The sequence below is a fragment of the Hemitrygon akajei genome, chromosome 20, assembly GCF_048418815.1.
Source record: "Hemitrygon akajei chromosome 20, sHemAka1.3, whole genome shotgun sequence".
Taxonomy (NCBI): Eukaryota; Metazoa; Chordata; class Chondrichthyes; order Myliobatiformes; family Dasyatidae; genus Hemitrygon; species Hemitrygon akajei.
Genome location: NC_133143.1, coordinates 21,051,390 through 21,123,478, shown reverse-complemented (window position 1 = coordinate 21,123,478; position 72,089 = coordinate 21,051,390). Strand labels below are relative to the sequence as shown.

Below are 72,089 nucleotides of genomic sequence, written 5' to 3'. Positions count from 1 at the left end.
AGGCATCTAATTTTAAAATATCACCCACTGATTATGGAATGAAACTGATGCTGCTCATGGAGAATCTGCACAAAATAGGATTAGCACAGCAGAAGAGTAAAGGGCAAAAATAAAAGATGTTAAACCACTTACCATGTCCAACATCCCACAGAATTCATCCACTCTGGTAAGCATTTCTTCTAAACACGTCTCCAATTGCTGAACCTGCAATTCAAAAAAACAAACTGGATCCATAGTATCTGAAAATGATGTCCAAACTCCTCTGAAAATGAAAGGACTTCTTAGATATCCAGTGTTCCATTTGCTTTCCTATTATTTTGCCTTCTCTTATTCAATCATGGCATTATAGACTGACTTCCCTTGTGCTATTTTAGGAAGCTATGGGTTTCTAGCCTTCAAGAGGACCACAACCTTGTCATGATTTTATGATTTGGCTCTTGGTAGGGTCACCCATGCCAAAGGGCAGAGGCCAGACTAAGAGCAGGCCACTGGTCCTCCATGTTTGGGGGTTCACCTCAGGTCTAACAACCCTGACTGGTAAAACAGAACTGTTAAGAGAAACAGCAATGAAGACTCATTCAACATCCGAGTGCAATAGTATTCCTGAGTCTCCACCTGGGACTTGCATGACTGACAGTACTGAACATCCAGAAGAAGCTACTGACACAGTGAAGGGAGTTCTGAACACCAGCAGAGATGGAGGATGCTCATTGCTGCCCTAAACACCAGTGGCGTAACAACCAGTAAGTAAATGGGTTTCTAGTAAATATCCCAACTCTACTGAATCAAAGAAATTTGTGAAATAGTTGGAGACTCCAAGATAATTCTTTGGATATTAGTTATTGATCAATAGAAGAAGAGATGGAAATGGGAAAATAAACAAGTAATTAACAATTCAAATAATGAGTTAGGCATTGGAAGAGGTGATAAAGAAAGTTCAACCTCTCTTTAAGTTGTTTACACCTAAATAATGCTGTGCGTCCACAATGCAGCAGATCCATAAAGCACTGAAGTGGGAAGAGGAACTGTATTTGTTAAACCTGATTAGTTAAATTCCTCTACAAGTCTTTTCTGAATATTTGTCATCTTCAAGTTTCCTGGGTTAGGGATATAATTTTTTTTCCCCACTATTTCTTTAAGATGGAGAAAATCATCAATCTGGCCCGGGTAACAGAGCAATCATATTCTCCGCTAATTTTTGCATCCCCAGTCATTCCAGGCAGTAGTTGTAACTTACAATGGCAAAGCCCTCATATCTTCAGAATATGGGAGGAAAACGAAGCACATGGGAAAACCAGGTACAAGCTTCACTAGGACAGCAAGACAGGCCAGGACCAGAGCTCAGCTGAGCAAGTTGTACTACCAGCTGGTGAATACAGGAGGTCTTTAAGCTTCTGTACAAGATACAGATCTTGCAAAAATGTTTCCAGTAGTTCAGAAGTAAATACTAATGGAATATCCTTCTCTTAAAATGATAATTGCTGGCATGCACCAGTTAACTGCAACTACCAGAACAGGAAGGGAATTGTTTACTATTTGGTACTGTAAAGAAGTGTTCAGTTTGCTGCAGCCCTGGAAATAATGCTGACAGTACAATCCATACCTAAACTAGGAGAGCAGTTTGTTGTCCAACAGCTGATTCAGGCACTCTCCTGATGCTGCTATGTTGCTTTTGTTACCCTGCACACATTATATTTTCATTATTTTAATAGTATATAACAATTTTACAGTAATTATGTATTATGAACAAATGTAGGACAAAGACAGTTAGCAGTAGCACATAAATGTACAGTTGGGACTGATGGCTATGCCAAACAGCCACTGACTGTCTACCTGGGGGGCCGAGATAGTGATAGTTTAGGAAAGTTTAAAGTACACCTTATAGCTCCATACACGAAATTATTAAAATATTACATCAATCTACTTTCAGGATATATGTACAAGCTGTATCGTGGTGTAAATTGATTTCATGTTTAGACCTGGGTCCCATCTCCAAGCTATCTCATTACATAGATGCAGACAATAGAAATCCGAAACTGTTTCAGTCTCAAGTATTTCGAATAAGGGGTGCTCAACTGGACTTATAGCTATATTTATTGGAGGCAGATATCCCAACCAACACAGTCAACCTCAACGTGTCATCGTCACGGTGCTATTTGCGAGATCTTACTCCGGTGACTATACTGCAAAAGTTAATCACTGGCCCCAAAACGCTTGACAGGCACTTTTGCAGTATGGTTACCGCAGTAAACAGCTTGAAAGAGTTATTAAAGCTTCCCTACATTTTGCAGAAACAGCGTGGTTTAGGAACCGGACTGTAAACTGAAGTCCTAAACTTTCCAGGAAGAAGAAAGTAAAGAATGGAGGTGTAGCCCTGAGCCCTGTTCACATGATCTACAGACGTTGGGTGCTCCTAATCTAACCCCAGCGCCGTTACCTCCCGCTCAACGCTGGGTGTTAAACACTCCGAGTAGAAGCAGGCCGTCCGCTGCAGCAGCACCTCCTGTTCGCTCGCCACTCGGGACGCGCCCGACTCGGGGCCTTCTCTTTCTTCGCCTTCTTCCTGAGCGATAACTCGGCCGTCCGAACGCTCACCAGAATCAGCACCACTCGGGACCCCGAGCACCCTTTCCGCCATCGCACCGACTCAACTGATCGCCAGCGGGTCCGGACAGCCCGCCTCCACCATCAGTATTGTCCAGTCCGCTTGAACCTGCCCGACCATCTTCTCTCCAATTGGTCACGCCGAGTTCCCATAGCCCCGCCCACACTGGTCCGAGCAAACACACGCACAATGCTGGAGGAACTCAGCTTTCAGGCAGCATCTATGGAAAAGAGTAAACCGTCAACATTTCTAGCTGAGACCCTTCATCAGGACTGGAGAAACGATGAGAAGTTAGTGCAAGAAGGTAGGGAGAGAGGAGGAAGAAGTACAAGGTGGTAGGTGATAGGTTAAGTGGGGAGGGGGTGAAGTAAAGAGCTGGGAAGCTGATAGGTGAAAGAGGTAAAGGGCTGGAGAAGGGGGAATATAATAAGAAAGGGAAGAGGGAGGAGTACCTGAGGGAGGTGACGGGCAGGTAAGGAGATGAGGTAAGCTTCCCAGAAGAATATAAGAGCAAGGATGTGAGGTGAGGCTTAATAAGACATTGGCCATATTACACTTGGAGTATTGTGAGCAGTTTTGGGCCCCTGAACTGAGAAAAGATGTGCTGGCATTTGAGAGGGTCCAGAGGACGTTTTCAAGAATTATTCCAGGAATGAAAGGGTTAACACACTCAGTGGCGTTTAGAAGAATTATCTTGTCAAAACTTATCAAGTATTGAAGTGCCTGGATAGCATGGATGTGGGGAGGATGTTTCCTATAGTGGGTGAGTCTAGGATCAGAGGGCACAGCCTCTGAATAGAGGGTCATCCATTTATAACAGAGATGAGGAATAATTTCTTTAGCCTGAGGGCAATGAATCAGTGGAATTCATAACCACAGATGGCTGTGGAAGTCAAGTATTTGTGTATATGTAAAGTGGAGGTTGTTAGATTCTTGATTAGTCAAAGAGAAGGCAGGAAAGTGGGGTTGAGAAGGGCAATAAATCACTATGGAATGTCGGAGTAGACTTGATGGGCCAAATGGCCAATTTCTGCTCCTATGTCTTATGCAATATAAGATGCACTAATACTTCAAGCCTATGGAAACCAGCCATTGAATGTGTGACATCCTGATTATGTACCATTGTAATTAAGCAAGGGAAGGGACAAATGAATGCTCATTTTAATTGACTCACAAACACTGTGGTTACCATAGAGGCATTCTTTGTATTTTTCAACATTTCACTTGGATTTCTGTAAAACAAAGGGCCAATTTGTAAGCTAGGAGCAGCCTGCATAATGTTTCATTCCTTGCCGGGAGAACATACTAAACTTTAGTATGAGAGCAAATTGACTGCCTTGGTGGCTGTGGCCATAGACTTCAGTTCCTGGAGCAGCTGCATGCCTTGGCTGTGGACTCACTTTTGGAGACTCTGCGGTTTGATGTTTAATGTTCTGTGTGATATTCACTCTTTGTTGTTTGTGTGATTTTTTTGTTGCACATTTGATGGCCTTGTTGTAGGGGTTTTTTTCTTTAAATGGATTCTGTGTTGATTTTTTTGTTTGGTGGTTGCCTGCAAGAAGACAAATCACCAAGAAGGCTGACAAGAGTAGTCAAAGCCAATGAGAAGGCATATAATAGAATAAAAATTAGTGTGAAGTTCGAGGATTGCGAAGTTTTTAAAAATCAACAGAAGGCAACTAAAGTGGTCATTGGCTACATTTAAGGCAGAGGTTATATATGCATATACCTTGATAATTGTACTTTGAACTTTGAAATAGAGTGTATTGTTATTAATCTATTGTTGATGGTTTCCATTTGTTTGGAGATGAGGTGCAAACTCCAAAAACCAATTAGTCACTTGGCCTTTGAAAAAAATGAAGATCAACGGCTTGAAATTGTCTTTGTTTGTAGCAAGCACTGACAGACAATGTGATGTTTACAAGCTGGACAGCAGATTTAGTAGATAAGAGCTGTTGTGTGTATATTTAGAACATAGAGTAGTACAGCAGAGGAACAGACCATTTGGCTCACAGTGTTGTGCTGAAGCGGCTAAAAAGCAAATCAAAAACACCCAAACACTAATCCCACCTACCTACACTATGTCCCTATCCCTCCATCTTCCAAACATTCATGTGCCTATACAAACGTCTCTTAAAAGCCTCTAATGTATTTGCGCATTCCAGGCACCCACCACTCTCTGAGTAAAAAAACTTACCCCTCACATCCCTTAAACCTACACCTTCTCCACTTCAATACAGCCCTTTGGTATTAGACCCTGGGAAACAGATACTCCCTGTCTGCTCTGTCTATGCCTCTCATAATCTTGTAAACCTCGATCAGAGCTCCCCTCTGCCCCTGGTGCTCCAGGGTAAACATTCCAAGTTTATTCAGCCTCTCATGATAGCACATGCTCTGTAAACCAGGCAGCATCCTGGTAAACCTCTTCTGCATCCTCTCCAAAGCATCAACATCCTTGCTATAGTGGGGTGACCAGAACTGTACACAATATTCCAGATGTGGCCTAATCAGTTTTATAAAGTTGCAACATAACCTAATTTTTGAACTCAATGCTGTGACTAATAAAAGCAAGCATTCCATAAGCCTTCTTAACTGCCTTATTGACCTGTGTAGCCGGCTATGAACTTGGATCCCAAGATCTCTCTGCTCAGCAACACTGTTAAGGATCTTGCCCTTACAGTGCATTGTCTCCTTGCATTTGCCCTACCGAGGTGCAAAACATCTCATATCAATTAAGCTCCATCTGCCACTTCTCAGCACATATCTGCAACTGATCTATATTGTGTTGTATTCTTTGCCAGTCTTCTACACTCTCTACAACTCCACCACTTCTGGTTTCATCTGCAAATTTACTAACCCACCCATCTACATTTTCATCCAGGTCATTTATATACATTACAAACAGCACAGATCCCTGCTGAACTCCACTAACTACAGACCTCCAGCACGAATAAGTCCCTTCAACCACTACCTTCTGTCTTCTATGTGCAAGCCAGTTCTGAATCCAAATAGGCACTTCACCGCAGACCCCATGCATCTTAATCTTCCGGATTATCCATGAACAATTTTGTCAAACACCTTACTAAAATCCATGTCGACAACATCCACTGCCCTACCCTCATCAATCTTCCTTGTCACCTTGTCAAAAAACTCAAATCAAGTTGGTAAGGCATGACCTGCCATGCAAATACCACGCTGGCTCTCTCTATATCGGCCATGGTTTTCCAAATGCTTATATATCCTATCCCTAAGAATTTTCTCCAGCAATTTCCCTACAACTTATGTGAAACCCTCCAGTCTACAGTTCCAGGATCTACCCTTGTTGCCTTCTTAAATAGAGGTACAATAATAGCCACTCGCAAGTCCTCCAGGACCTTGCCTGTGACTAGAGATGACATAAAATACTGGTCAAGGGCCCAGCAATCTCATCTCTTGTCTCCTTCAATAACCTGGGGTAAATCCTGTCTGGCCCTGGGCACTTATCCACCTTAACATTCATTAGAAGGCCCAATACTTCCTCTTCCTTGACCTCTAAATGTCCTAATGTATTTATACCACTGATTTCCTGGTCCTCCATATCCTTTTCCTTGGGAAATACAGAAGCAAAGTACTCATTAAGTGCTTCACTCACATTCTCTGCATCCAAGCAAATGTTCCTTCCTTTATCCTTGAGTGGTCCCAACCTCTCCCTAGTTATTCTCTTGCTCTTGATGTATGTATAAAATGCCTTGGGGTTCACCTTAATCTTACTTGCTGAGGACTTTTCATGCCCCTCCTGGCTTTCCTAATTCCCTTCTTCAGTTCTCTTCTGGCTTCTTTATACTCCTCATGTCCTTTATTTGATCCTAATTTCTGAAGCTTTACATACTGTTCCTTTTTCTTCCTGACTAAATTCATCACCTCTCTGGACATGGAAGGTTCTCTTATTTCCCAATCCCCCCTTCTAACAGGAACATACCTTTCCTGAAATCTGTAAGCACCCTCCACATATCTGATGTGGACTTGCCAGAGAAAAGGTGTTCCCGAGTAACGCTTCTTAGTTACTGTCTAATGCTCTCATAATTTAGAAACAGAAAACCTACAGCACAATACCAGCCCTTCGGCCCACAACGTTGTGCCAAAAATGTCCCTATCTCAGAAATTGCTGGTCTTACCTATAGCCCTTTATTTTTCTAAGCTCCATGTACCTATCCAAAAGTCTCTTAAAAGAACCTATCGTATCCGCCTCCACCACCGTTGCTGGCAGCCCATTCCACACACTAACTACTCCCTCTCCCCTCCTCTAATCGAACCATCCACATATTGATTTAAGAAACCTTCCTGGATACACTTAATAAATTCAACCCCATCTAAACCCCTTATACTAAGAAAGTCCCAGTTTATATTAGGGAAGTTGAAACTCCCCACGACAACAACCCTATTATTTTTACACATTTCCTTAATCTGATTACAAATCTGTTCCTCAATGTCTTGGTGGCTATTAGGGGTCTGTAGTACAATCCTTTCAGTGTGATTGCACCTTTCCTATTCCTGAGTTCTGCCCAAATGGACCCAGTGTCTGACCCCTCCATTACGTCTTTCTTGCGGCTGCAATATTGTCCCTGATTAGCAAATGCAAATCCACCATCTATTCCTGCCCCTCTCTCAACCAAGTTTTAGCAATGGCCACAACATCATAGTTTCATGTACTGATCCATGCTCTAAGTTCATCACATTTACCCATAATACTCCTAGTATTAAAATATACACACTTCAAACTATCCAACAATTCAGACCCATTATTTTGATTTTGCTTTTCAATATTTTTTGGTCTGATTCTTCACTTACTGACCTGGGGATCTGGGTCTCAGCCCCATGAAAAACTAGTTTAAACTCTCCTGAGTAGCATCAGCAAACCTTCGGGCCAGGATATTGGTTTCCCTCCAACCTGTCCCTCTTCTACAGGTCACCCCTTCCCAGAAAAGGTTCGACTGATCCAAGGACTTGAAAGGCTGTCCCCATACCATCTGTGCAGCCACTTATTCATCCATGCTATCACCCCATTCCTACCTGCACTATGGCACAGGGAGTAATCTGGAGATCTTACTCCTCAGCCTCTTTCCTAACTCTATATGCTCACTGCATAGGACATCTCCTCCTTTTCTGCCTATATGCACCACAACTTCTGGCTGCTCCCCCTCCTTGAGAATATCCTGCATCTGCTCCGATACACCATGGACCCTAGCACCGGGAGGCAACACGCCATCCTGGTGTCTCTTTTGTGACCACAGAATCTCATTTCTGTCTCCCAACTATTGAATCCCCTATAACTACCTCACTGCTTGACTTGACCCTTCCCTGTTGAGCCTAAGAACCAGCCACAGTACCACCAGCTTGGCTGCCGCTGTGATCTGATGGGTCACCCCCCACCCCCACAACAGTATCCAAAGAGATATATTTGTTACTGAGGGGAATGGCCACAGGGGAACCCTACATTTACTTCTTAAATCCTTTACCTTTCCTGGTGATCACTCATTTACTACCTGAAACCTGTACTCCAGGAGTGACCACCTCTTCAAATATCTTCAGCTCCCCGAATAATTCTGAGTACATCCAACTTCAGCTTCAACTCCTCGACCCAGTTGAAGTAGGGTGCACTCGCTGCAGATGCTGTCATCAGGAGAACCATCAGGTATCCAGAATTCCCATATCTGACAGGAGTATTCCATATTGACTACCCTATACTAAAAAAGGCTTGGTTCTTCTAAACTGTGCCTTCATCAGCTCACGCCGAAGCCTGCTAAGTCAAAGCCTTCCCACTCTATCACTGGCATACTCCAACAATGGCCGCTCCACTTGAGTGTACACTCCTTTTATTTGCAGCTGAGTTTAAGGCTCTGACACCAACAGTGTTAATGCCTGCACAGCCCTAAAGACCGACCTTGCCTAAACCTGCTCCTTTTATCTATTCTTTCTCATGACTTCCGTAGAGCTCTGACACAGACGCTCGTACTCCTAGTGCCTATCAGAGTGTGAAATAACCACTTTTTTTTAAAGACAGTTACCATGGAGTGGTGGAAGCTAAGCTCTCTGGAACCTACTCTTTACCTGGCCCTCACTATGATGGAGACTCTGGTTGGAAGATCTCACAGGTTGGATTTATGCATCATTTCCCACCATCTCCCCACTTATCCCATGACATATCTCTGTAATTTAATTATATTCTGCCTGTATTTTAGTTAAAGAGAAAACAATGTTTTCCATCAGGAAATTATAATCTTGCTCCATGATTTATGTTGCTTTGATTTTTTTATAATGCTAGGTGACAGTGTAGTAGAAAGTTTGCAATAGTTCAATAGTACATTTGCAAGCGCTTATTATAATGGCTTAATTGGGTAAATAGTGCACGCTTGATATCCAGAACTTATGATTTTTTTTATGTTGGGTGGTTTGATATTTCATGCATAAAATTAGTCATTAACACAGTTCATTTTCCTTTGTCTTTGAATATCTGAATATGACAATATAAATGGACCATACCTTCACTTCATGCATTTCAAGTGTCCTTGATGGTACATTCAAAGATGGGAACTGTTTTTCAGAGAACAGAATACAAATTTATGTTGAGAAAGTACAGCGTGTTTATTTTGGCATCAATTTGAAGGAAGTCAGTGGGAGTTCGTGGTTATTTTGATAACGATTCTCTTCAGGATAATGGCATTCCTTCCACCAAGTGGCAGACTGCTAACAAACAGTGTTGTTGAAGGACTGAAAAGCTACTTTAAAAGGCAGAAGTATGTGATAAACCACCTGGGCAATGGTAGGAAGAGAAATCCATGTTATACAATTACAGTGATTCTTTAACTTCCTCCTTTTAGGTAGATGATAAATACCAACATGCCTGTAGTTTAAGGAAACAGCATTGACCACAGTAAACATTGCCGAGAAAGCATTTCTTCTGTAAACAGACTATTTGGCAGGTCAGAGAACTTCAGTGGGGGAGCAAATAGTGTAAATGTTTCAAGATGATAACTCATCATCAGTCAGGAAAATTTAGAAATAAAATGAGCTTTAAGTTGTAGAGGAAGAGGGAGGGGGTAAAGAGAACAAAAAGAAAGATCTGTGATGTAATGGAAACCAGGAGAGATGGAATAATGCATGCAACAATGGTGAAAGCGAACTGAATATCAAATGGGATGCCTGGGGCATCAATACAGGAGGCAGGAGCAAATAAAATTTTAAATTACTAGATGAGAAAGAAAAATGAACACATTAATCTGGGATTAAAGCTTTGAATGACAGATGGTCTGTAACTGTTTTGGTAGTGAGTCCAGAGAACTGTGATGTGGCTAGTCAGATGTGGTGCTGGAACCTGGGCTTAGGTTAAGCTATATTGCAAGAGTGCACAGGGCCAAAAACACTAAGGGCAACAAAAGTGAGAGGGAACTACTTTACAAAAGTTAGATGTGTGTAGAAGGCCTTGAGGGTTCCAAGATTGCAGCCTCAGGAGGATATCCTTTTAGAACAGAGGGTGCTGAACCTGTGGAACTCATTGCTGTTAAAGCTGAGTCACTGGGTATATTTAAAGTGGAGTTTGATAGGTTATTGATAGTGAGGGTGTCAATGGCTATGGGAATAAGGCAGGAGAATGGCGTTGAGGAAAAATAAATCAGCCATTATTGAATGGCAGAATAAGAGCAGAATTATGGTATTCAGGCAACGTCTTACGGTCCAAGAGTCACTTTCAACACTACACTCAACCTGCCTTTCTGTCGTAGTCACGGTATTTATGTGGCTTGTCTAGCTGAGCTTTTAAGTCAATGGTAAACTCTAAGATGCTGATAGTGAGGGAGTTGCAAAGGTAATGACAATCATTTCCAGACCTAGCAATTGAACACTGTTGTGGGAGATTGTAATTACCTTGTGCTTCTGTGGTATGAATGTCATCTGCACTTGTAAGCTCCTGCCTGAATATTGTCGAGCTCTTTCTGTCTGTAATTACTTCATATAGAATTGAACATTATCAGTGAACATCTGACTTCTGATCATCCAAGTATGGTTAATGGAGAAGCAATGGAAGATGGTCAGTCAGGCCTAGGAACTGACTGATCTGCTCCCACTGGATGTTTTACCTTTGAGGACCATTGTGCCTACTTTTACCAGGGCTGCTTGATACCAGAATCTTTTTTTGTTTGCTAGTACATTGCCTCTGTTATTTAGCTCTTTGGTTCATGAAGAGAGGTCTGGAGCTAGACGGCTCTAGCAAAATCCTAACCGGCACCTGCAAAGTTTATTGGTGTGTGTTGATGGTGCTTTCCAACACTTTGTTGGTAACTGAGAAATGGCTGATCAGAACTGATTTAACTTGTTATGCTTTTCATGCTCAGAATGTCCTTAGACAATTTTCCACATTAACGACCAGTCAGGCTGATGCAAGTCTTACGACTGATTGTAGTGATACAGCTAGTTTCTTTAGAGGTACAGCATGGTATTAGGTCCTTTTGGCCCACAAGCCCAGACCACTCAGTCATACCCATGTGAACAATTAACCTAACAACCTGTGTTTTTGGAATGTGAGAGGAGACCGGATCACCCCCAGGAAACCCACCCGGTCACGGGGGAAAACATAGACATCTTATAGGTGGTGGCAGGAATTGAAACCAGGTCTTGGTGCTGTCTATCTGCTGCCCTGATTCTAGAAAATTTATTATCACAGATGGGAAATAATCGGGTCTACTGTCTTTGCTGTATCCAGTGCTCATTTCTTGATATCACATGATTGTAGGGCTATTACGAGGAAGCCAAAATCAATCATCTAATTGGCACTTCTGGCTGAATGTTGTAAATACTAGGCCCTGCCCCACTGTAGATTGAGATAGCTGTGGAACTTCATGCTAAGTTGATCTCCACCATTCATGATCAGGTGTGACAGGATTGATAGCTATATGACACAACTTCAGTTGTGGGATCACTTAACTTCATTATTCTAAGTTGTTTTTGTTGCTTAGCATCCAGATTGTGTTTTTGTCCTGCAGGCTGGGACCGTACACATAACTTATTGGGCATGTTTTGACACTCTGACAAGATTAAAACGAACGAGTATAATATGCCGGATCATGAGTGTAGTGGTGATAGAGGGGTATGTTTCTGCAGCTTCCAATGGTCTACAGAAACTCACGGATGCTCAGGTTTGAGCCTCCAGCTGTACTCCTTTCCATTCAGGATAATAATCCAACACAATACAAGGCAGGGAGCACTCATGAGTGATTACTACTGAAGGAATTAAAGTATATTTCATAATGGCAGAAATTAGGAATCCAAATGGGTTTAAGCATGTAGAAACATCAAAGACAAGTAGATACTCAGCCCCACAAAGTTGCCCTGTTATTGAATTAATTCATGGGGAAAGTTGCTGCTTAACTTTATTTAATTGTTACTGTTCTACAACCTTAGCTAATAAGTCTTGGAATCATAGCTGAAAGAAGATTATATCTGGGAGCTTAATGTCCAAGGATACCAATTGACAGGAGAGGCAGGAAAGGGAGTTGTGTGACTCTGTTAGTAAAAAAATGGAATCAAATCATTAGAAAGAGGTGACATAGGATCGGAAGGTGTTGAATCATTGTGGGTAGAGCTAAAGAATTGCAACAGTAAGACAACGCTGATGGGAGTTATATACAGACCCCTAAACAACAGTAAAAATGTGGTCTACAAATTACAACAGGAGATAGAAAATGCATGTCAAAAGAGAATTGTTACAATATTCGTGGGGGGATTTTCAAAATGCAGGTAGATTGGTAAAATCAGAAGACCTAAGAGATGGCTTTTTAGAGCAGCTCATGATTGAGCCCATGAAGGGATTAGCTATTCTGAACTGGATGTTTGCATGCAGTAAGTCTCAATAAAGACAGACTTGCAGTACCCCAAATAATACTCGTTCACACTATACATCCCAAAGAGGGAGTAGTATTCTAAAGGCAGGATGACAGACTGTGGCTGCCAAGAGAAGTCAAAGCCAACACAAAAGCCAAAGTGAGGGCATATAATAAAGCAAAAATTAGTGGGAAGTTAGAAGATTGGGAAGCTTTTAAAAACTAACAGAAAGCAACTAAAAAGTCATAAAGAATGAAAAGATGGAATATGAAAGTAATCTAGCAACAATATTAGAGAGGATACCAAAAGATTCCACGCATATATAAAGTGTAAAAGAGGCGATATTAGATATCAGTAAGTGATGCTGGAGAGGTAGTAATGAGGCAGAAGGAAATGGAGGTCAAACTGAATAAGTATTTTGTACCAGTTTTCACAGTGGAAGACATGAGCATTATGCCAGAAGGCTGAGAATGTCAGGAGGCAGAAGTGTGTAAAGTTGCCTTTATTAGGGAGAAGGTTTTTGGGAAACTGAAAGGTCTGAAGGTAGATAAGTCACCTGGACCAGATGGTATATGCCCAAGGGTTCTGAAATCGTGCAGGCATTAGTAATGATCTTTCAAGAACCAGTTGATTGTGGCATGGTGGAAAATTGCAAATGATCCTCCACACTTCAAGAAGGAAGAGAGGCAGAAGAAAGGAAATTATAGGCCAGCTACACTGATCTCAGTGGTTGAGAAGATGTTGGAGTTGATTTTTAAGGATATGGTTTTGGGGTACATGGAGGCACATGATAAAATAGGCTGTAGCCAGCATAGTTTCCTTAAGGGAAAATCTTGCCTGACAACTGTAGGAATTCTTCAAAGAAATAACAAGCAGGATAGACAGAGGAGAATTGGTGAATCCTTTGGCCCTTGACAAGGTGTCACACGAGGCTGCTTAACAAGTCAAGAGCCCATGGTATTACAAGAAAGGAATAGGAAGGAAAGAGCATTGGCCATTTGTCAGGAGCCAAAGAGTGCAGATAAAGGGAGCCATTTCTGGTTCGCCTCCGGTGACTAGGGGGTTGTGTTGGGACCAATCCTTTTTACGTTATATATCAAATGACTTGGACGACAGAATTTGGAGCTTTGTGGCCAAGTTTGCAAACGATACGAAGACAGGTGGAGAGGCAGGTAGTTTTGAGGAAGTAGAGAGGTTACAGAAGGACTCGGACAGATTAGGACAATGACCAAAAAAGTGGCAGATGGAAGTGTCAGGAAGTGTATGGTCATGCACCTTGGTAGAAGAAATAAAAGTGAAGATTATTTTCTAAATGGAGAGAAAATTCAAAAATCTGATGTGCAAAGGGACTTAGGAGTCCTTGTGCAGGATTTCCCAAAGGTTGAGTCAATGGAGAGGAAGGCAAATGTTATGTTATTACAGTATTCATTTTGAGAGGATTAGAATATAAAAGAACATAGTGTTATGGCTTATTACAGCACTGACGAGGCTTCATTTGGAGTATCGTGAACAGTTTCAGGCCACTTATCTAAGAAAGAATGTGCTGACATTGGAGGGGGTTGAAATAAGATTCATGAAAATGATTCCAGGCTTGTCATTTGAGGAGCATTTGATGGCTCTGGGCCTGTACTGACTGTAATTCTGAAGAATGATGGGTGACCTCATTGAAACCTATTGAATGTTGAAAGGCTTAGAGAGAGATGTGGAGAGACACAGTTCAGAGGGACATCCTCTCAAAATGGAGATGAGGAGGAATTTCTTTAGCCAGAGAGTGGTGAATCTGTGGAATTCATTGCCACAGGTGGCTGTGGTGGTTGAGTATTTTTAAAGCAGAAGTTGATAGATTCTTAATTAGTCAGGGCATGAAGTTGGGGCTGAGAGGGAAATGGATCAGCCATGATAGAATGGTGGAGCAGACTTGATGGGCCAAGTGGCCTAATTTTGCTCCTATATCTTATTTGAAAGTTATGGTTTTCTAAGCATTTTTATGGACAAAGAGCCTCATATGGAAAGCTGCAGATTTCAAGTACACTACTAAATCAGTCTCCATTTCATTACTGAATTTGTTCTAATACTATAATGTTGGTCTTTGGTTTTTATTGCCCATGAGAAATAATTGCTCTGTATAAAAACTATCAAATCCTTTCACCATTTGATATAGTTTGAACAAATAATTTTCAGTTGCTGCATATAACTTGTCATTAATGCCATGCTGTATCAATTTAGTTCTTAAAATCACTAGAGCTTTTTTGAAGGGTCAGATCATGCATTACAAAACAAACAGATGTATCTTTTATTGCAGTTTTCTGGAATAAAGGCTGATACTTTATTAGCTTTCAACTTCTGGCCATTAATTTTGAATGAATGGAGCACTTAGAATTTCAAGTTCCTAGTTCCTCTCCATTTTAAAAGTACTCTAATTCATCTTCCTTGAGTCCAAAGTGAATCAGATTCATTTGCCATAATTTTCCCACATTTAATTTACTTCCCTTTAAGAATTCCTCCACCTGCTCTTTGCTGTCTTACTAATATGGCACCTCAAAATAATTTAAATGAATGAAATGGTACAAGTTGATTCTCCAAACCACAGTAGTGTCACATATCTGACAGGGGTATTAAGATTTATTCTCAACATCTCCAAGTTCCAACTGGTTTCCAGAAATTGAAGATACCTCAGATTCGGTTACAAGAGTACTAAAACAGGAATGGGGGATAGGTAATAATGAAGGTCGGTATAAATAGCTTCACTGCATAACCCAGTGGTGTATCACACAGATCCTGCTTGACCAGGACCCTGAAAGACAAGGGAATCCATGAAATATGGGCACATGTTTGCGAGATATAGTCTTATCAGTCTAGTTTTGAATATACCTTCCAACATACATCAACAAATACCCAAACATTTGACACTCAAGAATAAAGACATTTCTCATTTTATAGCAAGGGCCAATTCTTTATCCCTAAACTGCGCAGTCTTGACTTATAAATGTTCCAATCAGAATAAACAATCTCTTTAGATCCATGCTGCCATTTCTAAGAATTCTAAGTTGATCGATCACCTTCTTCGTTCTAAATTTCATGCTGGGCCCCACATACTCAAGTTCTACTCATGTTACAAGACTGTCAATCAAGGAAACAGGAGAAATTAACAAAAGAAACAAAACTGGGAATTTGATGATGCAAATCAACAGGAAAGGGAAAGACAAATAAGAAAGGATAATAAATATATTTGTAAGTACATAAACAGCAGCAACATGAAAGCAGTCATGAAGGAATGTAAAATGACAAGCTATTCTGGAAGTACTTAAGAATCTATATAGATGAACAATGATAATTAACAATAGGACATCAGAAGACAGCAAAAGAATGGACAAATACATTTGCTGAATGGATCCATACAGGTATCTTTGAAAATAAATACATGCACATGGGTAGAAACATGAATATCATGCACAGTCATGGAATAAAGACCAAAAAAATTGGGTTTCACTGTAGAAGAGTCATTGCAAATTGTTAACCAGTGGTGCAAAAAGTTCCTGAGAACAGGATATACCAAAATATTTTCTTACAACACAGGAGGCTGTTCTAGCCCATCAAGTCTTTGGCAATTCATAGTCCCAACTTAAGTGCTTCAAACTACAGATCACTTTCATTTAAAAGATCAACCCAAAGCTGATGAAATCATTGGACATTATCCACAGCTATCCTGTATATTATTGAAAGCTGTTTTTTTGCAGAATATAATGGTACTTTAGCAAACTATTTATTAATCCACCATTCACTGTACTATCACCAAAGGACCGATTAGAACTAGCAATGAAGGTAAAGGTACTGAAAACTATCCTTAAAGAATTAAAAGAAATTAAATATAATGTTAAATATAAATGAAGAAATAATCCTCAGTGACAATAATTTTCCAGTACAAAGTACAATACAGGTTTCCACATATTGTATTAGATGCATTGACAACCACTGCAGATACAAAAATAGATACCCCAAATAAGAGTACATTTTACATATAAAACTTGAAATGCATACGCTATAAGATACTATAAAATAATGTAGTCAAATTTTAAAAACTCAGATGACAACTGCACTTTGGTCAAGCCTTGTTTATATCACCTTAAGCTCCAGATCATTCTTAGGTGTCCATTATTTTCTAAAGACTACTAACTGTCACTACCTCCTATTTGCTGATAGTTATTATTTTCAGCTCTAAAAAGTTTTGGTAAAGACACATTGCAGAGGTACTTAACATTTACTGTGATTAATCTCCAAAAATATTCAACATCAAAACTTAGAAATGAAAACATAGAACGTGAATGCTGAACAGGGCATTTTATGCTGATATACACTTAACTACAGTGGCAATTCCAAATGTTGTTACTGACCACTGCTTCAAATTATTTTAAGGGCTTCTAGATTGTACTGATGCATGGATTAATAGCTGTAGTGCCCAGAATCATGTTTGAGGAATCTAAGGTGATGTAAAATTATTGCTACAAACCTCTGCTCATATCCAGCAAGTGGTGCTATACAACAATCACTTCTGCCCAAAGGACAGCTCAATTATTTATTTAGTTTAAAATCATTTGGTAATGTGCTTTTCAAGTAAAAGTATCTTGACTAAAAACCTCAAATTTAAAATAATTTATGACCGTGACCTATTTATCACCAGGATTTTCTTTCACACATTAAAGAAATTCATGAAAAAATTTGACATACCAAATTCCAATAAAAATAGAAAATATTCCCCAAAATTCCAGAAATTAAAAACAATGAACTGTAACTAAATTCATTATTCTCTGCTGGTTCTCCACATCAATCTGAATCAAACTTTCAAAGTGTTATGACTGTTCCATCCTCTTCAATGCCTCCTCTGCTGAGAGCTAGACTATGCCTTGCCTCAGCTTTGATTGCAGTTAGTGTTTTAAATATATTTCCTTTGTTGTCTCTAATGGAATCACTTAAAGTCAGTTCCTTCTGCAGTCTCTGACTAAGATTACCAGTGTTTGTTTGAGAAGTGAAGGATGAAGGCAGTAACTTAAACGGAATGTTCTGACAGTCATCAGCTCCCTCAATAATGATGTCAGCTTCTTCATCACTTTCATCTTCAGGATTGTAATTCTGCATAATATGGGTAGAGGATAGACTATGGTGACTGGTTGTACTGTCATTTGAATGGCCAGAGCTACCAGACATACGACTGCTGCGAATGACATTGTTCCTCTGGTTCACTGGTTTTACTGTGATGATTAGGTTGTGACTGTTGGCAATCATCATGTCTGTAACTTGATCAAGAGTTTTTCCCATCACCTCAATTCCATTTACCTCTAGGACTTCATCATTAACAGCAAGGAGCCCTGTACTTTCAGCTAAACCACCAGGCACAAGCCTTGAGATGAAGATACCTGGAACTTTTTCTAGCCCATGTGCAGTTACTCTCACACTAGTGCCATCACGAATATAGAATCCCAAGGGTTTTTCACATCCATGTTTGTACAATCGGACTCTTCTATGAGTTTCAGGCAGAATATCCACATCAATAATAGAAGAAACAGGTCTGAAGTCTTGAGGTATACTAATATTGAGGTGAACACGCTTTCGAAGTGTATCAGTTCGGAGACCTCCCAAAGGTTTCTTCTTTCTTGTCAATGAATCAGTGCCAAAGAGATCATAATCTACCTCATCTGAAAAAGTCAAAAGCAGTTTTTCTGAAAAGGTTCTTTCTTAAAATTTAAAAAAAATATCAACTTAATAGGTGCTAAACACACAAACCTGATATTCCAGATACTCTAAACATATTTCAAGTCAAACTGGTTGTGATGTAGACATTTCAAAAATGGAAAATGATTAATCATCAATTAGAATTTACAATAATATAAATTAGATAAGGAAAGCATTAATAAAAACATATTTAATTCCTAATGTCATAACTAATTGATGCTTTATAGTCAAAATGTCATAATATAATTTAAAAATATTGAACTCACTCAAGGTCCACCTTCTTTAGTTTTAACTTTTTAACATTAATGAATAAAGATCCAAAACTTCTTTGTTAGAGGAACTATCAGAGACAGATAGGGCCCATAAGAGAGCTTTCAGCACATTAGCCTTCATAAATCAGAGCACCGAGTACAGGATTTGGTAAGTTATGTTGAAGTTGTACATTGGTGAGGCGAAATTTTGAAGTATCGTGTGCAGTTTTGGTCACCTACTTATAGGGAAAGAAATCAACAACCCTGAAAGAGTGCAGAGGAAATTTACAAGGATGTCACCCGGACTTGAGCTAAAGGGAAAGGATGAATAGGTTAGGATTTTTTTCCCTGGAGGGTGGGAGTAAGAGGGCAGATCTTACAGAGGTATCCAAAATTATGAGGGGTTTAGGCAGAGTAATGGCTTACCCCCCACCAAAGCTCCCCCCCGATATTTAAGGGGAACCTGAGGGAGAACTTCTTCATTCAGATGGTTCGAGTGTGGAACAAGCTGCCAGTGGAAGTGATGGATGCAGGTTCAGCTGCAACATTTAAGAGTACACGGTCAACCGAGTTGTGGAGGGTGTGGGTAGATAGGACTAGACAGAAAAACAGGTCAGGCACAGCCTGGATAGCCAAAATGCTGTAGTGCTCGATGACTGTATGTGTGTTCAAAAAGGAAAAAAATCAAGTACGATTTCAGCAATCTTTGCTAAAGAAATTACATCATGCTTAAACAATATTCCCTCCAATAATTAAAACTATTAATTTAGTTTCAGTTCTGTTATCAGTGATGAAGTTTACACAGCAGGAATGTTATTCTTCAATCACAATTGTGACCAACTTGGAAGTAGAATAAGTCCTACTATAACAAAATGGTAATGACAGGTTAACAATTAAAAATAAATTAATAAAGATAAAAATTAAAACATTAAACCTGAACACTTGGAAACAAATTTTTTTAATAGATACAAGTTAATGACTTACTTGGTTCAATACTTTTAATTCCTTGAAAGTCATCATTTAATCACATGCAGATACAGAATTAGACATTCACTTCTCTCTGGCAGGTAATGAATGACGGGGCAGGTGATGGGGGAATGAAGAAAGAAGCTGGAAGGTGATACAGTGGAAGAGATACAGGGCTGATGGTGGAATCTAATAGAAGACAGCCTACAATTGAAGAAAGGAAGGAGGGGGACTGGGTAAGGAGAAGGGATGAGAGGGTAGTCAGAATGGAGAAGGGAAAGATATAAAGGGGGAATAGTTAATGGAAGTTAGAGAAATTGATGCTCATGCCATTAAGTTGGAGGCTACCCAGACATAATATGAAGTGTTGCACCTCTAAGGTGAGTATGGCCTCGTTATGGCAGTAGAGGAGACCATGGAGAGACATGTCTGAATGGAAATGGGAAGTCAAACTGAAATCAGTAGCTATCAGGAGATCCTGTCTTTTGCAGTGCACACAGAGCAAAGGTGCTCACGAAACAGTCACCTATCTACTTTGGGTCCCACCAATGTGAAGGAAACTGCACTAGGTACAATAATGACTCTGACAGACTAAGAGTTTAAGTGCTGCTTCTCTTGGAAGGACTGTTTGAGGTCCTGAATGATGCTGAGTGAGGTGGTTTTGGAACACGTGTAGCACTTGTCACACTTGCAGGGATATGTGAAATCTCTAGGTAGAATAAAGCGAAATATACATACTATGATAATAAACTTGCTTTGATCTTGTCATAGAGAATGACATTCGAGAAGCGGAGACTCATGGTGTGGTAGGTAAGGACAAGGGGAATCCTATCCCTGTTATGACTGCTGGAGGATTCGGTGATAGAAGAAGTGTTGGAAGTGAAGGAGATATGGGTGAGGACAGTTGAACTTCCTGTTGAAGATGGCACTGCTGAGGGCAGGTGACAACTTACTGGTGGTTCATAAAATAAGAAATATAATTAAGTGCTTTATTACTAACATTTTCTTAAAAAGTATGGTAAATGATCGCAATAAACAATGAAGAGGCAAGCGAAGGCGGGGCATGCTTAAGGGGAAGCTGAGGCAATTTTGGAACCCGTCCACCCAAACTGAGAACAAGGTTTGATCAGACAAGGAGCAGGGCCGATTTGGAAAAGTTGAGTACAGGCCGAAATGTGGTGGTGGGGTCCAGGCCCACAGCATATCAATGAGACAGGGCCTGGATCCTAGTAGGAAGAATGATTCGATGCTTGAATGATTTAAACGCCAGGAAAAGGCAGGGCGTCGGGACCAGAGGTGAGGATTGGGGCAGTTCTGCTCACTGCTCCATGACATTTACTCCACTCTTGCTGCACTAAGGATGACGCTGTGGGCCTGCTTCAGGCTTTGTGTCTGAGGACTCACTTTCGTTCTAAATACAGTCGGCCCTCCTTATCCGCGAGTCCTGCATGCGCGAATTCAACCAACCGCGAATCAAGAAAACCCGGAAGTGCTCTTCCCACACTTGTTCGAGCGTGTAGACTTTTTTTTCTTGTCATTATTCCCTAAACAATGCAGTATAACAACTATTTTACATAGCATTTACATGTTTGTAGGTATTATAAGTAATCTAGAGATGATTTAAAGTATACGGGAGGATGTGCGTGGGTTATCGTGGATTGGGATTGAAAAAAATCGGAACTTCTCTTACCAAGTAAGTCAGAACAGGTACATCTGGTATAATTTAATGTCAGTTAGTCAAACGTTTGTCTTAGTATATAGTATATATTTTACCTTTCTATGCATATAAAATACTTAAGAACGTATGTTTCAGTGTCTGGCTCGGGAATGGAAGTTCCCGAGTGCGATCCAGTGACAGACCGCTCCCAAGTGCGCTCTCCACTGTACCAGGATCAAAAATTCAAAACCCTAAAACCCAATAATTAAACCACTGCATTGCTTAGTAATAATTGTAGTTTTCACTGGGGCAGGGCCTTTCTCACTTTATCCTTTAAAATTGTTCGGATTGTTGACCGACGTAGCCTAACGCTTTTCCAATGACCGATGGCTTTATTATTTCCACTTTATTTTCAATCGTGATCGTGATTATTTTCGTGAACAGAAACACTGCGGATTCAGAGCGACGCCGCTGGGTCCCAATGTCCACTGCACTGAGACAGGTTAAATAAGGTCTGGGGTTCTGCTGGGTCCTCGGGTCCACCGTGTTGAGACAGGTTGAATAAGGGACTTGAGCATCCATGTTTTTTGGTATCCGTGAGGGGTCCCGGAACCAATTCCTCGTGGATAAGGAGGAATGTACTATTACTATTTACAAATCTACTACTGTACTATTTGCTTGTGTGATTTGCTACCCCCCGACCCCCACACAATGGATGCTTGTCATGCTTTTTTTTAAAAAATGGGTTCTTTTGGGGTTTCTTGTTTTGTGGCTGCCTGTAAAGAGATGAATCTCAAGGTTGTATAATGTATACATACTTTGAAAGTAAATGTATTTTGAACTTTGATGGTGGTGGTAAATTCCTGTTCTTTAAAAAAAGGAGAACATCTCAGATGTTCAAGAATGGAAAGCCATGTTCAAAAACAGATGTGACAGAGACAGCAGAACTGGGAGAAGAGTACAGCAATTTTACAAGTAAGAGTGGGAAGAGGTATAATCAAGATAACTGTGAGAGTCCTTAGGTTTGTAAAAGATGTTAGTAGCTAGTTTATCTCTGAATTAGAGGGCCAGGTAGAAGTTGGAGACAAAGCTGATGAAGTTGATGAAATACAGAAAGCATCACCAATGCTGTCATCAATGTGTCTGTGAACAAGTTGGAAAGGCTTTGAACATGGACTGTTCCAGGTAGCTGATGAGAAAGGCATAGGTGGGGCATGACTTGCAGAGTTTCTCTAGCATGTGTTGGTTTAAGATTTCCAGCATCTACAGAATCTTTTGTTTCTCTCATTTCAGCTATAGCTTTTTTGCCAATCAGTTTTAGCCTGTCTTCTCCGGTTCTCAATCTTCTCATCAATGGAAACTATCCTTCATCAAGACCCATTGCTTTAAGCAATAAATAATGATGACCTTGCTAGTTATTCCAAAAATGAAACATCACAGTGAAATACTTTGATGGACTTGTGTATGTAAATAGTGCAATCACAACATCTGATACAGAAGGAATTAAAAAATGTGTAGTTATGGCGGTGACAAAGCTCAACTTTGTGAGAATAATTATTGTACTTAACTTCTGTATATGATTTTGAGTTATATTTTCTGGAGCTCTAATAATTCAATACCTGAGAAAGTTGAAGTTTCACTCTAGTCAAAAGGTCCGTGGACTTAAGTTCATAATTTAGGCTGATACTATTCTGATGAGAATTGATTTCCTGAGGTGGCATTTGTTAAACATTGGCTAACTCAGAATTTCAACATGCAAGTTGCCATGGGCATCTTGAGCTCTTTAGCACCATCTGTCTTCATTGGTGTTTCAATGTGGTTTATATTAAAGATCCTTTGAGGAAAAGAAAAGCATTCTCTTGGTATGCTGGCTAACTTCACATGCTAACAATTATCAAAACGCAGAAGCCAGCATTAAAATTGAAAATTAACAATGGATTGATGAAGTTAAAAGTGATAAAAATGCGAGTTGTCCTTTTAAAATTAGCTATAAATGTTCTCGAGTTGAATATGTATTAGGTGTCATAGAAAGATGCACATCATTTGGACATTGGGATAGCAGGAAATAAGGAAGAGGATTAGGACAAATGGAATTTCTCCACAGAAGATGAAGTATCTGATGGGCTGAATGGCCTTATATTGCTTTGTTGTAAGTACTAGAAAATATAGCAATGAACATGAGTTTTGCCTATTATAGTTAATTGAAATTCCAAGAGTTTAGTTCTGCACTTCAAATAATTAAATGATACCATGGGAAATAATTTGATATGATAAACCATTAACTGAATACTCATAATACACACATACGGCTGCATGAAATATTTATAGTTCAAGAAAAAAATCTTATCAAAAAAACTGCAGTGTTTCAAGTTCAAATCCAAACAAGCCAAAACTGTATTTTCCAGCACACTCTTCTCCAAAACGCTTTATAATTCAAATCTAAACTTGTAAGCATATTTTAATCCAGGAACCAGAACCAAGGTAAATACTGTCCCAACTTCAAGCAGGATCAGATATCTGGTTGAGGTTGCTTCAGCTTGGGACTCTGAAGTAAATTATGGAGAGGCTAATAAATGTCCCAGCTAAACTCATAACAGCACATAATGGGGGTGGTGGTAGGATCTCGGGATCTACAACACATACCTTTCTGATTCACATGGCTCAATTCCATCTGAGCCATATGGAATGCAATATGGTATGCAATTCCAACTTGCATAGTAAATGGGACTTAAAGCAAAAATTATGTTTACTTAAGACATTACAAGAATTTCACACAATCTAGACACATCTGTGGGCAACTCTACTGAATTACAGGTATTAACAAACACTTCTATTACCAAATGCTAAAGAGCCCAGAGTGAACTGCTACCAGTTGAATCCTACCCAACTTCAGGATTTGCTCAGAAATCATTAACAGTTTACAAATGTTCAATTAGAGCACCATATTAACACAATGGGGAACGATACAAATCCTTCCCAACTTGAAGGCAGAGTACAAGGTTAATGGCAGGATTCTTAGTAGTGTGGAGGAACAGAAAGAACTTGGGGTTCATATTAACAGATACTGCAAAGTTGCCTTGCAAGTTCAGTTTTAGTTGCCTCATTATTGGAAGGACATGAAAGCTTTAATTAGTGGGAAGAATGAGGATTGGGGAGCTTTTAAAATCCTATAGAGAGAAAAATTACTTAAATATTTTGTGAAAAAAACCTAAGTAATTTTCCTTACATATTGGAGGCTGACTTGTTAGATACTATTATGAATATGAACCCTTCAATGAAAGGCTCTATTGGAAGAATTTATAATTTATTATTACAATGGGATAAGCATCCTTTACTTAAGATTAAACAGGATTGGGAGAAGGAACTCAATTTGACTTTTATATGGGAGGACTGGACGCGGATTCTGAAGCTGGTTAACTCTTCTTCGACAACAAAAGCAAACACGAGGAAATCTGCAGATGCTGGAAATTCAAGCAATGCACACAAAATGCTGGTGGAACACAGCAGGCCAGGCAGCATCTATAGGGAGAAGTGCTGTTGACGTTTTGGGCCGAGACTCTTCGTCAGGACTAACTGAAAGGAAAGATAGAAAGAGATTTGAAAGCAGGAGGGGGGAGGGGAAAATGCGAAATGATAGGAGAAGACCGGAGTTGGGAGGGGTGAAGATGAGAGCCGGAAAGATGATTGGCGAAAGTGATACAGAGCTGGAGAAGGGAAAGGATCATGGGACGGGAGGCCTAGGGAGAAAGAAAGGGGGAGGGGGAGCACCAGAGGGAGATGGAGAACAGGCAGAGTGATGGGCAGAAAGAGAGGGGGGGAAAAAGGAGGGGAGAAGAAACTAAATATATCAGGGATGGGGTAAGAAGGGGAGGAGGGGCATTAACAGAAGTTAGAGGTCAATGTTCATGCCATCAGGTTGGAGGCTACCCAGCCGGTATATAAAGTGTTGTTCCTCCAATCTGAGTGTGGCTTCATCTTGACAGTAGAGACATGTCCATGGATAGACATATCAGAATGGGAATGGGACGTGGAATTAAAATGTGTGGCCACTGGGAGATCCTGCTTTCTCTGGCGGACAGAGCGTAGGTGTTCAGCGAAATGGTTTCCCAGTCTGCGTCGGGTCTCACCAATATATAAAAGGCCACACCGGGAGCACCGGACGCAGTATACCACACCAGCCGACTCACAGGTGAAGTGTCGCCTCACCTGGAAGGACTGTCTGGGGCCCTGAATGGTGGTGAGGGAGGAAGTGTAAGGGCAGGTGTAGCACTTGTTCCACTTACAAGGATAAGTGCCAGGAGGGAGATCGGTGGGAAGGGATGTGGGGGACGAATGGACAAGGGAGTTGTGTAGGGAGAGATCCCTGTGGAAAGCAGAAGGGGGGGGGGGGGGAAGGAAAGATGTGCTCGGTAGTGGGATCCCGTTGGAGGTGGTGGAAGTTACGGAGAATTATACGTTGGACCCGGAGTCTGGTGGGGTGGTAGGTGAGGACAAGGGGAACCCTATCCCGAGTGGGGTGGTGGGTGGATGGGGTGAGGGCAGATGTGTGGGAAATGGGAGAGATGCGTTTGAGAGCAGAGTTGGAAGAAGGGAAGCCCCTTTGTTTAAAAAAGGAAGACATCTCCTTCGCCCTGGAACGAAAAGCCTCATCCTGAGAGCAGATGCGGCAGAGGAATTGTGAGAAGGGGATAGCATTTTTGCAAGAGACAGGGTGGGAAGAGGAATAGTCCAAGTAGCTGTGAGAGTCTGCAGGATTATAGTAGATATCAGTAGATAAGCCGTCTCCAGAGATGGAGACAGAAAGATCAAGAAAGGGGAGGGAGGTGTCAGAAATGGACCAGGTAAATTTGAGGGCAGGGTGTAAGTTGGAGGCAAAATTAATGAAGTCAACGAGCTCAGCATGTGTGCAGGAGGCAGCACCAATGCAGTCGTCGATGTAGCGAAGAAAAAGAGGGGGACGGATACCCATACAGGCTTGGACCATGGACTGTTCCACAAAGGGGGGATAAAACTAAGGAGCACCAGGCCACTGTCTCCTCTACCATCACCAACCTTATCAGCTCTGGGGATCTCCCATCCACTGCCACCAACCTCATAGTTCCCACACCCCGCACTTTCCATTTCTACCTCCTACCCAAGATCCACAAACCTGCCTGTCCAGATAGACCCATTGTCTTAGCTTGCTCCTGCCTCACCGTACTCATTTCTGCATACCTTGACACTGTCTTATCCCCCCTTGTTCAATCTCTTCCCACCTATGTTTGTGACACTTCTCTCGCTTTGAATTTTTTCAATGATTTTAAGTTCCCTGGCCCCCACCACCTTATTTTCACCATGGATGTCCAGTCCCTATATACCTCCACCCCCCACCAGGAAGGTCTCAAAGCTCTCTGCTTCTTTTTGGATTCCAGACCTAACCAATTCCCCTCTACCACCACTCTCCTCCGTCTAGCGGAATTAGTTCTTATTCCCAATAATTTCTTCTTTGGCTCCTCCCACTTCTATCCAAACCAAAGGTGTAGCCATGGGCATCCACATGGGTCCCAGTTATGCCTGCCTTTTTGTTGGCTTTGTGGAACAGTCCATGTTCCAAGCCTATACGGGTATCCATCCCCCTCTTTTCCTTCGCTACATCAACAACTGCATTGGCGCTGCCTCCTGCACGCATGTTGAGCTCGTTGACTTCATTGATTTTGCCTCCAACTTTCACCCTGCCCTCAAATTTACCTGGTCCATTTCTGACACCTCCCTCACCTTTCTTGATCTTTCTGTCTCCATCTCTGGAGACGGCTTATCTACTGATATCTACTTTAAGCCTACAGACTCTCACAGCTACTTGGACTATTCCTCTTCCCACCCTGTCTCTTGCAAAAATGCTATCACCTTCACACAATTCCTCCGTCTCCGTTGCATCTGCTCTCAGGATGAGGCTTTTCGTTCCAGGATGAAGGAGATGTCAAACAAAGGGGCTTCCCTTCTTCCACTATCAACTCTGCTCTCAAACGAATCGCTCCCATTTTCCACACATCTGCCCTCACCCCATCTGCCCACCACCCCACTCGGGATAGGGTTCCCCTTGTCCTCACCTACCACCCCACCAGACTCCGGGTCCAACGTATACTTCTCCGTAACTTCCGCCACCTCCAACGGGATCCCACTACCAAGCACATCTTTCCCTACCCCCCTTCCTGCTTTCCGCAGGGATCGCTCCCTACTCGACTCCCTTGTCCACTCGTTCCCCCCCCCCCCCCCATCCCTTCCCACCAATCTCCCTCCTGGCACTTATCCTTGTAAGCGGAACAAGTGCTACACCTGCCCTTACACTTCCTCCCTCACCACCATTCAGGGCCCCAGACAGTCCTTCCAGGTGAGGCGACACTTCACCTGTGAGTCGGCTGGTGTGGTATACTGTGTCCGGTGCTTCCGGTGTGGCCTTTTATATATTGGTGAGACCCGACGCAGACTGGGAGACCATTTCACTGAACACCTACGCTCTGTCCGCCAGAGAAAGCAGGATCTCCCAGTGGCCACACATTTTAATTCCATGTCCCATTCTGATATGTCAGTCCATGGCCTCCTCTACTGTCAAGATGAAGCCACACTCAGGTTGGAGGAACACCACCTTATATACCGGCTGGGTAGCCTCCAACCTGATGACATGAACATTGACTTCTCTTACTTCTGTTAGTGCCCCTCCTCCCCTTCTTACTCCATCCCTGATATATTTAGTTTTCTCCCCTCCTTTTTTCCCCCTCTCTTTCTGCCCATCACTCTGCCTGTTCTCCATCTCCCTCTGGTGCTCCCCTCCCCCTTTCTTTCTCCCTAGGCCTCCCGTCCCATGATCCTTCCCCTTCTCCAGCTCTGTATTCCTTTTGCCAATCACCTTTCCGGCTCTCAGCTTCACCCCACCCCCTCCGGTCTTCTCCTATCATTTTGCATTTTCCCCTCCTCCTCCTACTTTCAAATCTCTTACTATCTTTCCTTTCAGTTAGTCCTGACAAAGGGTCTCAGCCCGAAATGTCGACAGTGCTTCTCCCTTTAGATGCTGCCTGGCCTACTGCGTTCCACCAGCATTTTGTGTGTGTAACTCTTCTTCAATCTGTGCTAATCATTCACCGATTCAATTTAAAATTGTACATCGTTACCATTTGATGAAGGAGAGACTTTCTAAAATATTTCCCAATGTTGACAAGTTTTGTGATAGATGTAAAACTGAGATAGCTACGCTGACACAACATATGGTCTGGTCATGTCCTATATTAAAACAGTTTTGGAAGTCAGACTTTTCGACAATTTCTAAAGCACTCAGAATCAACATACAACCTAATAAATTGACTGTGCTTTTCTGAATAATTCCTCAAAATATCCATGGTATTTCTGTGTCTGACCAACATGTTATTGCGTTTGTTACATTGATAACTAGGAGGGCCAACTTGTTGAAATGGAAGCATATAACAGCTCCTAATCTGTCACAATGGTTCTCTCAAGTGATGCTGTGTCTTAGCTTGGAGAAAATTAGAAGTCGAACCTTTGAACCTTTTTTTGATTTTGGGAAGAGATGGGGCTCATTTGCTCGTTATTATCATTTCAGTTAACTGATAGATTTCCTCCATGATCTAAGTGTAGATTTTTTTTTGATATATCTTTCTTTGTTGTTGGCAGTTTGATGTTTATTTTTTGAAGCTTTTTGTATGACGCACGGCTCCCAGGTTGTACCCCCAATGGGGTTTTTTTCTCACTTTTCTTGCTTAGCAGGGGTTTTTTTTAAATTCACAAAAATTTTCAATCTTTAAGATAATTTCTTTTTTTTTGAGGCATTGTAAGTATTGTTACTTCGATGTACCTGTGCTATTTTTGAATAATAATAATAAAAAGATTTGAAAATAAAATCCTATAGAGAGCAACTAATAGAATCATTAGGAGGGAAAAGATGAAATATGAAAGCAATTTAGCAAACAATATCAAAATGGATACGCTAGAAAATGAGGCCAGAGAAATAATAATGGGGGCCAAGGAGATGACAGATGAACTAAATGAGTATTTTACATCAGTCTTCACTGTGGAAGACACTAGCAGTGTGCCAGATGTTGAAGGATGTGAGGGAAGAGAAGTAAGTGCAGTTACTATTACAAGGGAAAAGGTGCTCAAAATGCTGAAAGACTAAGGGGTACTTAAGTCACCCAGACCAGATGAATTGCACCCTAGGGTTCTGAAAGAGGTAGTAGTAGAGATTGTGAAGGCTTTAGTAATCTTTCAAAAATCATCGGACTCTGGCATGGTGCCAGAGGACTGGAAAACTGCAGATGTCACTCTACTCTTCAAGAAAGCAGGAAGTAAATTATAGACCAGTTAGATAGTTCAGTGGTTGGGAATATACTAGAGTAAATTATTAAGCATGAGGTTATGGAGTACTTGGTGACATAGAACAAGATAAGGCAAAGTCAACGTGGTTTCCTTATGGGAAAATCTTGCCTGACAAACCTGTTGGAATTCTTTGAGGAGATTACACGTAGGATAAATAAAGGGACTGCAGTGGATGTTGTATATTTGGACTTTCAGAAGGCCTTTAACAAGGTGCCACACATGAGGCCGCTTACCAAGTTAAGAGCCCATGGTATTACAGGAAAGTTACTAACATGGTTAGAGCATTGGCTGATTGGTAGACGGCTGTAAGTGGGAATAAAAGAATCCTTTTCTGGTTGGCTGCCAGTGAGTAGTGGTGTTCAGCAGGGTCTGGTGTTGGGACTGCTTCCTTTTATGCTGTATATAAATGATTTAGAAGATGGAATTCATGACTTTGTTGCCTAGTTTGCAGATGATACGAAGACTGGTGGAGGGGCAGGTACTGCTGAGGAACAGATTAGGAGAACAGGCAAGAGTGGCAAATGATATATGACACTGGAAAATGCATGATCATGCATTTTGGTAGCAGAAATAAATGTGCAGAAAATTTCCTAAAATCCAAGAATCTGAGATGCGAAGAGACTTGGAGATTCTTGTGCAGGACAATTTAAAGGTTAACTTGCACATAGATGGTGAGGAAGGCAAATACAATGTTAACATTCATTTCAAGAGGCTGAGAATATAAGAGCAGGGATGCGATGCTGACCTGAGGCTTTATAAGGCACAAGTGAAGACCTCACCTTGAGTAATGTGAACAGTTTTGGGCTTCTCATCTAAGAAAAGATGTGCTGTCATTGGGGAGAGTTCAGAAGAGGTTCACAAGGATGATTCTGGGAATGAAAGGGTTATCATACGAGGAACGTTTTATAGCTCTGGATCTGTACTCGATGGAATTTAGAAGAATGAAGGAGGATCTCATTGAAACCTTTTGAATGTTAAAAGGCCTAGACAGAGTAGATGTGGAAAGGACAGTTCCCTTGGTTGGGTGTGGGTGTGTGTCTAAGACAAGACGGCACAAACTCAGGATAGAGGGGTGTCCATTTAAGAGATGCGGAGACCGTTGTGAATTTGTGGAGTAGATTAATGAGGGTCAGTACAACATCATGGGCTGAAGGGCCCATACAATGCTGCACTGTTCTTTGTTCTTTCCCAGCATTTCAAGCTTCTAATTGGCACTCAAAGGTTTATTGACAAAGATTCAGATTACAAAATGGCTTGTTTTAGAGCTATATAAGCATGTAGGGGAATTGCACTCTTGCTCTCTAAACAGTTAAAAAAAAAGTATAACATGCTCAATCCATTGGCAAGGACGCAGTCACTTTTTCATTATTTAACCCCTAATGGACAATGGCATTACGCAACTTCTGAACTTTAGTCAGTGCACCTTTAACCAAGTGGTTTGAAGTTTCTCTTGGCAAAAAACTTTCAAGGGTTAAAATAAAAAAAGATTCAACCACGAACTTACTTTAAAATGCAATACCTGCTGAGTAGTTTCTTCACTCCAAAGTATGCTTATTACAAGTCATTAAGCATATTGGGTGGACTTCAAAGTTTACATCACAGATTTTGAATTAGTACAAAAATATAGGTGATAAATTTCAGTTTAAAGAACCAGCTGAGTATAAATGAACAAAATGATATCACTAAAGCAAACCATCCCCTTAGTGTTTCATCTTCAGACAACCTGCATGTTCCTCCACAAAACAATATGCTTCTACTTCTGTTCCAATGTGCACCCACAACTGGAGAAAAAGTGCAGACCATATGCATTTAAATATGTTACCTTTTTTTTATACAAACAATACCTTTTTGTCCTGCAATGTCATATGGTCTCTCATATTCAAATGATCTGTTTTCTAGATCTTGATCATGCCTATGTTAGCTCTTGCTCTGCACAATTTCAATGCTTCCGGTACGTAACCTTTTACTCCCTTACTTATCCTTTATTTTTCTTTCGTATAAAGCAGGATGCAGATAAAAGCTAGTGGGTGACATGTACCAAGGTGTAGAATGATAATAAGGACTGGGTATGAAGAGGCCTTTTCAAGGGTGAACATGGTCTATATCAGCAGCATTAGTGGAGTTAATATAGCTCCCTCAATTCCACTCATTCTGCTATAACCCCAACCTTGTAGAATTTGCACGATTCCCTGGGAGTCTGTGGGTTTCACCTGGGTGCTGTGGTTTCCCCCGATGTCCCAAAGATGTGTGGGATGGCAAGTGATATGGCCCTGTAAATTGTCCCTAGTTCATAGGCAAGTGGCAGAACCTGGATATAGCTGATGATTAGTGTAAAAGGATGCTGGTTGGTGTGGATTTTTTTTATGACAAAGGATATATTTTTGTGGTCTGACACAACTCATAAGATGTCTATACTGGGGTTCTTCTGATTTAGTTCTGATATTAGTGAAGTTTGAATCAATATGGCATTTTGTAATGTTGAGAGCTGAAACCATGGTTGCATATTTTCGTATTCTGACACTGAAGTCGCAGAGTATCTATTAGACTGCCTTTGGGATGCAGGCCAACTTTTTTAAGGTTGGAGTCATCCTTGATCTCATGTGAGGCTTCCAAGGTTGGGGCATATGCTCCATTACAGCAGCAAGCGACAAAGAGCCAAAAGGCATTTGCTAATTCCACAAAGTAAGCTGTTGTATGAAACAAGAGAAAATCTGCAGATGCTTGAAATCTAAGCAATACATACAAAATGCTGCAGGAACTCAGCAGGCCAGGCAGCATCTATGTACTGTATCTCTTTCACCAATCAACTCTTTTCTCCACCTATCCCCCTCCCAGTTTCACTTATCACCTTGTGTTTCTTCCTCCCCTCATCTTTTAAATCTGCTCATCTTTTTTTCTCCAGCATTTTGTGTGAAGCTGCTGTACCAGCTCATTTTTGTTAGTGAAGCTCACTCTCAGAAGATTCCATTTCTCTTCCCATTTGTTCCTCCTGAAAATGTACTAACCACTCATTATTTAAATTGGCTATCACTTGCCTGTTGTGTCTCATTCAGCACAATTACACTGCTGAGTTCCTGAGCTAAGATAACAGAGCTGTATTCGGGTGAATTGCTTTTGGGATATCCATTTGATTCCTGAACTTGCAAGTGCCACCAAACATGCACACTTGCTTTCAGACATATGCATATACACTTGAGGGCTCACACAAAGGTACCCTCGCCCACTGGTAAAACATGCGAGGAATTCCCTGATTAGAAACACAAGGGAATCAGCAGATGTTGGAACTCCTGAGGAACCCACATAAAATGCTGGAGGAAGTCAACAGGTCAGGCAGCATCTATAGCGGGGAATAAATTGTTGACATTTTGGGCCAAGACCTTTCACTTGGATTAGAAACTCCAGTTTGTTCAAGGGAAAACAACAGTATTAACTGGTGCCTAAAGACAAAGGTTTGGCAGAAATAATGATGTAAAGAACTGAAGGTAAGAGTGAAAACAACCATGAGTGTACAGCCTCCTTGGCCTACTGTCCAACACACCATCCCAAGGAATCAAGAATACAGGCAAACATTAGGAACAGGAAGGCAGTCAATGGCTGCTGAAGGGAATACTCCAAACATCTCAACTGTGACTTCACCCTTGACTCTAATTCCACAGCATTTATTTGGGCTAGCCAAGGTGCGCAGGCCACATCTTAACTCACAAACAAGGCCTAATGAGCAGACATGATGCACACTAAGTAAAATTTATTAGTGAAGAGTTAGAACACAGAACAACACAGCACAGGCCTACAATGTTGTGCCAAACCAGCTAAAACTTGTATAAAAAACGCCAAAATAATAATCCCTCCTACCTACACAATGTCCATATCCCTCCATCTTCCTTATATCCTTGACTCTCAAGTTAAAAAAAACCTTACCTTTCATACCCCCCTTGAACTTACCCCTGTGATCTTCAATGCATGTCCTCTGGTATAAGCCATTTCTACTGGAAAAAGATACTCTGTCTGCCCTATCTATGCTTCTCAATCTTATAAACCTCTATCAGATCCCCCCTCAGTCTCCAGCACTCCAAAGAAAACAACCCATATTTGTCCAAGCTCTCATGATAGCACATCGCTTCTAAACCAACAGTATCCTGGTAAACCTCTTCTGCACCTTCTCCAAAGCCTCAATATCCTTTCTGTAGTGGGGTGGTCAGAACTATATGCAATACTCCAGATGTGGCCTAACCAGAGTTTTATAAAATTGCAACATAAACCTCTTGGCTTTTGAACTTTATACCTTGACTAATAAAAGCAAGCATTCCACAAACCATCTTAACCACCCTACCACTTTCATGGACTTATGAACTTGGACCCCAAGATCTGTCTGCTCAGCAACACTCAGCTGTCTCCTTGCATTTGGTCACAAATCTACAATCTCAATGCTCTCATCTGGGGAGAAGACCCTCGATGCAGCAAATTATGACCATTTCAAAAGGGAAGGCAAGTCCAACTGTGGTAACTATATATCTCCCCGCTGTTTGCCAAAGGGAAACTGTCCTCAGAAACAGGTTCTCCTAGTTGTCAAAGGCCTGCATTCTTAATCAGTGTGGATTTTGATCATAAGACACAATGGACAAAATCTTCAAAGTACAACTACCAACATTCAAGTTCAGTTTATCATTCAACCATACACCAAATGAAACAATGTTCCTCCAAACAAAAATGCACAACAAAAAGTGATATTACCACAAATAAATTAACAAGTATAAGGTGCATTTATGACAAGTTAAAAAGTAAACAGTATAATGCTACTGGTGCTTCATACTTGATGAGAGCTTGGTTGGTGGCAGGGAGTTCAGTAGTGTCATGGACAGGGGGAAGAAGCTGTTTCCCATCCTATCAGTTCCTCTCCAAATGTTAGGGTACCCTCCCACCTGATGGTAGGGGGTCAATGAGATTGTTCGATAGATAGAAACGATCACTGCTGATGCCAAGGGCCCTGCGTATGCAGTACTCCTGATAAATATTTCTGATGGGTGAAAGACCCTGATGATCCTCTTAGCAGTCCTTGCAATCCTTTGTAGGGACTTGTGGACAGATGCCTTGCCATTCCTGTACCAGATGATGATGCAGCTGGTCAGGACACTCCCAATAGTGCTCCAAGGAGCAACACCATTTATGGCCTTTTTTGGCCTCACCAAAGCTTTTGACTTCATCAAAGGCTTTTGTGAAGTTGACAAAGACCATGTATGGTGTGGACCACCTTCAAGTTGAGCTGTATACAGAAAATCCTCACCTTATACTTACTCTATGCTACATGCCAGCCACACATCTACTGCAGAATTAGTTTCAATGTAGTTAATCAACATACCAAAGTCTTTGCTGAATCCTTCAAATCCAGTTGGTGGATAAGTGAACCTACATCACTGTCCTCTTCCAATTTAACATCTCAAGCTATGAGCTCTTGGTTAATCCCAGTCAGTTACATTAAGCAGGCCACCTAGGTTGCATGTTTGACACCAAATTCATGCAACAGGCTTTATTTTGGACTCGGTCATGGGTGGAAGTTATCAAACAGAGAGGAAATGATTCAATGAAAATCTCCACTGCCTCCTGGGAATCTTTGACCTATGATTGCTTTTGATGGAGGAGATGCATTTAGGATGGTATTGAGTACATGAAGCTCCCATCTAGTATTTTTATATTAGCCCTATTCCCTTTTAAGAATGCTAGAGTCCATGAAATAGTGGTGCATAATTACATAGAAGTTCTCTATGAGAAATACACCACCTCACAAATTATCTGCCTCAAAAGGCATCATCTACTCAATTTGGGAAAGAGTCTGTACTCCCTGTATTTCCCCAATTAGCTACCAACAGAACTCAATACATGATTTGAAGTAATATCCTCTTGACCTCAAGAGAATACCTAGACTGGAGTACCAAGGCACACAGGGTGAATATATTAGAAATGGTTTATGCAATTGACGTTAAAACATTGCAAAGGTTCAATTAGTCTAAATGATTAACTCCACAAAATCTTTTACATGTCACTTTACCCCCATATAGATATTCATCATGAGATTCATGGAAGAAAATAAAATATTGAAGCAAGAACTGACATTGTGCAGCATTATGTACTTCTGCATGTGAAGCTGCTTAAAGATGTTGCTGAGTTTAAGCAGCTCCATTTCATTTAACGTCATCACCATCACCAAGTCTCACCAATCTTTTGGCGGGGGTGCAGGGGACGAGATCAATATCGATCAGGAATTCAACAGGGCCACCCACATAAATTCTGTGGTTACAAGTGCAGGTCAGTGACTGGATATGCTGCTGTAGGCGACTCACCTCCTGATATCCAAGGCATTTATCTGGAGTACATTGGAAAACTCTCCACTTTACTGGATGCATGCAATATCAACTCTCAGGAAGCTCACTGCCATTCAGGATAAAGCAGCCTGCTTGACTAGCACTCAGTTCAGAGTCCACTACAGAGTACATCACCAATAAAATGCACTGCAGTTATATGCTAAAGCTACTTTCATAGCACCTCCCAAATTCGCAATTGTACCACAGGTGCCCACGATGCATTTGAACACAACATGCAGGCCCCTCTTCAAATAATACATCATCCAGACTTGGAAATATTGTCAGTAAATGCACTGGAAATTGTCAATAGGTCAGACAGTGCCTGTGGAAAGAGGCCCAACGTATTGAGGGTTCCAGCCTCTATAATGTTTTTTATTCTCATTTTGAACTACTTCTACCTCTTCACCATCAAAATCCTGGATTTCTCTCTCTGACAGTATTGTGGGAACACTCTCACCAAGAAGACATCAGCAGTTTAAGATGGTGACTCACTATCACCTTCTCAAGAATAATTATGGATGGGCGTAAATGCTGATCTGCCCTGATCCCACATGAATACTTAGACCCGACAGAAACCACGGCCTGAAATAACAGTTACATGGATATTTGAGATGACAGTACTTGCAGAGGGGCTGCAAGTATTTATTACATCATCATGCTCTTAAATCCTATTAAAACCTAAAAATATAACTCAGTTGTACAAATAATCATTCTACTGGACTTTCTAATTTAATGCAGGATTTATGAGCTCTACCTTACCTTATAAACTAAAACACCATTATGCATATCCCTCATGTTTCTAATTATCACACTATCAACAATAGAATTTCTATGAAACTACTCATAACAAATGTTTTAGTTCTAAATATTTTGCAATTAATTAATCAAAATAAAAGAATAAAGAATAGAGTCAAGAGGACATAAAAAGAAAATTGAGATTAAATATCTCAGAATTGGTCTGGGGTAGAAGGGGTTACAAACGGAGGGCACCTTAAGAATAACATGCAACACAAACATCTTTATTTCAAAATCATACCTTTCCGTTGCACAAAAATTCTGAGTAATGGATTAGCCATGGAAATGGCTTTGCAGAAATTGTCATTGTTGTTGATCGGAAGCAAGTCACCATGAACATCAGCATATCCAATTAATACATCCATATTGGGAATATTATGTGTGTGAAGGATTAAGTTGTAGAATTCATCAAACTTCCCAGGTTTGTACCGGCATAATGAAAATCTTCGGAATTCTGCTCCAAACTGATTAAAAATTTAAAAAAAGGTACTGTTTCAGAACACACTGAATATTACATTTGGAAATATGACATAATAGGAAAATACTTGCAGCATCCACATAAAACAACTTCAGTTTACAATATAGTTACAGAGAAAATATCAACAGTTACCAAAGGACTGTTTACACAAAGAACCAAGAAGTGAATTTCTTTTTCCTAGTCCACTTCTGATCAAAGAGTCAGAAGGAGATGGATCAGTCTGAAAGCAAAACTGAATATTATTTGGGAAGGCAGAGAAAGGTAGAAATTAAATGAGACAACAGATAAGAATTCCAACTACTAAATTTTATAACCATAGATTCCAAGGTGACAGAAACCTGCAAAGTGAGTATTACAACTCAATTTCATATTTATTATCCAATTCAAATTAGACAATTACTTTGATTTACAGGTATTACAATGCATTGCAATATTTGACAGATAGCAAAAATTAAACAAACTTTGCAAAGTCAAATTGAAAATAATATTCCATAGGTGTTGAGCAAAGCATGTATTGGATATTTTAAAGGTATTTTATACAACATAAAACTGGACATTTTACCTTTTCTCCCATTATTTCCTAGTCTTCTTCATGCTCTTCCCTATCACATAATAAAACTGACTGAGGCCCAAAAGATATGCTTCAATTAAAATAATCCAGACATAACGCATTTAACCTAACTGTTTCAAATAGACAAATATCTTTTTTCTGAATTATCTTTGCAACATCTTATTATTCTGATAACATTTATAATTAATATTTTGCTCTTCATTTTTCCTTATTATACCAATTTATTTTCAAATATTTGTCCATAATCCCAAAGCTTAAAACTCCAGTGGAATAAAATTCCAACATAGTACTGAATCAAAATCTTGATATATTTTTATAAATGGCATCATTTTAAAACAGTAAGTGTTGAATCGTACTTTTTTAAAATGATTTGATATTAGTTGAATTAATGCAAGACTAAAATCGTAGTTTTATTAACACACAATCTGTATTTCTTACAAACTCGTATATTTTCACAATTTACAGTGTTTGTCCCTGCCTGCTGGTGGAAAAGCAGTAAAGCAATTACATAACAGTTAATCACCTTTTTCATTGGCTAAGTGTTAGCACATGACACATGTGCACTATGTGTCTTAATTGACCATTCCTTATCTCAGGAATGTGCTTTTAGTTTAAGTATAGAAGTGCCAGCTTTTGCAAAGATGCCATCTTGTTTCTTTGTCTCTGCCTCTTTAGTTCATATGCTCTGTATCTGATCCTTCATTTAAACTTAAAATTAAACAATCATGAAGTCACAAATTTTCACTTATTCTTGGACTCCTAAAAGAACCTGGGGATTAGGAAGATCATCGAGATCCCATAGTGGTGATTAATTATTAATACACTGCATGTAGATAACTACCAATTGTTGAAAAATTAATCTGCAGGCAATTGCTGGAATATTTAAAATTCTTCAGCCAAATATTGATCTTGGGAGATAAAGTTAAAACATGCCTAATAAAAATACAGTGGGTTCCAGTTAATTTGGCCATCGACTAACTGGGGCAGCCGCTTATTTGGGACAACTCAAAGAACAATAATTAATTGAGAAAATAGCTGCAATTCTCTTCATTTATTGGGATTCAGGCCATTTAAATGGGACAGGAGATAGTTGCCAAACAAATGTCAGTCACTTACCCATGTGGCTGATAAGACACTACACTGTGCTTAAATTGAACAGTTTTTAAAATAGCTTGCAAGCCTGTGTTCAAAACGCAGTGATTTTTGTCACTGATAGTTGGCAAGAAATAAGCAGTAAGACAATTTAAAACTGATTTGCTCACTGCAGTTTCAAGTAATAAGGCTTGGAGATGCCAAAAACGGCTAGGAGTGAAAATTGAACAAGTTCACTACTTCAACAAGTTATGAACAATGAAGAATTTGGAGATATTGACAATCAACTTGAATGTTACAATGAAAGTTGTCAAAGAATTTTATGAAGGCTGTCCATTATCTTCACTAGGTGTCTGTGCTGATTTTGTTTAGTATCAATCAAAAGAACACAGCAGATGAATTCCTCTGTCAATAACTATTAGGAACTAATATACATTTTTTTAGTACTATAGTAGCATTTGTAGTGTTCTAAGTTGTTCTGTATTTCATTTAAACACATAATTTGTTTCTCAGTTAAATGGCAGTTTGTTTTTTATATATCATTTTAAATGTGAAACTTCAGCTAACTGGGACAGCTACTTAATTGGGCCAAAATGTACTGGTCCCACCCAATATATCCCTATTAACCGCTGCATTAATCCTCCAAAAGGACCACAACCTTGTCATAGTTTGGAAGCTTGCGTGCCTCAATGACTTGGAGAGCTATGCTGGCTGGAGTCACGCTGGATGCTTTGACTCTTGGTAAGGTCACCCATGCCAAACAGGTAGAGACCAGACCAAAAGTGGTGCACCAACTTTTTATTACCACCTGAAACAATCACAAAGACAATATACAAATTCCCATGTCATTTTTGGAATACAAATGGAATCTGAAGCCTAAAGGGTACACTGGAAAAATTCAACCAGTCAAACAGCATCTGGGTAAAGAGAACACAGTTAAAATTATTGGTGAGGGACCGTGCCTTAAAAGCAAATGCTCCTGGTACCTTCTGCTTTAGTTTCTCCTGCCAAGCTTGTACTCCATGAAGAATGAAATTATTTTTCAGTTGGTTATTGTTCCTTAGACTATAAATAGATGACAGGATAGTTGGCCAGCAAGTTTTGGAAATTCAGTATACAGTCTCCTATAAAACCAATTATCTCTTCATTGGAAAGTTGCAAACATAATTCAGCTGATTTCAGTAGCAAGAATTAGTATGAATTGCACACTGTTAGCATCCATGGAAGAAAACTGAAAGCAGGCAGCTTTGAACGCCTTCAATCAGTTGTTATGCAAACACGAGGAAATTTGCAGATGCTGGAAATTCAAGCAACACACACAAAATGCTAGTGGAACACAGCAGGCCAGGCAGCATCTATAGGAAGAAGCACTGTCAACGTTTGGGCCGAGGCCCTTCATCAGGACTAACTGAAAGAAGAGATAGTAAGAGATTTGAAAGGGGGAGGGGGAGGGGAAAGGGGAGATCTGAAATGATAGGAGAAGACAGGAGGGGGAGGGATGAAGCTAAGAGCTCGAAAGCTGGTTGGCAAAAGGGATACACAACTGGAGAAGGAAGAAATTCATGGGATGGGAGGCCTAGGGAGAAAGAAAGGGGGAGGGGACCACCACAGGGAGATGGAGAACAGGCAAGGAGTGATTGTGAGAGGGACAGAGAGAGAAAAGAGAGAAGAAAAAAGGGGGGGAGGGAGGAGAAATATAATAAATAAATAAGGGATGGGGTAAAGAGCAGAGAGAGGGCGTTAATGGAAATTAGAGAAATCAATGTTCTAGCCATCAGGTTGGAGGCTACCCTGATGGAATATAAGGTGTTGTTCCTCCAACCTGAGTGTGTCTTCATCTTGACAGTAGAGGAGGCCGTGGATAGACATATCGGAATGGGAATGGGATGTGGAATTAAAATGTGTGGCCACTGGGAGATCCTGCTTTCTCTGGCGGACAGAGCATAGGTGTTCAGTGAAACGGTCTCCCAGTCTGCGTCGGGTCTCACCAACATACAGAAGGCCACACTGGGAGCACCGGATGCAGTATATCACACCAGCTGTCTCACAGGTGAAGTGTCACCTCACCTGGAAGGACTGTCTGGGGCCCTGAATGGTGATGAGGGAGGAAGTGTAAGGACAGTTGTAGCACTTGTTCCATTTACAAGGATAAGTCCGGGAGGGAGATTGGTGGGAAGGGATGGGGGGGGAACGATGGACAAGGGAGTTGCGTAGGGAGCGATCCCTGCGGAAAGCAGAAAGGGGGGGGAGGGAAAGATGTGCTTGGTGGTGGGACCCCGTCGGAGGTGGCGGAAGTTACAGAGAATTATATGTTGGTGGGGTTTTGATGCACAGGTTCAGATTCTATAATTATCAACAAAAAAGATAGCAACCACTGTGGGTAGCATTTCTGTGACATGGCTTCAATATTCTTGTCTTTGGTTGCTGCCACATTCTGGCATTCAGCAACAGAGAGGTTATCAAGTATGTCAAGCAGCAAGGAAAAGACAAAAAGATTACACATACTGACAATCTTAAACAAAACCAGAAAATTTTGGAAATATTCAGCAGGTCTGTGGAAAAAGAAACAGGGTCAATGTTTTGGCTCAGAGACCTTTCATCAGATTTGAACAGTCCTGAGCAAAAGCCTTTGACCTGAAATGTTGACAACCATACCACTGCCAAAGAAGAGCAGGATGAGCTGCCTCTATCGCCCAGTGGCACTGTGATGAAATGCTTTGAGAGACTGGACATGACGACAATCAACTCCTACTTAGGCAAGTGGATGCGATCTCACTGGCTCTCCACTTGGCTTTGGATCACCTGGACAAAAGCAATATCTAGTGTTTACTGATTACAACTCAGCATTCAACACAAGCATAGCCTCAAGTCTAGACAACAAGCTTCAAAAGCTGGGGCTCAGTACCTCCCTCTGCAACTGAATCCTTGACTTCCTCATTGGGAGATCAGTCAGTGCAGATTGGAATTAACATCTCCCCCCTCACTGTCAATCAACACTGGCATACCTCAAGGATACATACTTAGCCCACTGCTCTACTGTCTCTACACTCACAACTGTGTGACAAGGCAAAGCTCAAACTGCATCAATTTACCAATGAAACAAATGTTAGATGATGAGAAGCAAGATAGATCAGCTGGTTGAGCTGTGAGCAACAACAACCTTGCACTCAACGGCAGTAGGATCAAGGAATTTATCCTGGACTTCAGGTTGCGGAAGTCGAAGGAACACAAACCAGTCCTCATCAAGGGATCAGCAGTGGAAAGAGTGAGCAGTTTCAAGTTCCTGGGCATCAACATCACTGGAAGATCTAACCTGGGCCCAACATACTATTGCAATTACAAAAGGCACAATAGCAGCTATTTCATTAGAATTTTGAGGAGATTTAGTATGCCACCAAACAGTCCAGCATATTTCTACAGAGGTACCTTGAAGAGCACTCTACACTTTGTAAATGGCTGCATTACCTTCTGATAAGGAGGGTGATGCAGGGGCTACTGCATAGGATCAGGAGCAGCTCAGAAAGCTGTAAGCTCATGGGTACTAGCCTTCCCAGTATAAAGGACTCCTTCAAAAGGTGATTCCTCAAAAAAGGCTGAATCCATCATTAAGGACCTCCATCAGCCCACGCCCTCTCCTCATTTCTACCATCAAGGTGGTGGTACAGGAGCTAGAAGACACACTCAATGTTTCAGGAACAGTTTCTTCCTTTTGGCCATCAGATTTCTAAGTGGACAATGAACCCATGCACACTACCTCACTATTCTTTCTCTATTTTTTCAGTAGTTATTTAATTCTTATTATAATTTATGTTTTTATCATTATGTATTGCTGTCACTATACAATTAATTTCATGACAAATGCCAGTGATATTAAATCTGATTGACTTCCCATAAATGCTCTTGAGATGCTGAGTATTTCCAACATTATTTTTGTTTGAGCAATAATGACTCCTTACAGATAAATGAACATGAAATAAACAGCAATTGTAAACATTTTTATATAGAATTCAAAGATTTGGATACACACAAGATTAGAAACTGAAATGCCAAAATTTTAAAAATGAATTTGCGTGCTTACACCCAATGAATTTTGCAATAGTGATATAAACAGAATTGTAGGCAAGCAATGTTTTTGACAGAGATTATAACTTAAACCACCAATATAAAGTCACATAACTCATGCAGCCATTTATGATACTTTCAGTATTTTTAAAGAGCAAGAATAGTTCAGAAAAACTGAGAACCCCACCTCAAGTCACAAATTTTTGAAGACTAGAAAAGCCAAGATTAATCAAGAGTAATTATGTTTATAACTGTCACGATAAACTCCATTTAAAATGCTGAGTAGTGACAGCTTCATTTAATTTACACTGTAAATTCCATCACTGTAGCAATGTATAGTTAAGCTAGGAGCAAGGGCAAAACAGATCAATGCAAATGCATCAGGACTGTCCTTGGCAGTATGTTTAAACAGCTTTGACACAAATATATAGATTTAAATTTGCTGAAGTGGTATACAATATTCAGAAAATTACAAGAATTTCTTTTTTTACATTGTTAAAGCACAGGAAAACTTCTTTAGCAGAATTTTGAAACATTAGACCCCATGTAAAACAAATGCAAGTTATCAAACAGCTTTTTTCCAAACTGAAGGAAAGCACTGAACCGATGTCTTAATTCTTTAAAATTGCTCTTTATATATGAAAATTGATTAAATAGCTTCAAAGTTTAAATATGCTCATTTAACATGTGTGTAATTTTGTATGTGTATTACTTTGCTGTCATAATTATTTTTTCAAAAGATAATACAATAATTATACTCCACTGTTCACATTCCCTATTTCTCTGACATTTCAAAACATCCCATAAAATCTAAGATACATAGCTTCCAGTCAGGTTCAGGCTGTAGATTCATCCCTATAATGGCTATACTATATTTAGGATAAATTTTATGCTTTCAACTTAATTATGTTATGTGCAGACTAAACACTAATTTTCTTCAAAATCATCCTGTTGCTTTTTCCTTAGTGACAAGGGGAAAATTCAAACTATCGAGATTAAACCTTTCCTTAGCCTACTGAACCTTTCCTGAAAGCCCACAAGTGATTCCTTTTTCCTCCCCACACATCACTACCATCTGAAAAATTATCCATTCAACAAGCAAAGCACCAATCACAAGCCCATATGCACTCCCTACCATCTTTTGATGGTTGCCAAGTATTCATTGCTTCCTTTTCTATTCTTGCAGCCCATGGCTTGTAAACTTTCATTTGGTTTTGTAAAATCTACAGTGCTACCTGTAAAACTGGCGTTCGATTCCCACCACTATCTGTAAGCTATCTGTACATTCATTCTCCAGATCTCCACTTTCCTCCCACACTCCAAAGATGTACAGTTAGGGCATGCTATGTTGCACAGGAAGCGCGGTGACACTTGTGAGTGCCCAGCACAATCCTTGCTGATTTGATTTGATGCATTTCACTGCATGTTTTTATGCTAATCTTTAGAAAATGTTGCTGAGCATTTCTGCTTGAGTCACTCAATACACTTCATACATCTGTATGAACCTAAACGATAAAGTCCAGTCTTACCACAATTGTCATCTGCAGATAATTTCTACACAAATGCTTAACCTTATAAATGCTTAATTCAAAATTTAAATACTGTAAACATTGGATAGATGAAATATATGACCAAATCTTTTTTTCTGAACCATTTCCAATAAATTGTTTTAGCTTGATGGAACAGATATATTGACACTATAATTTTTCTTTACCTGAGGCAGTATTTCAAATATTATAAACTGCAGATGAAAATGTTTAAATTTTGTTTTGGCATAAAACAAATGATATCCTAATGTTCTCCACTGGACTATTTTGTTAGTAAAGGTTTGTATCAAGCTACACTGATTCAAATGTTTAAAAGAAAATGGCTGCAGTTTACACAACATTTCCCTGACTGAAAAACAATGTTGAGATCAAACTATATTCTGTATTTGTTCCAATTTTCTAAAAGTATTAAATAACAAATAACTAATTTCCATATATAGAATGCAAAATGTCTGATGTAAACTTGCCACAATGGAGTTAATGACATCCTCTTGTGCTGTTAAATTGCATCCTGTGCAGCAATATATTCATTTCTACCCTCAAAAATTTTAACAATTCAAATTTAGTGTGTAACAGTTATTTGAAGACATGCTTCTGGAAATGATTTCAGAAGATGTTAATTGCCATAAAATGCAAATATTACAATTGAAACAGCTACAATTTAATAAGATGACCTCGCACTAGTGACTATAATTCTCATCTGGCAAGTCAATATTAATTAACTCCTTCAAATACACCCCAATCAAGTCTTGTATCTGTTCCAATTATTTTAATCATAAGACATTACAACAGCAGAAAGTTAATTTCTATTTAAAAAATAACCAGAGATATTTTATGTACATGATTGGTCTAGGCAGGCTGAGACAAGCACAAGGTGTACTTTGAAATCTAAAGGCTAAAACCAGTTTTGCAGGAATTCTCCATTCTAAGCAGTACAAACAGTTCACCAAGAAAAAGAATTTTACTATGCTTTACAAAATTGAATGCAAGGCTCTTTATGCTATTTGGAGCTACTGTTTAGTAAAGCATTTTTACTGCCAATGAATTATCTTTTCAGATTTGCCACTGTTGTACTGTAAAGCAGAATAACCAGTAGGGCAGGTAGTAAACTCCCATAAATATCATTGAGAAAGCAACCAGATAATATTTGTTTTGTGATGTTGATAATGATAATACTTCCCTGACTCCTTAAGGTACATTTTAATGTCAATTCAACATTCCCTTTGTTCAACACATCCCTCCCCCACCTTCCTCTAACTTGCATTTCTCTTTCCACAAATGCTGCCTGATCTACTGAGTTCAGCCTTTAACCAGTCTCAACATTTTCTGTTCTTGTTTAGAAAGCAGTGTTTCTTCCAGAGAGAAAAAACACTAAGCATTCAATCCACAACTCCGAACCATCTAAAGTTTTGAATTATATGCATTTGTCAAGGTGGGATGTGACAAATTAAGCCTCCACTCCTGTTAAGAAATACATCTCCATTAACCCAGGGATTAATTCAAGACCACAAGCTGCTCAAAACTTTGTTTATTTTTAAATTATGACTTCTGTTGCTTCCAACAAAAGGACATCCATAATGAGATCTCATGCTGATGCAATGAAGCAATCTTGCAGGAAGAAAGCTGACATCTGAACAGAATTATTATAAAATCAGAATCTTGGTAACTCTGTAACATTTATCACAGAGCACACCAAATACTGAATTATGTAAGCAGTAAGATTAGTTAACTCCATTAAATGTCAGTCAACCTTGCAGCTGAAAACTAATACTTAATCCTAGCAAACACTTTGAATACAGTACCGTAAAATGTGATATTCCTCATGACTGGACATAAAAGTGGCTCAGGAAATGTACAGAATAAAAGTAGGAATGGGCTGATAAAATCATTTAACAAATAATGAAGACGATCAATCCTAAATCATTATGTGGATCAGGGATCATCCCTGATGAATATGGCTTAAGTTTCTCATGAAACCATCAGTTATAATTGATATCTGTACCCGGCTGGAAGCCCGAGAAGAGTTTATTCGTCATTAAGATGTGTAGTTTGCCCACAAGATGTCTGTTGCTGACACAATTAATGTAGAAAATCAGTACATCAAAACATAAGAACAGGGAAAACGTTCAGGTAATATTTTTTCTTAAGCATCCCAGCAAAATCAAAAGTGAATGAGGCCAGCCATCAATTTTGACAACACAAGAACATGTACAAAGTTACTTCTTCTAAATCAGTGATTGATATTGATTATTCTGAGAATAGTCATCAGAGCTACTGGTGTAGTGGAATTCTCCATGCAGTTAAAACAGAATAGGCTCCACAGGTAAACTAGCCCCAAGCTGATTCAATAAATCAGTCTCCATGTGGCTATCTATTGATGGAACAGACAGGCTGCAAGTGAAAGGTATGCATTGTTGTTGAGATGCCAAATTTGTGTTTTCTTTCAATCCAAAGTTAATGGATAAACATGCCACACTAGCACAGTAATGATGTCTGTTTAGGACCAGCCTACAGAGTATTTACAACTTGTGTCCAACATTCTACAGCGTCACCTGTAAAACTGGGCTTCGATTCCCACCGCTATCTGTAAGCAGTTTGCACGTTCATCCTCCGGGTCTCCACTTTCCTCCCACACTCCAAAGATATCCGGTTAGGGTTACCGTATTGCACAGGAATCGTTGTGACACTTGTGAGTGCCCAGCACAATCCTTGCCGATCTGATGTGATGCATTTCACTACATGTTTTGATGGATGTGTAAGAAAAAAAAGCTGATCTCCAGAAAATGTTGCTGAGCATTTCTGCTTGAGTCACTCAATACACTTTATAAATCTGTATGAACCTAAACGATATTCAAGTCCAGTCTTGCCACAATTGTCATCTGCAGATCATATTTACACAAATGCTTAATCTTATGACTACTTAATTCAAAATTTAAATACTGTAAACTTGGCTAGATGAAATACGTGACCAACTCTTTCTTTCTGAACCATTTCCAATAATTGCCCTTCACAATGGCTTTATCAAACTTCTCAAAGGGATGACCTTGAAGTCTGGCACAAAGAGACTGAGCAGGTTGCAGACTCCAGAAATTATGTCCCAAGCCATTGAGGGACTATTTAAATTTAGGAAAATGTATACACAGCTTGAATTGGATAAGTTCACTGACATGGGAAGGATGTGTGGGTGGGGGGGGGGGGGAGCAGAAGAAATAAGGCAGGATTGGGCCATGGAGATTTGAGAAGATGTAGAATATTAGAATCAAAGAAAATTAAAACTACAATATCAGCCAATATGTATCAATGAACACAGGGCTACAGAACATAGAACAGACAGGATAGGCTCTTTGGACCATTTAACCTACTGCACTATGAGTCTAACCCTTCCCTCCCATATAACCCTCCATTTTTCTTTCATCCGTAATTATGATGAAACAAATTATTGATGAATAGAACTCAGCACAAGAGACAGCAGAATTACGTTTTGAGGTTTGCAGCAGGTGAAAGGTGGAGGCCATACAAGAATAAAGTAACAAGCAACAGCTGAGGTGGGCAGACACAGGCCATGTTAGGAAAGTGAGGGTATGCCATTATGAGGCCTGAAACACTTCCTAGAACCAAATGAGACACCAAGTCTGAAAGGGTTCAGCCTCAAAACATGGCTAGGGAAAAGAGGCAATAGGGTCTCCCTTCCCCACTAATCAACTACTGGAAATTTCTACTCATCTAGTGATCAAGAAAGAGACTTCAGAGCAAGCAGCAACATGCAAATTCTTTTTTAAACTTCAAGTACAATTAAATAGATGCCAATATTACACAAAATTACATCTAACAAAAACCCATCTGGAAAGCCAACATCAATCATTTTCGTACAAACAGATACTGCAGGCTTGGCATCTAGGTAAACAGAAAATCTCTTTCCCCAATTCTCTCTGTAGCTGATCACGTATCAAAAGGTCCACTAGGGCCGAGAGAAGAAACGAGAGACAGAGGGACAAGTCTCCGACTTTGGAAGCCTGAGCTTTGCCCATATTTTCTGCCTTTGCTTTAGACACCCAGCATCAGATTTTCAACAGGTTCCAGATGTTGCCCTGTAACTTTACACGCACGATACGGAGACCATCTCAAGCAAACAAGAATCAAACTGCGAGAGGAACTCAGCGGGCCAGGCAACATCTGAGGATAGAAATTAACCCCGCGTCTGAAATTTTCACTATCGCTTCCCTCACCCCAAAACAGCTCGACCCGCCGAGTCCCACAACAGTGGATCTGTTGCTCAGATTCCATCATCCACACTCTCTCTTGCGTCTCCAGTTTTGTCTCAAAATCTCCCTCGACTGGTGAAATCCCACTTACGGAAAGTGTTGAGGCTGCGTTTTTCTTCTCCCAGGAACCGCTCTCTCCCTCTCTCTTCACCACCTCACGGTCGCGATTGAAACATAAAAGGTGCATTCTGGATTTAAACATTAAAGGTTTAAACAGAGGCGGCAACGGTGCATGCAACAAGTGGCATCCTCCTTGCAGCCCACCGGCCGACGGGAGGCCCTCTCACTCACCTTACTCTTAACTTCCACCGCCACCCTCTCCAAGCCCCTCAGCGAGCCCGACTTATTGTAACTTTTACTCATTTTTTTTTAAAAGTTTACTTTTGTTGCCTGCCTTCCCGGGCAGGCGCCGCCAAATCCCGATTGAAGAGGGGGGAGGTGGAGGGATGGTTGGGGGTCTCCGGCTCTTCCCGACTGAAATCCTGACGAACGGACCGTTAGCACCGACCAGCCTCGCCGCCGCGCCGCCAGTCCTCCGGCTCTCCCGCGACGTGCCCGGCCCGCCGCGCGCCGATGACGTCACGCAGAGCGGCTGGACTCCGGCCAAGCAGCAGCGGGGCTGTCCACGGCGCATGTACTTCCTCCGATGCTGCGGGTGGCGCTAGACCGAGGAGGACCACTTGCACACCTGGTGTTAAAGCCCGCCCCCGTCCCGTCACTAGAGTTGATTATTCTGTTGGTATCATTTGACCCTTCAGAGGAAGGAGCTGTGGCTTTAATACAAAGATACGACAATGGGAAATCTTTGAGTGTATTGTCATGTGCACAAGCACGTGTATTGTTGACTTTATTTCTTTCATCCTTCACATGCATGAGGAATGAAAATCTTTACGTTGCGTCTCCGTCTAAATGGGCAATGTGCAATTTATAGTAATTTGTAATAAATAGTATTACAATAGGACAGTCGATATAGCATAGAAATACAAGTGTGAGTTAATCAGTCTGATGTTCTGGTGGAAGAAGCTGCCCTGGAGCCTGTTGGTCCTGGCTTTAATGCTGCGGTACCATTTCCCAGATGGTAGCAGCTGGAATAGTTTGTGGTTGGGGTGACTCGGGTACCCAATGAGCCTTCTTACGCACCTGTCTGTGTAAATGTTCTGAATGGTGGGAAGTTCACATTTACAGAAGTGCTGTGCTTTTTGTGACATTGAGGGAGAGGTTCTCTTGGCACCACTCTCTGCAGAGTCCTCTGGTTGAAGGAAATACAGTTCCCATACCAGGCAGTGATGCAACCAGTCAGGATTCTCTCAATTGTGCCCCTGTAGAAAGTCCTTAGGATTTATGCCAAACTTCTTCAATAGCCTTGAGATGAAAGAGACACGGTTATGCTTTATTTCACCACACAGCCGGTAGGTACAAACCTCGTGAGATAATCTGTGATGTGTATGCTGAGGAACGTAAAGCTGTTCACCCTCTCAACTCCAAATTCATTGATGTTAATAGGGGTCAGCCTGTCTCCATTCCTCCTGTAGTCCATGACCAGCTCCTTTGTTCTTGCGACATTGAGGGAGAGGTTGTTCTCTTGACACCACTGAGTCAGGGTGATGACTTCTTCTCTGTAGGTTAGATAGATAGATAGATAGATAGATACTTTATTCATCCCCATGGGGAAATTCAACATTTTTTCCAATGTCCCATACACTTGTTGTAGCAAAACTAATTACATACAATACTTAACTCAGTAAAAAATATGATATGCATCTAAATCACTATCTCAAAAAGCATTAATAATAACTTTTAAAAAGTTCTTAAGTCCTGGCGGTTGAATTGTAAAGCCTAATGGCATTGGGGAGTATTGACCTCTTCATCTTGTCTGAGGAGCATTGCATCGATAGTAACCTGTCGCTGAAACTGCTTCTCTGTCTCTGGATGGTGCTATGTAGAGGATGTTCAGAGTTTTCCATAATTGACCGTAGCCTACTCAGCGCCCTTCGCTCAGCTACCGATGTTAAACTCTCCAGCACTTTGCCCACGACAGAGCCCGCCTTCCTTACCAGCTTATTAAGACGTGAGGCGTCCCTCTTCTTAATGCTTCCTCCCCAACATGCCACCACAAAGAAGAGGGCGCTCTCCACAACTGACCTATAGAACATCTTCAGCATCTCACTACAGACATTGAATGACGCCAACCTTCTAAGGAAGTATAGTCGACTCTGTGCCTTCCTGCACAAGGCATCTGTGTTGGCAGTCCAGTCTAGCTTCTCGTCTAACTGTACTCCCAGATACTTGTAGGTCTTAACCTGCTCCACACATTCTCCATTAATGATCACTGGCTCCATATGAGGCCTAGATCTCCTAAAGTCCACCACCATCTCCTTGGTCTTGGTGATATTGAGACGCAGGTAGTTTGAGTTGCACCATATCACAAAGTCCTGTATCAGTTTCCTATACTCCTCCTCCTGTCCATTCCTGACACACCCCACTATGGCCGTGTCATCAGCGAACTTCTGCACATGGCAGGACTCCGAGTTATATTGGAAGTCTGATGTGTACAGGGTGAACAGGACCGGAGAGAGTACGGTTCCCTGCGGCGCTCCTGTGCTGCTGACCACCGTGTCAGACCTACAGTCTCCCAACCGCACATACTGCCTCATTATTATTTGAGATATAGCCAAATAATGTCGAATCATAGCAAATTTAATTAGCAGATTGGAACTGGGTGGCAACACAGTCATGGGTATATAAAGAGTAAAGGAGGGAGCTTAGGACACAGTCCTGAGGGGCTCCTGTGCTGAGGGTCATAGGGGCAGAGGTGAGGGAGCCCATTCTTATCACTTGCTGGTGATCTGACAGGAAGTTCAGGATCCAGCTGCACAAGGCAGGGTGAAGGCCAAGGTCTCTGAGCTTCTTGTCAAACCTAGATAGAATTATGATATTGAATGCTGAACTGTAGTCCAAGAATAGCATTCTCACATAAGCATCCCTCTTCTCCAGATGTGTAATGATGGTGTGTAGAGCTGTGGCCATTGTGTCATCTGTCGATTGGTTGTGTTGGTAGGTGAATTGTAGGGGGTCCAGTGCGTGCAGTAGAATGCTGCAGATCTTGACCAGCTTCGCAAAGCATTTGCTTATTATTGAGGTGAGTGCAACAGGACGTCTATCGTTCAGACATGTTACCTTTAGGTACAGGAACAATCCAGTAGTCTTGCAACTGTACACTTGTTGGAAACACCCGCTTACTTCAGCCTCAAAGATGACCAAGGTACAGGTCGCTTTGGTGGCTCTCCTCGGGGGGCTCAGTGTTGGTGACATCAAATTGAGCGTAAAGAAGATTTAGCTCATCTGGGAGGGAGGCACACCACTGTGCTTAGTTTTGAAGTCTCCGATGGTATGCAGCCCGTGCAAAACAAGCTTTGTTTGGATAGACCCTGACCGATTTTTGGGGATCAACATCCTCAATGCACTTCTGGATGAAACTCATGACCTCATCTGTGAACTGAAAGACATTCCAGATGACGTCATCAAAGCAGTCCTGTAGCATGGAGACTGATTGCTTGGACCAACTGTCTGTCTGTCTAGGTACCATATCGGATGCGGACGTTGGTGACCATGGTTTTCCATACAGATCTGTCCCTTGTTCTTTGGATGACTTTCATTTCCTCGATGTGTAGCCACCTGGCTAGGTTTTTGATGTACATAAGCCGAGGTCTTCCTCTCGGTTTGCTCCCCTCGATCTTTCCAGAGAGTGTGCATTTTGCTAGTTCATCTTTCCACATGATGTGTCCTAGGAATCTGAGTTGTCTTATTGTTGGTCTGAGTGATCTAACTGCTTGGGCTCTTCTGAGAACTTCTTCATCTGATGTGTGTGTAGCCAGTGATATTTTTAACATTCTCCTGTAGAACCATAACTCAGCTGCTTCTAGTCTCTTTTCCATTGCTGGGGAAATGGTCCAGCATTCACTTCCATTAGTCAGGATAGAATAAATGTAGCACTGCAGTATTCTGCTTTTAGTGTACATGCTCATCTTTCTGTCTGTTAATATGATCTTCATTTCCTGGAAAGCTTCTTTCACCATTGCTATTCTGTATTTGATATCTGTGTCGCACCTGCCATCACTTGTTATCTGGCTGCCAAGATATCTGAATTTGTTGACTTGTCATGCTTTCTGTCTTCTTGGTGTTGATTGAGAGGCCTCTGCGATTACTTTCTACTGTCACTATAGTGAGTAGTTCTTGAAGTTTTGTTTCTGAGACGGCTATTAGTACAATGTCATCAGCATATCTGATGTTATTTATATTATGGCCTCCAATTGTGAGTCCTTTGATGTCTTTGATACTTCTCAAGATATTTTCACTATAAGTCTGTTGAAAAGACACAACCTTGCCTGACTCCTCTCATGATATTCACACACTCACTCACGTCTCCTTCTATTCTGATGGATGCTGTCTGGGACCCAGTATAAGTTTCTTAAGAAACGTATATCTTTCCCATCTATGTCAAGATCTTGAAGCATTTCCAGGAGATCTTGGTGTCCGACAGCGTCAAAAGCGTTAGTATAGTCGATGAAACATAGGTAGATGTCTTTTTGTACCTGGACCAACTGTGGATGGTTTTAACTATGGCCGCCTCTTGTTTCAGCTTCTGCCTGTACATCGGCAGAAGCAAGGTGGAGGAGTGATCTGACTTCCTAAACGGCAGCGAGAGGAACGCATTGTAAGTGTCGCAGAAGGGAGAGTAGCAGTGGTCGAGTTTGCTCACCTGGATGTGTTGACAAAACTTTGGAGAGACTTTAGGCAATGACACTCCATTAAAGTTTCTGGCAACGATGAAGGTAGCCTCTGGGTGTACAGTCTCCAGGGTTCTGATGGTCTCGTACAGTTTCTTGAGAGCCAGGTCAGTATCAGTCTGCGGCAGAATATACACAGCTATGATAATAACAGCCGTGAACTCCCTAGGCAGCCAGAAAAGTCTACACAGGTACTCCAGATCCGGGGAACAAAAGGATTTGAAGGCATGCGCATTCCGGGGGTCGCACCAAGCATTATTGGCCATGAAACATACCCTTCCTCCTTTACTCTTCCCAGAGAGGTTTTTAGGCCAGTCTGCCTGGAACAGGGAGAACCCAGAGGGCTTGAAGGCGTGATCCGGTATTTCATTCGTCAGCCAGGTCTCCATGAAGCACAAAATGATACATTCCTTTGTTTCCCACTGATAGGAGATTCAGGCTCTCAGTTCACAAAGCTTGTTATCCAGGGACTGAACGTTAACTAGGAGTATACTAGAGAGCAGTGGCTGACTAGCACGCTGTCTCAACCTCACCAGGACACCAGTGCTTCTCCCTCACCTCCAGCGCCACTTCCGAGGTAGCGACAGTGTAATGAATGAGCCTGCCATAGATCATGTAAGCAGGGGTTCGCAGTGTAGAAAAGGTGACACGTTGTGGTTAAATGCCATCTTCCTGATGTTCAGAAGAGTCAGTTGATCATATCTGATGTGACTGTCAGCTTCTTGAACATGGTAATTGAGAAGATGGCGTGACCCGGATGGTGGAGTACCTTGGTTGGCAAGTGTTGCCATCTTAACCCAGCACTTTCTATAAATACTACCAGTCGCAGGGGTGGATGTCCCTGTGATGTGTTGGGTTGACTTCACTACTCTCTCAGCTCTTCTATGTTCCTGCGCATTTGGATTGCCATATCAGATCCATGATACAACCAATCACAAACTCTCCCTCTGCACCAATGCTAACCTCACCATCAAACCCATAGACAAGGGAGGTGCTGTAGTAGTCTGGCGGACTGACCTCTACCTTACTGACGGCCAGTGCCAACTCTCATACACTTCTTACTTACCCCACACCATCACCAACCTTATAGACTCTGGGGATCTCACACCCACCGTCACCCACCTCATAGTTCTGCACCCTGCATCACCCATTTCTACCTCGTACCCAAGATCTACAAACCCGCTTGTCTAGATAGACCCATTGTTTCTGTTTGTTCCTGTCCCACTGAACTCATATCTGCATACCTCGACTCTGTTTTATCCCCCCAGTTCAGTCCCTTCTTACCTACATCCGTGACACTTCACACACTCTAGATCTTTTCAATGATTTCAGGTTCCCTGGGCCCCATCATCTTATTTTTACTATGGGTGCCCAGTCCATATACACCTCCATCTCCCACCAGGAAGGCCTCAAAGCTCTCCCTTTCTCTCTGAACACCAGACCCAACCAGTTCCCCTCCACCACCCCTCTCCTCCACCTAGTGGAACGTCCTCACTATAATAATTTCTCCTTTGGGCCCCCTCACTTCCTTCAAACAAAAGGGGTAGCCATGGGCACTTGCATGGGTCCCAGCTATGGCTGCCTGTTTGTTGGCTACATGGAACAGTCTATGTTCCAAGCCTATGCAGGTGACTGTCCCGCACATTTCTGTACCCATGCTGAACTCGTTGACTTCATCTACTTTACCTCCAACTTCCACCCTGTCCTCAAATTTACCTGGTCCATTTCCAACACCTCCCTCCCCTTTCTTGATCTCACTGTGTCTTGTCTCTGGAGACAGCTTATCCACTGATGTCTGTTAAAAACCCATGGACTCTCACAGCTAACTGGACTATACCTCTTCCCACCCTACTACCGGTAAAAATGCCATCCCCCTTTCTCAATTCCATCACCTCTGCTGCATCTGCTCTCAGGATGAGGCTTTTCATTCTAGAATGAAGGAGATATTCTTTTTCCAAGAAAGGGGCTTCCCTTCCTTCACCATCAATGCTGCCCTCAGCTGCATCTCTTCCATTTCACACACATCTGCTCTTATCCCATCTTCCCTCCACCTTACCAGGGATAGGGTTCCTCTTGTCTTCACCTACCACCCCAACAGCCTCTGCATCCGGCACATAATTCTCCGAATTTTCTGCCCTCTCCAATGGGACCCCACCACCAAACACATTCCAGGTGAGGCGACACTTCACCTGTGAGTCTGTTGGAGTCATATACTATGCCCGGTGCTTCCGGTGTAGCCTCCTATACATCAGTGAGAACTGACGTGGATTGAGAGACAACTTCACCGAGCACCTATGCTCCATCCACCAGAAAATGTGGGATCTCCCAGTGGCCACCCATTTTAATTCCACTTCTCATTCCCATTCTGATATGTCTATCCTCTACTGATGCGATGAGGTTCCTCCACACTTAGGTTGGAGGGAAAACACCTTATGTTCCATTGGGTAGCTTCCAGCCTGACAGTATGAACATCGATTTCTCGAACTTTTGGTAATGTCTCCTCCTGCCCCTTCACCATTTCCCATACTCTTTTCCCTCTCTCACTTTATCTCCTTACATCCCTCTGGTGCTCTTCCCCCCCTTTTCTTTCTTCCAGGGCCTTCTGTCCCTTTTACCAATTTACTTACCAGCTCTTTACATTGTCCCCTCCCCTTTCAGGTTTCACCCATCACCTTGTGTTTCTCTCTCACCCTCCCTCCACCTTTTAAATCTACTCCTCAGCTCGTCGACTGTACTCTTTTCCTAGATGCTGCCTGGCCTGCAGAGTTCCTCCAGCATTTTGTGTGTGTTGCCATGATGCAACCAGTTAGGATACTTTTTTACAGTATATCTGTAGAAGTTAATTTGCATGTTTAGTGACAAACTGAACTTCTATGACCTTCTAAAAAAATAAAAGCCGCTGGCATGCCTTCCTTTTGCTTGTAGAAGAGGAAATCATTGCATAGGCTTTTATGCAAAGGAAACCATTGGTTTCATATTATTTCTCCAGTTAGGACCTTCTGCATTGTTTCTATTCAGTTATAGTCATCAAGATTTTTAATACTCATCACTTTATCAGGAAATATTGATAAACATTTGCATAACTTTGTATTTTGTTTGAATCTTTACCTACTTGAACAACTAATTGTATTTTTCAGTGCCTCCAAAATAACAAAACTTTCCAAAGCACTTTACAGCAGGATTTACTTTGTTCCCAATTAATATTCTAGATTTACTCAGTTACAATGTTCATTGTTTTATGTACTTCCTCATACCTCCCATAAACCTCCATTCCTAACCCTGTATTAGGGAACATCAGCAATTCCTTTCCTTCCGTAAGTGCTGGTCAACACATTGAGTTCTTCCAGTAAATGGTTGCTCTTGTCATTTGGTAGTTTATAATTTGATTATTTGTTACATGATGAAATACAGTGAAAGCTTTATTTCCATGTCATTCAAAGCTAATATAATGATATCAAGGTTGTATAAAAGAAAAAAGACAATAACAGAATGCAGAATGTACTGTTACTGATAAAGTGCAATGTAGATACTCAATAACATACAAGAACTTTGACGAAGTAGATTGAGAGATCAGGAGCTCTTAATCTGTTCAAGTCTTATAACAGGTCTTATATCTTTTGTGATGGATGTTCATCCCTTGCTTATGTTTGCTAAGCTTAATTTCTAAATAGCATCTGCGAGTTGTAAGATCACAAACAGATGTGAGTAAGCATCTAACTAACAGTTTGATAAGTTTCTAGTTGTAAATGGAAGTTAGTATTCAGTTGTTAAAATGTAAATGGAAAAGAGTAATCAGCTTGAAATTAAAACACAGCTATACAAACAAGCTCTGTATTTTGCAGATGCTCTGTATAAAATCAGATGCTAGCTCACAGTATTCTGTTTTACTGCTCAAGAACAGAGTATAAGACAACAGGTTGTTTAATTCAGTTTGTTTCAAAAAGACAAGCTGACTTTAAGTTGCCTAGTTTTTCTAGGAAGTTTGCAGAACAGATGGATAATATTATTTAGCATATAAAATAAGTAATGTGTTTATAGTTGGAAGCTTTATGAGCTCACCGGAGTTAGCTTCACAGCATTTATTCTGAACAATGAACGGTCAATGTCTACAAAAATAGATGGGTTGTGTTAATAGGATATCTGAGGAAATAGCATATGTCTGTGAAGTCATCCAAGTTGGAGAAAAAAGTATAAATGTAGAGAGTAGTTCAGGCTTATTAGGAATGGGGTAAAGAAAATCAAGAAGCCATGAAAACAATAAGGGGTGAATAAGAATCCTTTCCTCCAGCTTTGGTTTCTGCAAGACACAATGCATTGTCTGCATCTTTGGTATATCTTTTTAGTTTATAGGAGTTATATCTGTGCTTTGGAAATCCTTAATGCTTGAACCTTTATGCTTAAGAATTTTTTTTATCCTTTTTGTTGATAGGGCTCATGTTCTGTGTTTGAGTTTATAACTTTGCAGTCAGCAGACCTAATACCATCACACCTTGAGCTCAGTGAGGAGGCTGGTTTTCATAATAGACAGGGCTGTATTCACAATTCTCTGCAACTTCTTGCTGTCTTGGGCCATACCAAGCTGAGCTGCATTTGGATAGGATGCTTTCTATGGTGCAGCTGTAGACATTGGTGAGGGTCATTAGAGACATGCCTAATTTCCTAAGCCTTCTGAGGATGTACAGGTGCTGGTGGGCTTTCATGGTCATAGCATCTACATAGCTGGGCCAGGAAAAGTTATCAGTGATACTTACACCTAGAGACATGAAGCTGTTAACCATCTTCACCTCAGCATCATTGCTCGTGTGTGTATCATATGCTTCCTGAGGCCAGTGACCAGCTCTTTTGCTGACAATGACGGAATAGTTGACGTCTTGATACCATGCCGCTGGGTTCTCTACTTCTTTCCTGTGCTCCACTTTGTTTGAGATCTGGCCCAGTAGATTGGTGTCATTTCCAAACTTGTAAATAGAGTTAGAGCAGGATCTGGCCACATAGTCATGAGTGTAAAATAAAGGCTGAGGATGCAGCTTTGAGGATAATAGAGGTGGAAATGTTGCTTGGTTTCCTCATGATTTCCAGACATGCTATGGAACCCCGTTCTGATTATCACTGAGTTTTTGTCAATTATGTGTATGAGAAACATAAATGGTTTTATCACAGTGACCTGGAACACCCAGTCTGACCCAACTCCTCTAAAGACTGCTCACTGTATTCTTCTTTACCTACACATTCTCAGTTAAACCTAAACCATACCGGTTTGAGATTGCTTAATGACCATTCATCAGGAACGTTCTCAGATGAGTTTGAAGTTCCTGTTGTCAGGCATTTCAGTACCTCCGTGCACAGAAAAATACCTAATTTACTCAAATTTTTTTTTAAAAGTTGCTTTCTTTACAAATAAGCATAACTTCATTTGGCTTTCAAACAATTGGAGACCGGAATTGGGAACATTATTCCTGTTTTAAATATAAGATAATGTTAGAAGCATTCAGTAGGTTAGGCAGCACCTTTAGAAAGACAGGATTTTAGTTTCAGATCAAATATTATTTGTCATATTTACAACTTAAAACATTACCTCAGTCTCTTTTTCTGCACGTCTGCCTTATCTGCTTAGTTATCCAGGTGTTTCCTTTATCTATTTCAAATTTCCATTTTGTGCAGATTTTTGACTTTTATTTCCTTCTTAATTCATTCTTTCATCTTATCAGATAAAGTTGCACATATCTTTGTAATCAGTGAGATAATGTGATGATTTTTTTCTCTGTTAAGTGACTGGAATGTATAATTCCATTCCAAGATACAAGTTATAAACCTGGAATGGCTTTTAAGCCTTGTATTTCCCTGCCAGATTTAGATTTGGATTTTTTTATCACATGATAATTGAAACATACAGTGGAATGTTTGTGTTAACAACCAACACACCCAAGGATGTCCTGGGGGCAGCCTACAAGTGTCACCACGCATTCTGGCCCCAACTTCACAGGCCCACAATGTTCTACAGAACAACACAGAATGTATCAAAGCAGAACATACGGACCAAGTGACAAAGTAACAACAGCAAACTAAACCCTGTTTCCACCCAGTCCTCTAACCCCAGAGCAGGCAGTATTCTTTTGCCTCCAGCAGATTCATGGATTTGCAGGCATTACGCTTTCAATTTCCCCAGTGGGATCGCAGAGGTTTGCAGACACAGGGCTCCGGCCATTGGGCCTTGACTTCTCAGTCTGGAGTTCTGATTGACCTTTGGGCTTCCATCTTCAGTATTTACCCAGAATTTACAGATGAGGACTTGAAATCCAGGCCTCAAGCTACAGGCTTGCCAATGAATTTAGAAAGAACTCATTGATCTTTCTCAAATGGGGCTATAGTAAGAAAGGCAGATGGAATCTGAGCTTAATGTCTCATCCTTGAACAATGCTTCCAGCACTGTGACATCATGTCAGTACTCCATTGAAATGTCAGTCTAGACTATTGCTCCCAGATTAGGGTGAACTTGCCAGTTTACCCTTGCAAGTTTATTAAGTAATGATATCCTTATCAAAGAAATGCTTAACAAAAAAATTAAATATTTTGTATTCACATTGATTTGTGCCTTTTCATTAACTCATCTTATTTTTCATATTTTAGCATCTACTGTGACTAAGCTAAATTTATGTTTTCTTAACACAAAATTAATGTTTTAGACTTGCTTTAATTTTAGCATTATTTTGACTGGTAAATTGGTTTATTTTTATGTAATTCCCACTGCTATTTTAATAAGATAGCGCATGCACCTTCAAATCAACCAACAGAGCCATAATCTATGAATTCCTGAACCAATCAAGGGTCAGAACATTTAAGACTGATTTGGTGCCATCATTGAAATGACTGGTCAGTCGTAAGACACTTGTTATAGAATAACATCAGCCATTTCAGTCACGAAAGAGTTAAGTTAGTTATAGTTAATTGTGGAAAGTAGGCAATTACAAGAATGTACAACTTTTAAATAGTAAGACATTATCTTAACTTTAGGGCAAATGAAGTATTCATGGAATAAATTAGGGCTTTGGTGAGACTAGATTTGAAATATGTATATACTTTTGGTTTAATACTTTTGATGATCTAATTTAAATGTATAAGATTTCTGAAATGTTTGTCAGAATAAATGAGAGGCTTTTGCCCCTAGGTTGAGTCTAGAAGTGGAAACTACTGTCTCGGGTTAGGTGATCTAATCATTTACTCCTGAAATGTGGAGGAATTTCTTCATATAGAAAATTGGCTATCACACACAGTTGTCAATCAATGCTTAATCAATGAGTGTAGTTATCATTAATAATAGCGAGTTATATTTATATGGCACCTTAAATATTGCAAAATATCCCAACATGCTTCACAGCAGCGATATCATTCTAAAGTTATGTATGAGCCATATATTGAGAAATTAAGGAGAGTGCCTGAGAGGTTAGGTCAAGTTTTAATATTGCGGCAGAAAGAATTAGGGATGAAATTCCAAAACTTGGGATTTTGGTAGCTGTAAATGAACTGTGGTGGAGTGATAATTTTCAGAGATAATCATAATGTTAGAGAATAGTGGGATTTCACAGTTGTTAAAATTAATATTTTCCATTCCACTTCCACTCTGATCTATCTGTCTGCGGCCTTCTCCTCTGTTATAACAAGGCCTGATGGGAGAAAATGCTCGACACAATAGATCAGGCTCCAAGTGCAGGGAGAGAAACAGTTAATGTTTCAAGTTGAAGATCCTTTATCATAACAGGGAGAGAGACACAACATCTTGTTAAGTTGCTGGTAGGGTGGGAATGAGGGGTAGGTCTAGTCTAATATGGTAAAATTGTGACCATAGAGATAAGCAAGATTATTTGGTCGGATAGTGAATGGGAGCAGCTAGAGGGTAAGAACATAGACAAAGAATATAGGAGTGGTACATATTTGGAATAACATGTTACAATTATAAAAGATATTAGTAAGATAGCACTAGGGATATTGTGTGCAGCTCTGGGTGCCATTCTGTAGGAAGGATTAATTTAGAAAGGGTGCAAAACGGTTCACAAGGATTTTGCCACAGCTGGAATGTTTGAGTTGTGAGGAGGGATTCGATAGTCTGGGACGTTTTCCTTAAAGCAAAGGCGGTTGAGGGGGACTGTATGAAAGTTTACGTGTTGGGTATGGATAAGTTGGATGGCCAGAGTCGTCTTCCCAGGGTAGGAGAGTCTAAAAGTAGAGGGCACAGTTTTAGGGTGTGCAGAGAAAGATGTAAAGAGGACTTAGGGGCAGCGTTTTCATACAGAGGGTAGTGGGTAAATGGAATAAGCTTTTAGAGAAAGTAGTAGAGATGAGTACAATTACAATATTTATGATATTTGGACAGGAAAGGTTTATGAGTTAAATGCAAGCATTTGGGACAGCTCAGAAAGCCACCTTGGCTGGCATGGGTAAACTAGATTGAAGGGCCTTTCTCTAGTGTATAACTCTTTAATCTAGACTTGAGGAACAATATTTAATCTTCTATATGGGCATATTTAAACCTACTGCATTCAAAATTAAATTCTCCAGTTTTAGGTAACCCATTCTTCCTTTCTGGGTGCATCAAAACTGATAGCTTCAGCCTACCACCCTCTGTGATTTTAATCCAGTTTTTCTCTCTCTGCGTAGTCTGGCTTGCTGGGCATGGCTCAGACAAAGAAGGATACTCTGTTTGTAGTTGTAACATTAGCTCATTTGGTCTCACCTTATCAGAGATAGAGACCATTTGTTGTACCCAACCCTGGCCCACCTTTCCTCCTGAAAACTACCCCCTTCTCTCTCTTTACCAGGTAAAGGGTCTTGGACCCAAAAGAAGAGGGATTAAGGTGTGTGAGGAAAAACTACTGTGTGCAGAATTTTTTTTTGGAATTTGGAAGTCACTGCCTTTAAGTGTGGTGGGGCAGGTTCCAGTATGATCTTCAAGGTCACTTGGATGAATATTTATTGAGGAAAAAGATCCAGTGGCTGGAATAATGAGTTGCTCGAGTAGAGAGTTGGCCTGGATATGATTGGCTGAATGATCTCTTTTTGTGCTGTTTCCATTCTGGAGTTAGATAGTGTTGAGCAGGAATGAGCCTCCTCCCCACGACTCACAGTTAGTTTTCATCATACATGTGAATGTCAAATTGTAATAAACTCTCAAGTTCATGTCCATGTTCATTTTCATTTGACTCTACACTTGTATACTGCCAAATGAAATGATGTTCCATTTCACAACACAGTACATATAACTAAGGTGCACAACACAGGTGTCCCCCCCTTACAAACGTAGAGCGTTCCTATGAAACCTTTCTTAACCTGAAATGGCGTAAAGCAAAGATTAATTTATATGGGAAGAATTTTTATAAAAGCGAAAATCCTCTTTGTAATGCGAAAACAGGTTACTAATGTAGGTCTTTTGTAAAAGCGAAGTTGCGTAAAGCGAACATTCGTAAAGCAGGGGACACCTGTATATGTATATAACTCACACACAACACGTGAAGTAATATGAGCACAAATAAACTAACAAATAATAAGTTGCAAACATGAGGAAATCTGCAGATGCTGGAAATTCAAGCAACACACATAAAATGCTGGTAGAACGCAGCAGGCCAGATAGCATCTATAGGAAGAAGTACAGTCAACATTTTGGGCTGAGACCCTTCGTCAGAAATAATAAGTTGCATTTACAACAAATTAAAAACTGAACAGTATAACGCCACTGGTGCTTCATATGTGATGAGACCTGCGTGGTGGCAGGAAGTTCAGTAGTCTTAAGACCCGGGAGAAAGAAGCTATTTTCCATCCTAACTGTCCTTTTACTAATGCCATGGTACCTCCTGCCTGATGGTAGGGGGCCAAGGTATTGTTGGATGGATAGGAGGGATCATTGACAATGTATATTCTCTACTCCTGATAAATACCTTGGATGTGTGGAAAAGAGACCACGCTCGGTTTAGAGTAGGATTTACAATGCAGATAAATGACTGTACTCCTTTCAGACTGTTTTAATCTGGGTTGTGCATTCAATATTACTGACTAGCCTCTTCTTAATTCAGTCACCCCTTTCAATCAAAAATGCAATACAGAGCAAACCTACATCTTTCGTATCTACATACTGAACAGACAGACATTAAAGAAACGGCACTCAACTATCATGTAACTCTACCCTCTCACCACCTGATCCATTTTACAAACACAGTGGGGGAAGTCTGAGTAAGCTAGGGTTTTCTCCTTTGGAGAGAAAGTGACGATAGAGGTGTATAAGATAATACGAGGCGTAGACAGAGTGGGCAGCTGGCACCTTTCCAAGGTGAAATACAAGAGGACATAATTTTAAGGTGATAGGGGAGATGTCAGAGGTAGTTTTTTATACAGAGGGTGGTGGTAGTGGCAGATAAATGAAGGAGATTTAAAATACTTTTAGATGGACATGTAGAGGGCTAAGTGGGAGGGAAAAGTTAGATTGCTCTTCAAGTAGATTTAATGGCACAATGCCATTTTCTATGTTCCCTTTCAACAGAAGGTGCCAGACATACTGAGTGATTACAACAATTTCAGTTTTGGTTTTAGAGTGATATAAGGATAGACAAGTTAGGCAGGTCTTAGGCCTGAACTGAATTATAAACATGGACAAACATTTTAAAGTGAAAGTACTGCATATCCGGGAAGTTATTGTAGTTCAACATTGGCCTTAATGGGTGAAAGAGACCTTGCTAGGACATAGGAAGTAGGTAGCAACATTTAGAATGATCTCAAGCTGATGGAAGCTACAACAAAGAGGGTCAGCTTTGAAAAATTCTTCTCCAGTGTTAACAAATGTATGCATTAGTGTTTCAGCAGCAAATATCAAGTGAAGATGAATTTGAGCACTTTACATAGTGATGCACCATCAATAACTCTCGGAGACGTAAGTTAAGGTAGGCTTTTATTGGCTGGAAGAAAGCACAAGCAGCAAGCGACCACCACACAACATCCTGGAGACTGAGGAAGGAGCTGTGTCTCCAATCGCCTTTATACCGGGGTCTGTGGGAGGAGCCACAGGAGCAGTCAGCGGGGGGGAGCGTGTTCAGACAGGTATATGTAGTTCACCACACATAGGTGGCACTGGTACTAGATGTGCTCCTATTAAGATCCTTCTTAAGCCCTTGTCTTATCCACAAAGAAACAAGGTTCATTAGTCCTGAAGAAGGATGTTGGCCCAAAACATCAACTGTTTATTGACTTCCACAGGGCTGTCTGACTGAGTTTCTCCAGTGTTTTGTGCATGTTACTCATTATTCTGTACTCTGATTAACCATCCATGCTCAAAGTGACTATGGTTTGCAGGAGGGTAGATCTGGAAAAATCCATTCACTCACACATTTACAGTTCATTCTTACTGGTTGGTGTTTTAACTTTTGAGGTTTTGAGAAGTCTTACTTCCTGCAAGATCATCAAACATTATAGTCTGACTCAAACCTCAGCAAAATTTAAAACCATGATCATGTAATTTCTGTGCTCTATGACTAAATCATGTAGATTGCCAACTGTTTCAGAGAAACAGCCGCACATGAATCTAAGATGTGCTACCTCGAGCTGCACATCCCTGGGAAACCTTTTGCTACTTTCCTGATCGGATCCATCAAACACTTCTGCTCCAAGTTTTGGGCCTCCATATGCTTCTGACATGAGTAATATTTATCAAATTTCATCTTGGAAGTTACCCAAGGTTGAAAATGATCTCTCCCCACTGTGGCCATCCGAGCCTATTATTTCCCCTCTTGCCACACCTCTACTTCTCCAATGGAGCACTTCAATCCAATCACAAGTCAGTGGGGAGTTCATTCTAACAAATTAAGACATTAGAAGTCTACCGGCCCCAGTCCCTAACCACACTCCTTTCATTTTCAACACAAATGATTCTCGAAATGTAAGCATTGCACCAATATTTTTCAATTGTAACTGCCTGACCTGCTGAGTTCCTCCAGCAACTTGTGTGTGTTGCTTTGGATTTCCTGCAACAGCAGAATTTTTCATATTTATGTTTTCTCTACTGATGTTTTTATCCTTCGGCTTCTCTATCATTCACTTAGATGGGATGTATCTTCCCTAGCAATTGGACCGAGTGGTATTTTCATACAATTAGTGGAAAATTTTGTCATTAAATTTAAGTATAAAGTTGCAGACTTAACAGTGCCTAACTACATATCACCATTCTCTATTATTGTCTAACTGTTACTGAACAGCATTCTAACTGAACAACATTTTTAAAAAAGTTTAAAATGGTATCCAGTTTTTTTCCAGCTAAAAATGCTATCTTGCCTAAATAGGAAATCAGGAATGGCCGTAAGTGAACATATGTTTACTTTACTTCCCAAACAGTGCAGTAGATTTAACAAATTTATGTTTTGGAACAGATGAGAAGTAAAATGAATGAGAAGACAGAGATCACTGAAGCTGGAGAGAACCTGGAGAAAACCCTTACATTCCACAGGGAGGATGCCAAGATTGAACTCTGAACTCCGATGCCCTGAGTGGTAATTGCGTCATGCTGCTATGCCACTGTGTCTGACATTGACAAACCTTGGTGATTTGCCAAATTCAGATAAATGGACACAAATAAGTGTTTGCTTTTGTTTTGCCTGTTGTTGCTGGTGTAGCCAGGTGGTGTAAATGGTGTAGGCCCCACAGAACTGAGAGGCCAGCATTTCACTGAACTGCTACTAGATGAAGTCACTGTTACAAAAATATGTCAGTTCCATCACATTATCAGGCTCAACAATTCTTCAAAGGTAGTTGCTCCAATAAAGGAACCAGACTCCAAACGTACAATAAAAATAAACCAAAATCCTTTCCATTAATCAAGCAAACAGTTTGATCCTGAAAGAAAAATACCAATGGTGACATTAGCCCATTAGGATATTCCAGAGAGGAAGAATAAAAAAGAAAAGAAAAAAATGACTAATTGTAATTTAGGACCCCCTACTGTAAAGTGTTTGTGCAAAAATAAACCCCAGATACAATTTCCATCTTAGTTCCACTGAGGTTAAAGCCCATGAGACTGGGAAGATAATTTCTAATCTGTCACAAATATGCAATTCACTGACAATGGAATGTCTGAGAGAAGTCTCCAAATTGGGAGAGAAGCCTGTAGATATAAAGCAAGAGTGATGTCCACAGTAACTATCAAATATCAAGCAACAATACTAAAACAATGGCCTTTATCACATGGCTGATTTTAGCCTTTGTGCAAATTTGTCAATTTCCTATGCTAACGCGAGTACATTTTAAAAGTTCTTATTACCTGTAAAGTATTTTGGATATTCTAAGTTTATACAAATCTCAATCCCCCATTTTTTTCCTGAGTTCAGATTTAAGATCATTGACTTGAAATTTATAACTGCTTCCCTCTCCATTCTTGAAATTTAGAACTGTTTCCCTCTCCACTCTTGAAACTTTAACTGTTTTCCTCTCCGTACTTGCTGTCTGTCCTGCTGACTATTTTCAGCATTTACTGTTTTGATTTAAGATTTCCAGCAACTATACCTTTTTGCTTTTTGATTCATTTTCTATTTTCCTTGACCAAAGGCAAGCTGTCATGGATGCTGTTAAGTTAAATGAGTGGATGTCCTGCCTTCTGCCAACACAAACAATCATATTATTTAAAGAGATTTGCCATGAAATGCTAGTGCACTTACTAGGGTCTGTTTTTAAAAAAAGGGACAGGTGCAATAGACCAGCAACTGTCTGGTTGTCAGGCTTAAATCTCAGAGGCAAGCAATGTGCAAAGCTATAAGAACCTTCAGCATTCCTGTCTGTACGATGTGCCATGCACTAACCCGCCGGGCCCTGGTGGCAGTCACCCTCTGCCCAACATTCCTGTCTGTACGATGTGCCGTGCACTAACCCACCGGGCCCTGGTGGCAGTCACCCTCTGCCCAACATTCCTGTCTGTACGATGTGCCGTGCACTAACCCACCGGGCCCTGGTGGCAGTCACCCTCTGCCCAACATTTCTGTCCGTACGATGTGCCGTGCACTAACCCACCGGGCCCTGGTGGCAGTCACCCTCTGCCCAACATTCCTGTCCGTACGATGTGCCGTGCACTAACCCACCGGGCCCTGGTGGCAGTCACCCTCTGCCCAACATTCCTGTCCGTACGATGTGCCGTGCAGTAACCCACCGGGCCCTGGTGGCAGTCACCCTCTGCCCAACATTCCTGTCCGTACGATGTGCCGTGCACTAACCCACCGGGCCCTGGTGGCAGTCACCCTCTGCCCAACATTCCTGTCCGTACGATGTGCCGTGCACTAACCCACCGGGCCCTGGTGGCAGTCACCCTCTGCCCAACATTCCTGTCCGTACGATGTGCCGTGCACTAACCCACCGGGCCCTGGTGGCAGTCACCCTCTGCCCAACATTCCTGTCCGTACGATGTGCCGTGCACTAACCCACCGGGCCCTGGTGGCAGTCACCCTCTGCCCAACATTCCTGTCCGTACGATGTGCCGTGCACTAACCCACCGGGCCCTGGTGGCAGTCACCCTCTGCCCAACATTCCTGTCCGTACGATGTGCCGTGCACTAACCCACCGGGTCCTGGTGGCAGTCACCCTCTGCCCAACATTCCTGTCCGTACGATGTGCCATGCACTAACCCACCGGGCCCTGGTGGCAGTCACCCTCTGCCCAACATTCCCTTCTTCCTGGTCAGCTACTGCTGCCCAATAACTGTAAAAGTCAAGTCAAGTGACTTTTTATTGTCATTTCAACCATAACTGCCGTGTACAGTACACAGTAAAAACGAGACAACGTTTTTCAGGACCGTGGTGTTACGTGAAACAGTACAAAAACTAGACTGAACTACGTAAAAAACAACACAGAAAAAAACTACACTAGACTACAGACCTACACTGGACTGCATAAAGTGCACAAAAACAGTGCAGGCATTACAATAAATAATAAACAGGACAATAGGGCAGTAAGGTATCAGTCCAGGCTCTGGGTATTGAGGAGTCTGATAGCTTGGGGGAAGAAACTGTTACATAGTCTGGTTGTGAAAGCCCGAATGCTTCAGTGCCTTTTCCCAGACGGCAGGAGGGAGAAGCGTTTGTATGAGGGGTGCGTGGGGTCCTTCATAATGCTGTTTGCTTTGTGGATGCAGCGTGTAGTGTAAATGTCTGTAATGGCGGGAAGAGGCATATACTGTACAGATAAGCCGCAAATGTAAACATTTTCTAGATCTCATTCCATCTAGGACAAATTGGCTTTCTACCCCTTCAACCCCTGCCACTGAACTATCAGCCCCATTAAAATTATGCTTTTGATAAATTCCCTGCATGTATTCTTCATATAATTCTAGGCAGTTATATTTTTATCCTATGCATTTGCCATTAGAATAACATGTAGACATACAATATCATGTAACACAAAGTTTATCAGAAAACTTAACACCATGTTATCAATTATTTATTGCATCCAAACTGCAGGTTGGCATTTTTCTTTTGCGTTCTCTGTGCATGCACATGCTGGTGAACAGAGGCCATGTTAACTGCTGTGTGTGTCAGATGGCATCTCTGCAAAATGTGACCTGCAGAGAGAGCATACCTGTTACAGAGAAATAGGGTTAGAATGGCGCTGCTGAAGTCAGGATCCCAAAACAAGTGATACAACTACATACTTTATTAATAACACTTCATCTGTAAAATAAATTATGGCAAACGATCACTGCAAACATGAAAAGGCAAACGAAAGCGAGGCTGAGTCAAGGGTCAGATCAGGAATTGAATAAGGTTGAGGCACGTTCGAGGCAAGGTAGGGATGAGTGGAGCAGTGAAAAGTTGGAGGAAAGGAGAGGCAGATTTGGGACCCATCCACCTTAACCAAGAATGAGATTGATCTAAGTGCCTGGCTGATTTGGAAAGATCAAGTACAGGCTGGAATGTGGTGGCAGGGTCCAGGCCCAGAGTGTATCGATGCAACAAGGCCCAGGTCCTGGAGCAAGGAATGACCTGATGTTTGGATGATTTAAATGCCAGGCCAGATAGATTGAAAATGTAGGGTATCATGATCAGAGGTGAGGGGCGGGATGGTTCTGCTTACTGCTCCATGACATTTACTCCACTCTTCACCGCACTGAGGCTGTGGGCCTGCTCCGGGCTTCATGTCTGAGGGCTCACATTTGTTCTAAATGCTGTTTGCTTACTTCTTTTGTTTGCACAATTTGTTTTTATTTCTCTCTGCACAGTGGGTGTTTGCTGGCCTCTTTTTTAATAGGTTCCTTTTGGTTTCTTTTTTTGTGGCTGCCTGTAAGGAGACGAATCTCAAGGTTGTTTAATGTATACATACTTAGATAATAAATGTATTTTGAACTTTGAAATAGGCCTTCATTGTGAAGGGGAGGCCTGCTTTGGAGATGCATAAAACTAGCTGTTTGGTGTATCTAGGAATATCAGCAGGAAGTGATCTTTACCTTTTGCTGAGGGTCTCCAGGCGGGCCCAAACTCCAAGAACAGATTAAAACCCTGATTGCCTCCACTCAGCCCTTGAGATCCTGATTGTCCCTGAATGAGGCCCTGAGTCTCTTCCCCAGTCTGCAGTCTCTCTGAACATGACACATTATTAACCTGCTTTACCCCACCCACTAGGCTATTGCAAAAGGCGTTCATGTACTTTGAATACGTAAAGCCTTCCGCTTCATGCATAATGAAATACTGAAGCAGAGTATCCATACACAAACCATTGGGTAGCTCACAGTGTACCACACATATAACATCTTTGCCAATGCAGCAATGTCCAAAATGTAATTGAGATAATTCTAAAGAATAGTGCAAGCATAACTATTTTAACTTTAGTTATACTTTAGCTCATAATTTGTAGAGTCAAACCATGTCAGACGTTGGTTGCTGGCTATGCATAGCACATATGAAGTGAAGATTAAGCCTGGGCTTGTCTGTTCATGCTGCAGCTGGAGTGGTGTCCTGGGCAGATGACTTTGATTAATATCTTTGTCAAATAGTAAGAATTATGCTAAACAAAAGATTTACCACTGTCTTTATAAACAGTTCCTTATTATGAGTCTGGAATCAATCGGAAGGATCAGGACAATTACTGTTGGGAATATGCAGACTGTGTTTCATGTTACTATATATATATATAGAAACATTTAGAAACAAATAAGACAATTGTTTGCTAAACACCTTTTCATGAGGAAGTGCCCTTAGATTGAGCACTGAATGAGCATTCAGGTCGTCTACTCATATTTAACTTGCTGACAGTATCCTGTAACGGCAGATCCAGGCAACTTCTTCCAGTTCATCCACAAGACAGCTTCTTCTTCTCTTCTTTTCAAGGTGGTTGTGGTTCTGTCGGCACCCGTGATCTACAGTTCAACCTATGGTTCTCCATAATCTGCAGCCTGGTACTTTGCCATCTCCAGGAGCGGCCTGGAAGCTGTGTTCTTTGGGGAGCTGTGTTCTTCATGGATTCCTCGCCGATTTCTCTGAATGAAGTGTCGTGGGAGACTGAAACATCGAGACGGAAGGCGTTATGCGCTACTGTCTAAAGAAGGCCTCTGTACTTGAGAGATTCCTCTCTCTTGATGGAGGGTGAGAGCCTGTTGGTCCTTGATGCACCATCAATAACTCTCTGAGACGTGAGGCGAGATATTGGCTTTTATTGACTGGAAGAAAGAACAAGCAGTAGCTGACCACCATACTACATCCTGGAGACTGAGGGCAGGGCTCAGGCCTCAATCGCCTTTATACCGGGGTCTGTGGGAGGAGCCACAGTCAGTGGGAGGAGCCACAGGAGCAGTCAGCAGGGGGGCATGTCCAGACAGGTATATGTAGTTCACCACAGTCCCCAAGTTGGGGGGCTTGGTGATGCAATGCAGAAGATAGTAACATCGGAACAGTGAGTTGAGTTGCTGGTCTCCACTCTCGTTGATGCAGGAGAGTGACCTCTTTCTCCCTCGATGGGGGAGAAAGCCTGTCTAAGATACTGAAATACTGGCTTATGGACTGTAGTTTTTGATGGACTTTAGATCAGGGTCTCTTCGGGGGTGGGGGTGGGGGTGGGGAGTTGGGGGGGTTGGTGCTTTCGCTGGTGTAAGTTGGGGGAGGGGTGGAATGATGTTTCTGCTGCTGCTTGTGTGTGGGAGGGGGGCTTTGGGGTTCTGATGTTTCCATCATTGATTCTTTGGGGTTTCCTGTTTCATGGATGTCTGTGAGGAGTAAGGATTTCAGGTTGCATACTGTATACATTCTCTGATATTAAATTGAACAATTTGAACCATTTAAGATAACTTGGATACACGTCGTAACAAAATCACAGGCGGGTGTGCAGAGAGAGTAGGGTGCCTTTGTTGGCAAGAAATAAAATCAACTCCTTCAAAAGAAGTGACTTATGATGGTTATGGAGCATTTCAATATGCACTTAGATTGAGGAAATAAGGTTAATGTTGGATGCCTACAAGGTGGCTTTTTAGAGCAGTTTGAGGTTGAGCCCACCAAGGAAAAGGCAATTCTAGATTGGGTGTTGTGTAATGAACCAGATTTGATTAGGGAGGGTAAGGTAAAGGGACCCTTCACCCTGCTGTTTGAGAAGGAGAAGCTAAAATCGGATGTATCAGTATTACAAACACAGATTTTCCAGATTCTGGGAATTCAGAGTAACACAAAATGCTGGAGGAATTCAGCAGGTCAGGTAGCATCTATGGAGTGGAGTGAAAAACCG

General features: G+C 41.1%; 2 protein-coding genes across 4 annotated transcripts in view; both read right to left on the bottom strand.

Annotated features, from left to right (window-relative positions):
• The window catches only part of bloc1s4 (biogenesis of lysosomal organelles complex-1, subunit 4, cappuccino), an 18,040-nt gene extending 15,308 nt beyond the window's left edge, over positions 1-2,732 (bottom strand). The window contains exons 1-2 of the mRNA XM_073023977.1: positions 2,438-2,732; positions 133-204 (exon numbers count right to left, since the gene is read on the bottom strand). Of these exons, the coding sequence (XP_072880078.1) occupies positions 133-204; positions 2,438-2,638 (273 nt within the window). The 5' untranslated portion in view covers positions 2,639-2,732. The remainder of the gene's footprint in view (positions 1-132; positions 205-2,437) is intronic.
• Positions 2,733-16,389: 13,657 nt separating this feature from the next.
• Positions 16,390-49,156, bottom strand: LOC140713625 (partitioning defective 6 homolog gamma-like). 3 transcript variants are annotated; one of them, XM_073023974.1, is made up of 4 exons: positions 48,877-48,951; positions 48,677-48,773; positions 36,815-37,037; positions 16,390-18,147 (listed from the first exon to the last, which is right to left on the bottom strand). In XM_073023974.1, the coding sequence occupies exons 2-4, from the start codon at positions 48,770-48,772 to the stop codon at positions 17,297-17,299; spliced, it is 1,170 nt and encodes a 389-aa protein (XP_072880075.1). In that variant the 5' UTR covers position 48,773; positions 48,877-48,951; the 3' UTR covers positions 16,390-17,296. The 3 variants fall into 3 exon arrangements, with proteins under 3 accessions (XP_072880075.1, XP_072880076.1, XP_072880077.1); XM_073023975.1 differs by lacking the exon at positions 48,677-48,773 and having other exon boundaries at positions 48,877-49,156; XM_073023976.1 differs by lacking the exon at positions 48,877-48,951 and having other exon boundaries at positions 48,550-48,768.
• Between the last annotated feature and the right edge of the window lie 22,933 nt (positions 49,157-72,089).

Coding starts and splice junctions, on each gene's coding strand:
- LOC140713625 (XM_073023974.1), bottom strand. CDS start 48,772: ATGCACCTTTTATGTTTCAATCGCGACCGTGAGGTGGTGAAGAGAGAG. Junction 37,038..48,676: donor ACGCAGCCTCAACACTTTCC/GTAAGTGGGATT, acceptor ATTTTTAATCAG/TTTGGAGCAGAATTCCGAAG. Junction 18,148..36,814: donor AATTTTTGTGCAACGGAAAG/GTATGATTTTGA, acceptor TGACTTTTTCAG/ATGAGGTAGATTATGATCTC.